General features: G+C 29.3%; 2 protein-coding genes and 1 pseudogene across 5 annotated transcripts; 1 reads left to right on the top strand and 2 right to left on the bottom strand.

Annotated features, from left to right (window-relative positions):
• Positions 1-1451: 1451 nt before the first annotated feature.
• Positions 1452-4200, bottom strand: LOC111287868 (beta-1,4-N-acetylglucosaminyltransferase family protein). The gene is made up of 2 exons (XM_022878541.2): positions 3717-4200; positions 1452-2959 (listed from the first exon to the last, which is right to left on the bottom strand). The coding sequence occupies exons 1-2, from the start codon at positions 3795-3797 to the stop codon at positions 1865-1867; spliced, it is 1176 nt and encodes a 391-aa protein (XP_022734276.1). The 5' UTR covers positions 3798-4200; the 3' UTR covers positions 1452-1864.
• Positions 4201-37757: 33557 nt separating this feature from the next.
• LOC111288551 (BTB/POZ domain-containing protein At1g67900-like) lies at positions 37758-42603 on the top strand. Of its 3 annotated transcripts, XM_089759930.1 has the most exons (6): positions 37758-37874; positions 38903-39182; positions 39727-39964; positions 40057-40126; positions 40249-41514; positions 41944-42603. In XM_089759930.1, exons 3-6 carry the CDS (start codon positions 39906-39908, stop codon positions 42439-42441), a joined length of 1893 nt encoding a protein of 630 aa, XP_089616056.1. In that variant the 5' UTR covers positions 37758-37874; positions 38903-39182; positions 39727-39905; the 3' UTR covers positions 42442-42603. The 3 variants fall into 3 exon arrangements, with proteins under 3 accessions (XP_089616056.1, XP_022735211.1, XP_022735213.1); XM_022879476.2 differs by lacking the exon at positions 37758-37874 and having other exon boundaries at positions 38890-39182; XM_022879478.2 differs by lacking the exons at positions 37758-37874; positions 38903-39182 and adding an exon at positions 39226-39547.
• An 11155-nt stretch (positions 42604-53758) lies between these two features.
• Positions 53759-54720, bottom strand: LOC111288605 (uncharacterized; annotated as a pseudogene). Its single transcript, XR_016341279.1, has 2 exons — positions 54430-54720; positions 53759-54345 (listed from the first exon to the last, which is right to left on the bottom strand). The product of XR_016341279.1 is annotated as an uncharacterized LOC111288605 (transcript).
• Between the last annotated feature and the right edge of the window lie 17369 nt (positions 54721-72089).

Raw genomic sequence — 72089 nt, 5'->3', positions numbered from 1 at the left:
TATTATGATTTGATGAATGTTTTGAATGATCTATATGGTATATATGAAAATGATGTTTGATATAGTAAGATGTGTGAGTTATACTTGCTGAGTTATAGTTGCTCATTCCCCTTTACTTTTTCTTTACAGATGAGTAAGTGATAAATTTTTTTTAGTCTTGTGAGAAGTTAGAAAATTGAAATGGGAAAGATTAATTAGTCATCGGAGACAATGTTAGCCATTGAGATCTGATGAAATTGTTTTGTATTTTTATTAATTTGTATTTGGATATATAAATATTTATCATTGTTTATTGAAGAATTTTAGAATGATTAAAAAAGAAAGCTTCGTATTATTTTGAGATTTTACTTTAAGATAATATGACGTATTGTGTCTCAGTCTCAAGGCATGACACGGTATCTATTAGTAAGAGAAGAGCGAAGAGAAATACCTAATCTCTTTAAAAATTCATGTTGCTTCCACTTATCTTCTCTACCTGCCTAAACAGGTTTGCAATAGAATTGAATTTGCTATTCTAATATTTATATATGATTTTTGGTATTTAGAATTACGCTTACACAAAGTTCCTAGACAGATTTAAGAGCAGGGTTCTGTGATTAATATGAACAAGATCAACGTGACATCCATTACTAGGACTAGGTTTAAAGCATCACTATTTGAGTTGGATATTTACATGGAAACCAGGGTGTTGAGGCAGACCACGCACCTAATGGACTATTCTTCGAAATTGCGATATTCAGCCGAAACTATATAAAGCCAAGTGGTACATCAGCAAGTATTTAATGCTGTATCAAATAATTGTAGTAAAACACAGTGTGGTAAAGACTTTAAAAATGGTGGTGAAGAAGTGAAGACTACCCTGTGGAGCAACTCAAATTGGGATTTTAACCTTAATTCAAGCTACAACATTGTTGGATGATTTGAGTCTTACTCTTCCTCTGGTTTAAATTAGAATATTATATGGAAAACCCATTGTCCATAACAAGCTTTCGAATAAAATATCTCCTTTCTCACATGAACATCATCCCAATCTAATGTTTGCTGTGAGATTTGTGTTGACTGCAAGGGATCAGTCCCACAACCTTTTCGACTCCAGCTTTGTTTAGAATTGCCCGGAAACTACCCCAAGGTGACTCCTTTTCTACTTCCAATTGCTTGGCAGATTGGATTCTATCCACTCTTTTTTAAAATTGATTTTGCTAACAAAGTAGCGGAGTGCTATTTGCACTTATGGTTGATGGAAGGCGTTCTTTATCTATTATTGTTACATCTTATTCCATCATTCAGCAAGTTTCTGAATTTTGAGATCTCGGGGATGCTGACCATTGTCCTCTTGATGAAAACCTAATGAAATAAGCTTCCGAATTTAATCATGCATGCTCTACGAAACATACTTGGTGAAAACCTAATGAAGTAATTATTCATTAACAAAAAATTCTAAAAACCAATCATGGGGAGCAAAGTAAGAAATTCAATAGAACATGTATAAATAAATTGTCTTAAAACAAAACTTCCCAACATAGGGAAATAACAGGAACTTCATACTAATGTATTAGATAATCCAAGTATTACACATGCACCCGTCAACAGCTTTTTCTCATACAGGAAGTTCCTCGCTCAGTAATGAAATATCCTCCACCAAGTAAAACTCAAGTTAAGAAAAAGTTATATACAAACCTAGAATTTCCAAGCATTTATCCAACTCTCCAATCATTTTCTCAAGGAACTAGAAAAATTTTTAGCTGGATAAAAGACGAGGCTGCTCAGTGAGGCACCGCAGTCATTAATTGTTCAGTTGAACCCTTCGTGGGGAGTCACACCAGTAGCACCTCTGACAGATACAAACATCTTAAGTTATTCGAAGTCACCCGCTTTCTCTCAAACAATTTCCAGGTAAAAGAAATTTATATTTATCTGCATTCTCTAGAAGATAAGAAGGAAGATGAACAGCTGAGAAGGAATGAGGAATAGGTCCCATTTTCCTGATTATTTCCTTGAATGTGTACTCCTCAGGAAGCATGTCAAATAAATCAGCACCCTTGCAAATTACTCTCTGAACTCTTTCTGGGTTCAAATAATGAGAGAACCTCACTCTATCATTATGGCTGTAAGCTTTCATCTTAAATATGAACTCGCTGATGCGGCGGAAGCAAAAACTGCAGTGCCACCCTGCATCGGCCAAAATCTCATCAGTCTGGCGATAATGTGCATACCTTGTTTTACCAGTCTGATACCTATGGACTGATGCCCTCCAGCTGTTATTATCCACGAGAAACTCAAAAGAATAAAGATAATTCTTCAGCCGAAGATGAAGAACTTGAGGTATGTCATCACACCACCTCAGGAGGTTGATAGTATGTCTGCTTGGTATCTCGTCAACATCTGACATTATCAACAAATCATCATCAGTAATTCCTGCTATTTTGAGAAGCTGGTCTAATGCTACTCGCTGAAGAGCCTCCTCAACAAATGGATTTTCTCCTTTCTTAAACCTTCCTCCAATTGTCCCATAAGTCAATCGGGGCTCAACAAATTTGAATTGATCTCGATGGTGAGCAAAAACCATAGGCTTTGGAATTCCCGTAAATGTTGAATTAGACTCAAGAAGAACAAATTGTGTAATGTAAGGGTACAACTCTTGCCACCGTATGGTAAGAATATCCACTTCGTTACTAAACAAAACAGCATCATATACCCTTCTTGGAAATTCACGAATTCCCCAACCATGAAGTTTGCAGAGCTTCTCCATTGACACATTCTCATGATAATAATGTGGGATATCATGGAAAGGTTTGGGTGGCGATTCCCATAGTGGTCGCAGGAAGTATGAAATCTTCTGCCCATGAACATATATACCGAATATGCATGTTGGAACCAGTACAAATAGAAAAATATAAGTTCGCAAATCAATGCCACGCAGTATACAGCGGATTCTTGACATGCTCAGCCGGCTTGATTCCTGTAGCATAAAGAAAATACTGTATTATTACTAATCAAATCTGTTAGGATGTACGAATCAAAGCAATATTTCAAAACAAGGCACTCTACAAATATCAAAGAAAATTATAAATCTAGCAGGGAAACTAATCATCCGTACCCCATGAAGCATCATAATTCAGAAGAGGAAGTTTAGAAAAAGTAATGGAATATATGCAGCTCATATGCCAATTGTAATGCCCTTTAAGATTCTTAGCAAAGTATGATAGAGGCTACAAAGGAAAACAACATTAACTTAAGAAGTAGCTTCCTTTCAAAAGTATCGACCAATAACTTTCCAGCCAGTTTCTTCCAGCGGTTAAAAGCAAGCCAAAAGTTTTGTAAATCAAGTTCCCAAATTACTTATTAGCTTTTTTACATCTTTTATTGGGGAAAGGGCTTTTTCACGTCTTTGGCATCCAATTTTAAAGCTTTTGGTTAATGGTAACTAAAAAACTGAACCAAATAGTTATATCTAAAGAATATCAGATGGATAACAAATCAACAGCCACACTCTCAATCCCCAAATCAAAAGCAAAGACATTTGTTCTAAACTTAATCCAAAGCACAAAAAAAACTAAGATTAACGGGCAATACCTAGCAGCTAACTTGATAAAAAAATTTACCTAAGATCCAAAAAATTTCAACCCCATTAACTTTCCTCACATTCCCATGAAAGATTTAAAACCCAGAAATAAGAACATAAGAACAAAGGAAAAGAGAACGAAATAGTAAAGTACCTGGCCACAAACATCTCCACAGATGTCATCAGATTTTTTAGAACAATAATGCCCTCCTGCTTCATTCATCATCCACCACATTTTTTCTAGAAAAATAAGAATACCCAACAAAGAGAAAAAAAAATCTTTTAGCTTAGTGCTGAAAAACCTAGAGAGATCAGCTTCCAGAAATATTCTCTCGATCTCCGGCTACCTCTTTCCTCTTCCAACAGTTACCTACAAATTCTCTCTTTAAAATGGAAAACTCAAAAGGCCCAAAGGGGAGAGACTCTCTTAAGAACAATTAACGGAAATTTCGAGCTTGAAAAGTTCGTTTAATAAAAAAATTAATTAATTAATAATAAAAGGGTGAAAAAAAAAAAAAAAGCGGTGCCTCTCTGTTAATGGATGGCAGTTGCAAAACTAACACCCCAATAGAAGATTAAAAATAAAAAAACAAAAAAGCTTTTTTTTATTGACAGCCGTTTCTCTTGTCTTCTGTCCCACCTTCCGAATTCCATCTTGCCTTTTAAATTAGTTTCTTCTAAATATCTCCGCGTTTACTCTTCCGCCCTTGGAATTTTTCTTCGTGTGTAAGTTTTACGAGATCTCATCATTTATGTATTCATAAAAATATATATTTAAATAATATATTTTTTATATATATTTAATATATTTTTATATTATATTATCTAATCATATTTAAAATTATCCAATGTAATCATGTCTTCGGATGAGGGTAGTTTAGGGAATGTGAAATTAAATGGGTTATTGGGCCGGGTCAGCCACGCGTTGGAATTGACTGGCTCAGAAAGGCAAAATCCCTCCCCTCTTTCCCTTGTTCTTTTATTTGTGCGTTTGTGTCGTGTCGATTGTTGGTTTGCTTGACGAGTTTACTAGTTCCAGTTTTTTCCTTTTTTGACACGTGGTTTTCACGCGTTGGATTAGCCGGGTCTTTAATGAGCCTAAGACCAAAAACATTGTAAATTTAATTGATGAAATTAATTAAAATTTATATTTATTCATTAGAACTTAGAAAACGAGTGTGGGTCCTACCATGAGGGTGTATGGTTATTTGGGCGGCCCTTCCTTCTACTAAAGACCCGCATTCTTTAATCATTAAAACTTTTGTCTTCAAGCGTTTGAATAGGTGTTAAAGATATGATTTTAAATTAAAATTTTTTTATTTATATTAAAATTTTATTTTTTTAATAAACAAAAAAGAAAAAGAAAATTTATGAGCTACTTACCTATATTATCTAATTATACAAAATAATATTCCTCTTCAAGATTATTATTCTTTTGCTTTTCATTTTGATCCTTATATTTTTAAAAATCATTTATTGATCTTTATACTTTTAATAACAATTTATAACTAAATAATTATTTTGTCAATATTTTGTTTATGTCAGACAACGCATGAAAAAGAAACGTGTCAGGTAATGATGTGACAAAAATTTAACTATTTGGTTTTAAAACAATTTTTTCTCTCCTAGCCGATAGAGAATGGAAAAGAATACCAAAACGTGGAGCAAAACCATCGGTTGATACTTACTCCACCTCAACTTCTTTAACTTCCTTACAAACAGATGGGATTTGGGTTAATAGGAAGCTTATTTGCAGCTCTTGATTTCTTCTGTAAAGTTAAACACAGTGACAAAAAAAAAAAAGGATTATTATGATAAATAATGCAACAAAAATCCCAATTAACCTCCTAGACCTTAAGACAAAAAAATGGGCAGTCTTCTAGGACAAAACGTAAACTAAAAATAAAGCTGTTATTGTTCCTTCATCCTTGTGACAGTATTAAACTTTTCATTCCAAAGCTTATGTTTTACTTGACATACAGCATTTGCAAACAAGCAACCAAGGATATTTGGTTGAAATTAAGTGAAATTTCAATGCCCACTAGCAACAATTGATGTCTGCCACCCGTCGAAATCCGAAATAGATGATGGCTGGCTTGAAAGCGATGTAGGAGAAAAATGTTTAGAGAGAAGAAAGGAGAGAGAAAACAAAGACTTTTTAATATAAGAACTTTGATGTCATCATTTTATATTTATATGTTAATTTATATATTTGTATATATTTATATTTTAAATATATATAAAATAGAAAATTATTATATTATAATTTATATCAATATATTAAAATAAAATATATATTTTATTAAATTTATAAATCGCATCAATTGCATATTTTTTATATTATTATAATATCTTATCACTATAATATATTTAAAATTATTAGTTCAATTTCGTTTATGTCACTTAACTTCACAATACTTGATACCTAAATTGACATGAAAATTGATGGAAGGATCAAAATCTATAACTTAAAATATATTAAGAATAACAAGTGACTTTAGAAAATATGAACTAAGATAATTACTATATCTCAACAACGTTTAGAAATCATTAATGTTATTTACTCTTCTCTTTCCCAAAAGCAGGAAAAAAAAATGGAGAATTGGAGCTATCAACTTCTTAATGCCCTTCCCTAATCAGCTGGGATGTCATCTATTCCCATGGCGAAGGTCAGTTCATGACTTTCTAAAACAAGAACTTGTCAATTTGAACTTTAAATGCAACACATGTTAATTCATCCAAAACAACTTTTGAAATGTCTAAGACACTAACAACATATAAATACTAATAAAAGTCAAGTGGTTTACCTTAATTGAATTAATTATAATATAATAAACGACTTAATTACTTTGTAATTTCAAATCTATGGCCTAGAATTAAAAAAAAAAAAAAAAAAAGCATTTTTTTTTTATTTTCATTATCCACTCATCAATTTACTTTTATATTGATCATTTTTGCTTTTTGATTTGATGCAAAGAATTATGCATCAAATAGCTAAGTCAAATACCCTTTTTACTGAGCCAAAGAAACGGATAAATTTAATAGTAGGAAGAAGATACTCTTCTTTATCTATATATATTTGTTATATTTCATACAAACACAAAAAATAAAACAAAAAGAACTGTTTTCTTTTTTATCTTTCATTTTTTTACCTTCCTCTATTTTTCTTTGCTCCTATTAAGCATAGTTTTAGTTAATTACTGAGAAAGTATTTGATATAGAATTTTTAAATTTCATAAACTGAATTAGTAAGGTAAGACATAAGGCTGTAAACGAATCGAGTCGAGTCGAATAGTGAGAAGCTCGAACTCGAGCTCGACTCACAACTCAGAGCTCGATACTCGGTTCGAGTTCGATCGAGTTTTATTTTTCAAGTTCGAGCTCGATTCGTAATCGAATTCGAGTTACTTGAGTTCGCTCGATTAAGCTCGATTAATATGTAAAAATAAGCTCGATTCGTATACTCGACAAGAGTTCAATTATTCATGCTCGAACTCGAACTCGGACTCGAAATATTTTATTAATTAAAATAATAAAAATATATTTAAATATAAAAACTCGATTAGGCTCACGAGCTACTCAAGTCAGATATAAGAACACTCGAATTCGGCTCGATCGATAAGTCGAGCTACTCGAGCTCGACTCGACAATAATCGAACCGAATTCGAGTTTTTTTCGAATCGAACCCGAATAACTTGCGAGTACTAATATATCATTTACACCCCTAGTAAGACATACCTCTTGAAATATATTTAAAAAATTTTAAAAATAATTAACAAAAAAACATGTATTAATATTTTAATTTTGTTTGTAAAATTAAAAAATTATATTAATAATTTATTAAATGCTAACACTTCATAAATAAATGTATATACTTTCAGCTAAAAAAAAAAAAAAAAGGAAAGAATGCAATGCGAAGGATAGAACTTACAATTTTTTGGTAGTCAAAGAAAGAATAAATGTGTTGTGATCGCATCACTCTCACCTAGACAAGTAGGTGGAAGGAAGAAGGAAGATTAGAAATGGAAGGATCAACTCAACTCGAAGTCATAACTTCAAATACCAACCATCATCAAGTCAGTGGGTCCAAAAACAGGCTCGATAAACTCACAGGCCTTGGCAAACGCGACCTCCTAAGCCTCTGCAAATGCATTGAGCCTTGACTCATTAAAAGCACTCCAACCAGGAAGGAAGACTGGAAAATGGAAAATAAAATACTCTGCCACTGTTTTTTTCTGAGCCATTCAAGCTAACAAATGTTGTGTCTTAAAGAGGCCATTAACGAAAATCAGATGGTCAACCAACCTTTTTGAGATTGGAGAAAGTTTCTTGTTTTTATTTTTTTTCTTCGTAGGCTTTACGAAATCAACGGTCTTGAGCAAACAAAATGGACCACTTGGCATGTAATTCTACTCCACGATTACTTTACATTACATTAGGCCATCACTGGAGAATCTTTGTTTATTTTTAGTTATTTATCCACCAACTTAATTTTTTTATATTTAAAATTTTCAAAATTTTAATTATAATCATTAAAATTAAAATTTAATATTTTATTAATAAATTACATGATTATCAACCACCAACATTAATTGTTTTATTTGTCAAATAGCAGCATAATTTTTACCCTTGTCCAATTTCGTGTAAGATGCTGCCAAAATGTTTTCATTATTATTCATTTTCTACGAAATAATTCATCTATGCGTCATGAATTCGGGTAAAGGATCTAAGGAATGATTCCTTTTCCAATGGAGAACGTCAGTAATCATCATTCTTTTTTAAAAGGTTAACAAAGAAAGAAATGACAATTATCCTACTTAATCACAAAAAAATTTACTATTCGGTTTGGTGATAGATGTATGAACCTAAAAAGCTGAAAATATTTATTGATTCAAAATTTAGTTTAATTAGTTTATGTAATTATATAAATTTAACAATTTTAAAATTTAAATTTTAATGCTTATAATTCATTTATTAATTATTTTTAAATTTTAATATTTTTTATATAAAAAATAACTGAATACATTTAATTTCACTTTCTTTAAATTAAAAAAAGAGAAGATGTTTATAAAGATTTTGTCACGACATTATTTGTTGGTTATACAAATGAAAGATAAAAATTGGATTTACGAGGGTGATGTTACGTAGACTAGAGTAGAATGACTCCAATTCTCCAATTATGAGTCAACTTGCTTGTTTATTGGGGCGATTTTACTTTGCCTTTCCTTCAAAGTCGAACAACTTTCATACTCCTTTTAAACTACAAATTGGCCAATATCCGCCACATGTTGGCAATTCGAGTGGAGACATCCGTTTTCAGCAATATGTTCCATGAATTGGTGACAAAACGTGAATTAAGCAATAATTTGTTAGCAATATTACTAGAGAAAATCCATCAACCGGAATTGTTGCCTTACTAGTCACACCTTGAGGCTGATTAATCGCTTATCTATATATTCTTTCGACTGAGACGTGTGATGAGGTCTTTGTATTTTGTATTAATTCCACCAATTATCATCCATTTGGAAATGGGTCGGCACAACCTTTTTTTGCTTTTACAAATGTCAGTCAACTCTGTCAGAAAAGATTGAACATAAAAAACCAGAAAATGTTAAGTTTCCAAGTAATTATTCTATCGCAAAACCTTGTATTCTCCTTGCTTTCTCCATTCACCTTGTTTACACCAAAAGGCTGATGGCAGCAGAAATCGTCGTGTTCTGTGCGAAATTGGATTGAATTGACAAATGAATGATTTTGAACAAGTCATTAATGTTTGTTTGGAGTAACCAAGGCTTGACAACAAAGTCTTCCCCATTTAAGTGATAAGTTTCTTCATATCTCTCTAAAGCTTTTCTCTTCGGCTTTTGACCCATTGCTGATGGTGGTTAGCAGCTCCAAGATTTCTCAGAAACGGCGGGGAAGAAACCAATGGTCACAGCCTGAAACAGGCCACATTCATTTCTCAATATTTAACTATCATATAATAAAATTGATAATTAGGAGAGGAAGTGTAGGGGTTGAAACGTGCGTATGGTGGTTGGGGGTGTGGAGGAACTCAAAGACAAGTAGGCCAAATGGATGGTTGGTTCTATTGCTTAGCTTTTGAAGAGCATGTCACGTGCTTTTAGATTCTTAACAGCCTTAATATCTAATTAGCATCTTTCTATCTATTTAAAGAGGAAGAATAGTCAATGGTGAAGCAATAATTGTAGCTTAAGCTACAAGGCAAGAAGGGAAAAGATGGAGAAATGCGTTTTCCACCAGCTGGATTTGCGAACAAGTGATCTAACAAGCTTAATCAAAGGCAATAACCAAGGGTGAAGGAACCAGACTTAACTGGTGTTGGTGTCAAATTCAGACTGGAAGGTAAAATTTTGAAAAAATTAGTATGAGGGTGGTTAAGAGTATACACAGACTTGTCTTATGCGTTTATATTTCAACGCTTAAATCAAATAAATAAAAGAGAAAAAAAAGAAGAGATCAAAATAAAAAAAAAAATTTTATTTATAATTATTATAATATAATTAATTACAATTTAAAATTATCAAAATTTTATTAAATTTTTATAGGAAATTTATATTTATAAGTGATAAATATTTACGTAATTTTTTATTGTAATTTAACAATTATAAAATTTTATTTTAAAAAATTGTAAGTAATATCCTCTCGAACGAAAATTGAGAGAACGGAGAGAAAATGAGTACCTCCTGACCTAAAAGGGCAGGGGGCGTATTTTGGTGGCCTGGCAATTGGCATTCTGGTATTGGTGAGACGCGCTAAAGGCGTTGCGCCAGTCAACTTGACCCAAACGACTGAAATATCTTTATTATTTTGTTGAGTCACTCCCTATGGGAAAAGACCCTTGTCAACCAGCAATGATGAATACTATTACTAAGGACGACCAGGGTAGAATGCTCTCATGTAAAAGAATTTCTCGACAAATTTATATCCGTATCCTCTTCTTTTTTTAAAATTTGAAATTTTTAAATTCAAACTTTAATTATATATATAAAAAAAAGACATAATATGATCGGTTCGATATTGTTAAAAGCAAGTGGCATTTTTCAAGAAAAAGCAAAGCCAGTAAGGCATGGCTAATAATGTTTGCTGAAATGTTCCTTCTTTCTTGCTTTAACATAATCAAGCGAACCTAAACAGCCATGCTTTGTTGATATACTGTAAGATCATGAAATCCAGCTTAACCAAGAAAATATGTAGTACCTAGATCTACAGATTCTTGCAGCTCACTCTTCATTGTTCTGGCAGCGGATCAAATTTTCGACATGCTAAATTTTCAGTATATAAAAAAAATGCATGTTCATGTCTCATGAAGTATGATAGCATAGCACCCAAAAAGTGGGTTGATAAATTCCTTATTGGGCCATTGTAGCTTGCTAGCTTTTATGGGCCTGAAGGAAAAACCTCGTCAGAGTTTCTGAAGGCTAACCCAATCTACCAACCTAGCTTGATATAATGCTATGCTATCACGTACAAGTGACATGATGCTCGAGCACAAGACAGAACACAAGGGGAGTAAAAAACGAACAGGCAAATTAGTCCCTCTAATCTAGCATATATTGTCCTAATCATTTTTCGTCCAAAAGAATCGATTGTTAGATTTAATAAAAATTTTAAAAATTATCATTAATATTTTTGTGTAAAGCATGATTGATCACCCCAAAATATTATTTTTTAATAAAAATTTTAAAATTAATTAAAATTTATTAAAAAATATTTAAGTTTATGAAATCATGATTAAGTTCGGTAGTATAATTATGAGTGAGAAATGTATTAGTATCCTCACATCGTCTATTCAAATAATGATATCAATTAAATATGTGTAATCTTTTAATTTTGAAAATATGATCTTTTTTATATTTAAACATAATTTTTTAAAATTTATTTATGAAAAATATTTTTTGTTGTAAAATTATTATTATTTTCGTATTTTATAAAATTTTCAACACTTTGACAAAATTTATAGAAAATTTTTATTTCAAAAAAATTGACAATTTACAAAATTCTTGAAATTTCATCATAGAATATTTTATTTATTTATGAAAATTGATTTTAAGATTATTCTAACTTTTCGACGAAATCTTAAAAATTTTAAACAAAATTTAGGATCATTTCAACTTTCTAACTAGATCTTAAAACTTATTTTTTTTATTGATGATAATTAAGAGATTTAATTAAATATTTAATTAATTTTTATTGTTATTGTTATTTTAATTTTTTGTTATTATTTAATATTTAATATTTTCTTTTTTTTCTCTTATTATTTAAATAAATATTTATTTAACAAAAATTATTTAATTTTAATTTTTTTTTTGAATTATCCTAACTTTATTAAATCCAAAAATATATTTTTGATAATAATTAAGAGATTAATTTAAAGAAACATTTTTATATTTTTATATTATTTATTGTTTTTATATTATTTAAATAAATATTTATTCTAGTAAAAATAATTTTCAAATTATCCAAACTCTATGGTAAAATCTAAAAAATATTTTTACTTATAATAATTAAAGACAACTAAACTCTTTTAATTTTCTTTGTAAATTACATTTAAAAGATTAACTTAAACAATTCATTAGTTTTCATATTTTTTTTTATTATTATTATTATTAGCAAAAATTATTTCTTAAATTATCCCAAAACTTTGGTGAAATTTAAGCAATAAAATTTCAATTTCCTTAAATAGTTATTATTACTATTAATTTTTTTAAAGATTTATGCATATTATTTTTTTTATTTTACCAAATCTACATTTTACTTTAACTTTATTTTATTTTTGTTCATTTATAATAATAATAATAATAATAATAATAATAATAATAATCTTATCATCATAAAAAAATAAATAAAATCAAAAATCAAAATAGAAAAGAAAAAGAAAAGGAAAAGAGAAATCTTATCAAACGGGTTGGGTTAAGTACGAATCCTGCGCAGGTTGCTCCATAGGTCAAATGCCAACACAACATCATTTTGGTGGCCTATAAATAGGCCAAAATCATTATTTTATTTTATTTTTTCTTTCCCTTTTCTTTACCTCCAAAACCTCTCTATAGAAAAAATTTTCCTTCATCGATCGCTGTGTAATCTTAATTTCCTACTAGTAGCCACCGTAGTATCACCAAAAACTTCAACTGGGGCTAAAAAATTTAAACAATTTCCATATTTCATCCTTTTTTCCTAGATTCCAATGGCTGAAAAAAATCAAACGACTGTCAAAAACTCATCGGTCATAAAAAATTTTAAACTTTTTTCAGAATTTGGTGACTGTGGTGTTATTTAAACAAAAGCTTTTTTTTTTTACTATTTTTGCTACTGGTTCCTCTTTGGGAAGACTGTGGTGTAATTTTTTTAAGTGTATTCCCCCCCTTTTTTTTTTTGCAAAACCTAGTAACCTAACCTTTTCTTTGTTCATGCCTTTTTTTTTTTAGCAGTGATCTTCTCTCTTTTTCTAGCAATCCCTCTAGACTCTTTTATGTTCTCATTTTTTTACAATGTTCTGGCTCCATTTATAGAGCCTTTTTGAGTCTTTCAAATCTCAGATAATCTAGGATTCAATAAGACTTTCATGGCTCTCTTAATTCGTGCTGCAAAATTAGGTCTGTGATAGAAGAGGAAAAAAACCACTTTGATGGCTTGATTTCAGCTGTTAGAGTTGAAACCAAAATTTTGACTTTTGTCTTTCTTTTTTTTTAATTTTATTTATTTACTATTTTTTTTGTTTTGGACAAAATAAATGTCTATAGCTGTCCCTCTTTGCATATTACTGAGAATCACGAATAGGGCAAAAACAAAAAGATAACTATTTTGTTCGGATGATGTTATAAATATGAACATTTTTAATCTTTTTTTTTTTTGAAAAAAAATTTGGAAAGCTCTACTAAGTAGAGGTTTGACAACTTTTGAAAATTTAAAAATTTCTCTAAGCAAAAGCTCAATAATTCTTGAAAATTTAAAAAGGAGTATCTGACCAGAGGCACTGAAAGTTTAAAATTCAAAAGGCTCCTTTAACTGTAGGCAATGAAACTTTAGAATTTAAAAAGTTCTTTTCACCAGAAGTAATGAAATTTTAAATTTAAAAATATGAGAGGACTTATAAATTATGCCCTTTAGTTTTACAAATCATGCATAATTTTGATAGAGTCCTCAACTAGAGGCTCTTAAAATTAAAAAACTTCTCTGACCAAAGGTTATAAAACTTTAAATGACTCTTTTGACCAGAGGTTATGATACTTTAAAGAAAAGCTCCTCTAACCTGAGGCAATGAAACTTTAAATAGCTCATCTGACCAAAGGTAATGGAATTTTAGATTTAAAAGGCTCTTATAAGTAAAGACAATGAAACTTTAAATAGCTTTTCTGATCAAAGGTAATGAAACTTTAAATAAAAAATTTGAGAGGACTTATAGATTATACCTTTTGATTTTACAAATCATGTCTAATTTTGATGAAGTCCTCTAACCATAGACTTTTAAAATTAAAAAACTCTTTTGACTAGAAACTATGAAACTTTAATGGCTCATCTGACTAGAGGCTATGACACTTTAAAGAAAACTCCTCGACTAAAGGCAATGAAACTTTAAATAGCTCTTTTGACCAAAGGCAATAAAAATTTAAATTAAAAATCTCAGAAGCAATGGCATTTGAAAGAGTCTTTTAAACAGAGGGTTTACATCTTTTTTGCTTTTGACTTTTCTTTTTTTTGGTCTTGGATTGTCCTAGACCTATATATCTGCTATGTCACATTGATGTATGAATGACATTTTCATGCTTTTGCAATGTCATACAATGAATGATGATTATGATGCAAATGCACTAATAATACAAATGAATAGACCATCTTCTTTTTTTTTTTTCATTTTCTTTTATTCCTTGAAATTTCTTAGTATTTGTTTCCCTTTTCCTTTTTGAATCCTATGCATTCCAGTAACTGATTAAGTTTGGATAATAAGGTTTCTTTCTATGATTTTCCATATTTAAGTTCTACCATTTTTATGACTTGTAGGCCTTTTATCTCCTTAACCTTTGTTCCTTACTATTTTGCTTATCATTTTAAATTTTTTTCAAAATTATGTGTGTGTCTTTCATGGTCATTGTTGTTCATTCATCATCTTTTGAATATCATGATAATTATAACATATTACACATTTCTTTTTTTTAATGAGAGGGACAAAGAAATGATTAAAAAATGTATTTTATTTCAGTAAAAAGAAAAAATGTTTCATGCATTATCCAAAAAGATATAACAAGAAAAACAAGTAATTGTATAACAAATAATCATATCATCGTGAACAAATTCATCATGGATTCTTTTCAGAAAGCTCTTGATTGATATCTTTTGACTTTCTAAAAATGTAACAAACCAAGCTAGCCTAAAACCAATGAGATATTCTGGCACATATTGAGAATTGTTTTATTCCATTTAATGTTTATTTATCTAAGTTGCCCCTTCAAGTTTTTAACTTAGATATCTTTTTAGTTCATTTTACCTTTTTGCCTTTTTTCTTTTTTTTTTTAAACATAATACTTTTTTACTGCATCTATTGATTGGATTTGACAAATCATCCCTATCCATTCTTGTCAAAATCAATACCCCACTAGAAAACATTTTCTTTAGCATATATAGGCCTTCTCAATTAGGAGTCCATTTTCCTCGAGGATCCTGTTGGTTAGGAAAAATCTGTTTCAAAACTAATTTTTTTTTTTTGAAATCATCAAAGGTGAACTTTCTTATCATGAGCTCACATCATTCTTCTTTGATATAGTTAACCATGATAAAGTGTCATTAGTCTTCTTTCTTTAATGAGATTCAATTGTTCATAATGAATACAAATCCACTTAACTTTTTCCAACTTGACTTCCATGAGAATGCGTAAGAAAAAAATTTTAACTTTAATGGGCAACACTGTTTTATCCCATAAACTAATAAAAATGGTGTAGCTTTTATAGATATGCAAATCAAAGTTCAATAAGCATGTAATGTAAATGGTAGCTTTTCATGTCAATATTTATACACATTTATCATCTTTTCAATAATTTTTTTTATGTTCTTATTGACTATTTTAATTGCCCCATTCATCTTCAAATGATAAGGCATCGATTTGTGGTGTTTAATTTTGAACTGAGCATAGACCTTACTCATCATTTTGTTATTCAAATTAAGAGCATTATTTGAAATAATCCTTTTTGAAAGTTTATATCGACATATGATCTCTTCCTTGATAAATTTACAAACCATAATTCTTGTCACATTAGCATATGAAGTTACCTATACCCACTTTGTGAAGTAGTCAGTTACTACTAAAATGAATCAATGTCCATTTAAAGCTTTTGACGTAATAAGTCTATCACATCCATTCCTCATATAGAGAAATGCCAAGGTATTGACATAACATGTAAAAATGTTAGAGAAACTTGCATCTTGTCTGCATAAAGTCAATGTAATCTCTTTTCATAACAACCAATAGTATCATGCTCTTATGATCTATTTAGTCATCATGTGAAAATTTATATGAGTTCCACAAACACCTTCATGGATTTCTTTTAGCAATTTTTTGGCTTCAGTAGCATTCACACATCATAATAGTATTTGGTTTTGACTTCTCTTTTATAAAAATTTTTCATCCAAAAAAAACTCATCACCAATCTTATCAAAGTTCTCTTATCATTCTTTGATATATGTTTCGGGTATTACTGATACTTGACATATTATAATATATTAGAATACCATGGTTTTTCATCAACTACTTCCTTAACATTTAAACAGTGAGTTGATTTTTCTAACAAACTCAACTTGATAAGTTGGACTTTAGCATTTTTATTTAGCTTAAACATTGTTGCCAATGTAGCCAAAACATTAGCTATCTAATTCTCCTCTTATGTAAATGATGAAACCAAATATTTTTAAATTTTTTGATCAATTCTAATATGTACTTTTGGTATATAACCAACTCTAAATCTCTGGTAGTCTCCATAAACTTTTAATTTATGAGCATTCCTTTTAAGAACAGCTTAAAGTCCTATAACACATGCTTTATATTCTATCACATTATTAGTGCAATCAAAACTTAGTTTTACAGCGATTGGATAGTAATCTCCTTCTAAATATATCAAAACTACTTCTATACTATGCCCTAAAACATTTGATGTGCCATCAAAATATATCTTGCATGTATCTTTATTAGGCTGTTCTTCACTATGTGCAATACAAACATTAAGTCTTTATCTAGAAAATAAAATGTCATAGGCACATAATCTTTCTAAGTGTGTTCTGCAAGAAATTCAGCAATAGCACTTCCTTTGATTACCTTTTGGGACACATACACAATGTCATATTAAAAAAGTAACACTTGCCATCTTGCTATTCTTTCTGATAATAAAGGCTTTTCAAAGATTTACTTAATTGAATCCAAATTCGCAATGAGCCAAGTGGTATAATACAATATGTATTGTCTGAGCCAATGAGCCATCCAAGCTAGTGCATAACACATCTTTTCCAAAAAAGAATATTTAGACTCATAGTTAGTGAACTTTTTGCTTAGGTAGTAAATTGCTTGTTATTTCCTTCTTGTTTCATCATGTTACCTCAAAACACATCTCATTGATTTTTCATGCATTGTCAATTGCAAGATGATGGGTCTTTTAAGGATAGGCGGCATTAATACTGGTGGGTGTTTAATAAGTATTCTTTAACTTTTTCAAACACCATTTAACAATCTGCATCCCATTCTTTTGACCCATGTTTTCGAATAATCTTGAATATGGGGTCACATTTGGCTATCAGTTAAGAAATGAAACGAGTAATATAATTCAACCTTCCTAGCAATCTCCTTACTTCTTTTTGTATGCATGAAGGTGGTAACTCTTGGATGGCACATAGTTTATCTGGATTCACCTCAATTCCTTTTTTCTAACAATAAATTGAAGTAATTTTCTTGAAATTACATAAAAAATGCAATTAGCTGGATTGAGTTTGAGCTAAAACTTTCTTAATATTTCAAATAACTTTTTGAGATTAGCCATATTATTTTCTTCTTCATGGGATTTAAAAATCATGTCATCCATATACACCTCTATTTTTTTATGCATCATGTCATGAAATAGAGTTACCATGGCTTTTTGATAAGTTATCCTAGCATTTTTCAAACCGAAGGACATGACTTTATAGCAAAATGTTCATTATAATATCACAAAAGTAGTCTTCTACATATCTTTTTGTGTTATCTTGATTTGATTATAGCTTAAAAACCCATCCATGAATGAAAATAGGGAATGCCTAGTGATATTGTCCACTAAGGTGTCAATGTGGGGCAATGGGAAGTTATATTTTGAACTTACTATATTCAGATCCTTATAATTCACACATATTCTCACTTTGCCATCTTTCTTGGGTACTGAAACTATATTTGTCACTCATTCGGGATATTTAGCCATTTCTAAGAATCCGCATCAAATTACTTTTTTACTTTTTTTTTTTATTTTCAATAACATTTCAGGTTTCATCTTTCTCAACTTTTGTTTAATTGGTTTGGACTTGAATTTTAAAGGTAGCTTATGTACTACAATTTCAGTATTTAGTCTTAGCATATCTTGGTACGACAAAGTAAATATATCTATATATTCATAAAGTAAATTTATCAGCTTTTACTATATTGGTAATGGTATTGAAATACCAATCTTAACCTCTTTTTTAGTTTTTTCATCCCCTAGATTCACAACTTCAGTGACTTTTTGATGATGCATGATTTGTTTCTCTTATTGTTCCGTTAATCTTAATAGTTTTAGGGATATTGCATGGTTTTCCTTATTCTTTTCATTATCAAGTTCACTAATATAAATAGAATTTTCAAAATCAAGTCTCAAATTATTGTCATGATGATATTCACATTCATTATTTAAGTACTTGAAAATGAATGAAATAGATTAAATATAGAGGGATGTATAGTAATGCCAGGAGTTAAAATGAAAAAGGCAAAAGAAATATGACAAATGCACTATACTTGTCATTTATTCAAATGAAAATAAGGAAATAAATACACATACAAGACACTTAATACTTTTAACAAAAGTATTTATATTAAGTTTAACACATTACTTTGAAAAAAATTTAAAAATAATAGGCAGCTCCTTAACATACCAATTCTTTTACTCTACACCAGGAGAAGTAGGATACACCCATAGACTTCTTGGATTTTTGTTCACCTTTTTTTCATCCATCATTTGTATTAAAAATTTAGTGAAGATATCCTTCAATGGTGGTGTAAGCCCTTTTTTTTTATGTTTTTTACTACATCTGGATAGATATAGCCAGCTAAAATGAAAGTCTCATAGAGAAGAGAAAAAGACAAACTTTCAATTTCTACCTTTTGCCCTAGAAAATGAGCTAACCTTTTTTTTTTTTCTCTTCCATGAACTTCATTTTTCCTTTTCGAGTTGGCTTGTCATTAGATTGAACCGATCATTTTTCTTAGCTATCATCCATGGTTATTTTATCCCTTGTAAGTTAGTTGACATTTGTTGTATTTTTCTTATCACTTGATTAAGGGCCATCATAGAAGCTTTGGATAGATATAGAGTAGGCACCTTTGATCCTTCTCTTACATAGGTTGTATTAACAAATTCAAAAGATCTAAAAGAATATTTTGAACCTTCTTCAGCTGCTTTAACCTATAATATGATTGATGGTTTAGTGACTAGTAGATCTTCTTCATTGGTAATAATAACCATCTTTTCATTAGTTATGAATTTCGCTTTTTGATGTAAAATGAAAAAGATAGCTTCTGCCATATGAATTCATGGTTTTCCTAAAAGGCAGCTGTAGAAAAAAGCAATATCCATGACATGGAAGATTATATTAAAAGTACATGAGCCGATTTGAATTGGTAACTTGATATCGCCTATCAGTTCATGATGAATTCCATCAAAAGCTCTTACTGTCATGTGACTCATCTTCATATAAAATATGTCGACTGACAACATAGATATTGTAGTCATAGGCATGACATTCAAAGAAGATCCATTATCAATAAGCACTTTGACCAGTGTGTGATCCTTGTATCTTGTGTAGATATGTAAAGCCTTGGCATCGCCCTTACCACCAGATAGAATCTCATCATCGTTAAATGATATAAAATTTTTCACTAAGATATTTCTCACTATACGATCAAATTTCTCTATAGATATATTATGAGCTAAATAAACCTCATTAAGTGCTTTAAGTAAGGTATTTCTATACGACTCAGAATTCAATAATAATGAGAGTATAGAAATTCGAGCTGGTAAGCGATTCAATTGCTTCACCACACTATACTCACTATGCTTAAGAAGTTTCAAAAACTCATAATTTTTTTTTTTTGTAATCAGATTCTTACTTTTTTAGTCTAAGATTAGGGCTAGGTGAGTCTCTTGATCATTGGTTGGCCTATTTTCTTTTTCTAAGCTTGTCTCCCATTCCTTTGTTTTTCTTTTTTGTGCTTTCTTAAATGTTTTTGGGGTATAACATTGTCCACTTCAAGTTATAACCCCTATACCAGTTATGTTTGCTGTATTTGTGTCACATAAGCCATATTGAAGGGAACCATTATCCAAACCTTGTGATATGATATTACAATCATATTATCAAAGGACTGCTTTCTTAGTTTTATATGAGAATAGACTAGAGACCTCATTTGTCACCTTTGGCATAGTTGTATAAACTAGTTTATCAATTTTTGCACTCGCTTTTTCATCATAAAATATGGTGATAGGCTTAAAATTCATATGAACTGACTTATCAACCCTAACACTTAGTTTCGTTTAATAAAAAATGGTAACAAGCTCCAAACTTATTCGGTAAACCTACTTCTAGACAAATCTCTAATCACAACATTCATTGAATTGTCTTCATATTTTTTGTACAATTTGACCAGGAAAGAATCCATAATCTTTTGCAATTCTTGTCTACAGACATTACAATCCTAAAGCAAATAACCAATCGCTCTGATATAGAATTCATAAATTTGATTAGGATTAGATATGAAATTTCCATTTTTTGTGTTTCTAGGTATTAGGCAAATCATATTGGTTTTCATTAAGGCAACAAATATTTGATCCATAGGGGTTCAGATCTCACTTACTTCTCTTTTAATGTTTTGAGTTGTCTTGCTACTTAAAGCATTTATTGATCCCTCACCATAATTGGGTAACGAATTGGCATCAGCATTTCATCCAGCCTTTGTTGTGAAATTCATAATCTCGTTATCAATCAAGCCTTACACCTTACATTTGAAAGCTATACAATTTTTCAGAGAATGGCCTTAAATCCCATAATGATATTCATAGTAAGCTTTGGAATCGTACCTCTTTGAAAATAGAGATTTTAAAAGTTTTATGGGTGGTTGGGCCATTAAATGTTTTTGAAGTAACTGAAAGAACGATTTCATGTAAGTTATAAGAATTGGATCAAATTATTGTTACTCTCGATTATTTCAGAGTTCTTTTTTATTAAAGTCTGTGGTGCTTGACTAAAGGAAAGACCGTGTTACAATGGTTGGTAAGTGTATAGGTTTTGTGAAATGTTGGAAATGGTTAGGTAAGAAGGTTGGTATGTGGGATATGAGTGGTATGGAGTAGAAGGTCTTGGTTTTGATTTTTTAGTGGTGACAGGTTGTATTTTTGCTTCTTTCTTCTTGGGTGGTCTTTTTTTCTTTGATCCAAAAACATTACTTCTTTGGATTTTTCCATTTTTAATGGCATTTTCTATTATTTCACTCGTAATCATCATATCAACAAAGTTTTTCATGGCATGACCAATGAGTCGGCCATAGTACGGGGCTCGATAGGTATTGATGAATAGAATAGTTATTTTTTTCTTAATGAGAAAAGGCTAAACTTAGTCGGTAACATCTCGTCATCTCTGGGCATACTCTTTAAAATTTTTATTAGCCTTATTTTTCATGTTTTACAAGGACAATCTATCTGAAGCTATATCTATAATATACTTGTATTGAGTAATAAATTTTTTAGCTAGATCTTTTTATGAATGAATACAACTTCTGTCTAATTAAATATACCATTTGGTAGCTAATTCAGTAAGACTATATTAAAAATAATGGATAAGTAAATTGTTGTTGTTTGTATACTCGATCATTTTTCAACAAAACATGGTGATATATGCCAGGGGCACTTGGTTCTATCATATTTTTCATATTATGGTATTTAAACTTTGGTAGAATTACCATATTTGAAACTAAATTAAGTTCACTCGCATCAATTATACCAAAAATGTTCACACTTTCAATAGTTCACAGCCTTTCTTCTGAAATATCTAATTTTTACTACACCTTTATATTCTTAGATTGTTCAAACATGCTTTTCTTTAATCTTTTATGTTCTCTTAGATTATCTAAATCTGGGACCATAATAGGATCAACATAACTTGCCCTAATGTTTAGATCCATGTGTCTTTGACTCTGAGGTTGAACCATTAAGAGAGGTAAATTAAATTAAGCATGTGGCTGCCTTTTAGGCTATGTCATTTGTGGATGCACTTTATGAAAAGTTTGAACATAGGGTGGAGGGAACCCTGGTGGATATAATGGATCTTCCTATCACTAGTGTTTTATTAGGCTTGCAACTCTTTCTCATTGGTCACTTCTTCAGCTATCCTTTTTCTTTTAGTTTTTTTTCTTATCATGTTTATCATTGTAGCCATTTTTTTTCGAGTCTCTTCTTAAGAACTAGTCATTTATTTTATTAACTCTTGTTGAGACCTAACATCTATTCTTGTATCTTAAACTGAGTTTTCTCTATCTTTTTCAATCTAGATGCTTGCTCATTTTTCATGATTTTGACTTAAGAGTAAGTGTTGTAATGATGATGAGTGGTCTGATCTATATTTCTTGATGGCCTAACTATCTTTGCACCTGATTGAGTTAAGGGAAACTTTTTGAGATTTTTTATTTCAAGGCTTTTTTCTTTTAATTATATATATTTTAAATTTTAACATGGGATGAAACACACATATGATGCATGAAATCATGAATACAAATGATGTGCTTGTTATGTATCCAATATTTGTAAAAGATTTTAAGTTTAAATTTGAACCACCACATCACAATGTCACATTACTCAAATTCAAATATTGTAGCCTTGAGTTTACCACACTATCTTACTAAAGACTCTTTACATTCAAACTATAATAATATTTTAATTTTCAAAAGAAGCACCCTAGATGCTTAACTGTTCATAAGCACTATCTAGGAAATTGGTCAAAGGTTGGCTATGCTGTCATGGGTAGACTTTTTCCTTTACTTGTTTAGCTTTTTGGGCCATCTTTCTTGCTTTTAAGCTGTCTTTTTTTATTTATTCTACCGAATGAATGGCTTGAGATTCTTTCATGAGACATTCTTTCTTTCAATATTGGGCTTTTTTGGCTTTAAGTTCGAATTGATCTTGTTTTTCTCTCAAGACTTGAATGGGTTTATATTGATAGTGTATTTGCTGTTTTAAGTCGTCCATAAGACCTGCAGTATCTTTTTTTCTTCCACAGACTCGCTAAGCTCTTCTTCTTTAGAAAATAAATTAGATTGAAGCTGTTATACATTTTTTTTTAATTTTTTAAGCTCAGTGGTCATCAAAATGACGGACTAATGTAAGCTTTTAGAAATCTTTTCTTGCTCTCTTTCCATCTCTTAAAATTTTGCTTCACTCTTCTCAGTCTTATCTTTTTACTCATTAATCTCATATTGAAGCTTATTTTTTTCAAGCTCTCATATTTTTTTCTCTTCTTTAAATTTGCACTTCATAATTTTCATGTTTGTAGAAATCTCTGCACAATGGGCATCTTCTTGGTGGCATAGTTTTTCTTCTTAGAGATCAACTTTGCTTGTGATGCGTTGAATTCTCCATATCAGATATTCAAGTATGACTTTATTTGTATACCCCCACGATTCACTCTCTAGGTTTGTTTCCATTCTTTGATAATCTCTTTTACTATATTAAGAAATCCTAGCTCCTTGAAAGAGAATTTTTATTCCCAAAACCTATGAGTCATTTGAACAAACTACTCTGACCCTAATTGTCGATGACCATTGCTAGAGTATAGCTTATACCTCCTTACAGTGTCAAGAGTGAAACCCACATCTTGTCACCACACTTGTACAACATGACTTCTTGTGGCATCCATAGAGCTCCCTATATAACCTTAGCACTGGTAAAATTTTGCAACATCGATACCCACTTTTCCTTAGACTTTGATTCTGGCCACTCAACATTGCAGAATTCTTCAAATAACCTACTTTTATTACTATAAGTAGGATAAAATTTACCCATAAGATGTTGAAGATAACATTTTACCCAAATATGAAGTAACTATGCACACCTTATAAAGCGTTTTTCTCTTTTTCAATAGTGATTCAATAATCTAAATATTTTTGCCAGTATAAAAAGAACATAATTGATTTTGTTGTCCACCTACTTGAGGAAGTCAATCATTGATACCTCAATTTATCCCAGGACTTTTAAAAAAATGATCAAGCCATAAATTACTAAAGTTATCATTCTCATGTCTCGTTCATCCTCTAAATGTATGACGATATAATCATGCAAGATTTCCAATGGGATGTAATCACTTTTGCTTTTTCTTTGGATGTATGAGTTCACATTCTGAATGGAGACCTCCATCATATAGGCAAGTTTCTTTTAAGATCCAAGTTTTTAACCTCGCCAATAGATTTTATATGGATTTGAGAGATGCAACCATAGCAATGTAATATACTTTTCAATCGTCAGGGTCATATCTATCTTGTTGAACATGAAACATCTATAAATAAGGTCCCAAAATTGAACTAGAGCTCTTATGAACTAATTTTTTATATGCACATCAAAGAGTGAAGCAATATGACCATATTTTTCCTCAAAAGCCATCTTCCTATGAGTTGTTACATGGTGCCAGATCTCGACCAACTTAAAAATGTTATTTTGTTAAAGCCTTAGTTCGATTTCTTCAGGCAAAGTTTCCTATTCAGATTTTTTTGAATAGTTTCCCATTATGCTTTGGGCTTCTAATGATAGAGTTATCACTACATTAGTCTCTTCACATACAATGGGCTTCAAAGTTAGGAACATCATGATGGCATTTCTAAAGTAAGATCAAAATTTTTTTTAACTAATATTGGCACATTGAAAAGCATATCCCATATGCAAGTGATTATGATGATGCATGATCATGAAACAAAATGAAAGCAAAACAAATTAGGGTCAGTAAGCATATTAAAATAAATATTCCTTCAGTATCCTAATTTAGGGTATAATATACAAAAATGGTATGGCTCTATCTAAGTTTGGTTTCTTAAGGTTCACTATATGCATGGTTTTATTTTTAACAAAAGCTAAAAAGATTCCCAAATTGATCCCCACTGTCATCCATTTTGGACTAGTAAAGTTTCCAATCCTTACCTATAAAGAGCTACCGACGAAAAGGATTCATCTTGAATAGAAGTATTTCGCTAACCCAAGCAAAGGCATTATAACCTCACAAAAACATAAATATTCTGCTCCCTCCTAAAAAGAGATAAATTTGAGAGCTCGGGTATAAAACTCATGTATAAAGGTAAAAATGTATGTGTGTGATGGAACGTAGCAATTATTAATCGAAATAAAATCAACAATATAATTAGCAACAATATAACACAAGTAGAATAACATAACAAAACCAAATGAAACCATCAAAGTTTTGCTTTTTTTTTTTAAATCTTGTTTTTATTCTAAAGTGAGATAAGGAATTAAAATTAAATATCGAAAAGATGACAAAATTAAAGGTTGGATGACATCTATTTTATTTTTTGGCTTGACTCTCTAGTATCTCCAGTAGAGTGGCCAAGCTATCATAATGATTTTTCATTCGAAAGGCTTGATAGCTAAACTTGATGAAAATTTTTGAAGTCATCACCAATTTTTTTTGTAGGGTGTGATTGGCCACCCAAAAATATTATCTTTAAAATAATCTTAAAATAATTAAGATTTACCAAAAGACGCTTAAGTCTATGGAACCAGAGTTAAGTTCGAGAGTACAATTATAAGTAAAGAAGATATTAGCACCTTCATGTCGTCCATTTGAAGAATGGTACCAATTAAACATGTGTAATCCTTTAATTTTGATGATATGATTTTTTTTATATTTAAACTTAATTTCCTAAAATTTATTTATGAAAAACATTTTTTGTTATGAAATTAGTATTATTATTATTATTATTATTATATTTTATAAATTCTTAAACACTTTGGTGGAATTTATAGAAAATTTTTGTTTAGAAAAAATTTGCAAAAAAATTAACCATTCACAAATTTTTCAAAATTTCATCATAGGATATTTTATTTATTTATTAAAACTGATTTTAAGATTATCCCGACTTTTCTGCCAAACCCTAAAAATTTTAAACAGATTTTAGGACATCTCAACTTTTTAACGAGATCCTAAAACTTATTTTTTTTATTGATGATAATTAAAAGTTTAAATTAAATATTTGATTAATTTTTATTGTGATTTTTTTATTTTTGTTATTATTTAATATTTACTATTTATTATTTTCATTATTTTCTCTTACTATTTAAATAAATCTTTATTTAGTAAAAATAATTTAATTTTAAATTTTTTTTGAATTATCTCAACTTTTTGGTGAAATCCAAAAATATATTTTTGATAATAATTAAGAGATTAATTTAAAGAAACACTTTTATTTTTTTTATTTATTATTTTTATATTATTTAAATAAATCTTTATTCTAGTAAAAATAATTTTAGGATTATCCCAACTCTATGGTGAAATCGAAAAAATATTTTTACTTGCAATAATTAAAGAAAATCAAACTCCTTTAATTTTCTTTAAAAATTATATTTAAAAGATTAACTTAAACAATTCATTAGTTTTCATATTTATTATTTTTTTTTAGCAAAAATTATTTCTTAAATTATCCTAACACTTTGGTGAAATTTAAGCTACAAATTTCAATTTCCTTAAATAGTTATTATTAATATTTTTTTAAAAAGATTTATGCATATTATTTTTTATTTTACCTAATCTACATTTTATTGTAACTTTATTTTTATTTTTATTCATTTCTAAAAATAATAATAATAATAATAATAATAATAATAATAATAATATCATAAAAAATAAAAAATCAACATAAAATAAATAAAATATAAAATTAAAACTAAAAATAAAAAGAAAAAGAAAAAAAAATCTTGCCAAACAAGTTGGGTTAGGTGCGAGTCAAGGTATAGATCCTACGCAGGTTGCTCCACGAGTCAAGCCAAAACGATATTGTTTTGGTGGCCTATAAATATGCTAAAATCAATTTTTTTTATTTTTTTTCCCTCTCTCTACCTTTAGAGCCCTTTTTTTTAAGAAAAATTTTCCTTTAGCCGATCGTTGTGCAATCCTAATTTTTAGCTTGTGGCCACTACGCTTCACCAGAAACTTCAACCGACGTCAAAAAATTTAAACGATTTTTAGATTTTGTCACCTTTTCTCAGATTTTGATAGTAAAAAAATTCAAATGGCCGCTGAAAAAATTGCAGTGGCTAAAAAATTTAAACATTTTTCAGAATTTAGTGACCCTAAAAAATTTTCAAAAAATTTTAAAAATTCCCAAAATGTAACTTTTAACCTCCTAAATAATTTTCCCTAATTATATATATATATATATATTAAAAAAAAATTCCAAATATCTTAAATCAAAGTTTCTAGTTTTGACCTTTTGTTGTTTAAAAAAAAAATTGTTTTGCTTCAAGGCTTTTTTTTTTTTTACTATTTTTGTTAATGGTTCCTTTCTAGGAGGATTGTGGTGTTATTATTATTATTTTTTGCATTGTTTCCCCTTTTTTTTTGGAAGAATCTAGTAACTTAACCCCTTTTTTATTCATGCCTTTTTTTTTTTGGGCAGTCGTCCTCCTTCTTTTTCTAGCAATCCCCCTAGACTCCTCTATGTTCTCCTTTTTTTGCAATGTTCTGACTCCATTTATAAAGCCTTTTTGAGTCTTCAAATACCATATAATTTGGAATTCAAAAGGATTTTCATAGCCCTTTTAATTCGTGCTGCAAAATTAGGTATGTGGCAGAGGAAAAAAAAATCACTATGGTAGTTTGATTTTAATTGCCAAAGTTGAAACCAAAATTTTAACTTTTTTTAAAAAATTTTATTTATTTATTATTTTTTTGTTTTGAACAAAATAAGTGTCCACACTTACTATTGCTAATACCCAAGAAGCCTAAATCAAATAGGGCAGGCAACCCATCCCGACTACGAATATGCACCAACTTAAGTATTTAAATTTAATGGGAGCGAAATCTAACCACTTTCAAACCTCTGTTCTTCTCCATAATTTCCTTAGTTTGGATATTTTAGCCCATATTAGATCACACTCGACCCATCTTACAATTTTCTTCTATTGGATAATGGTTTAAGCTTATGACAATTTCATGTACTACAAAATTTTTTTCTTTGATAGCCCATGAATGAGCAATAAGTTAAGTCTTTCATCTTTATGATTCTAGCTAGAGATGGTAGCCTAACTCGTGCTCGTGATTCCTGGCCAATGGGTTTTGATCCAACCTAACCTCTTAAGGTCATTTTTTTTTAAATCAGGCTTCGAGTCAGGTTGGATAATTGTAAAATAAAGTTAAGGTTAGGTCAACATTGGATAATTATAAAATAAAGTTAAGGTTAGGTCAACATTGGATTTTAGGCAAACCCATCCCGACTCGATTTGATATATATAAAAAAATATTTTAATTAATTAATTATATATATATTTATTTAATTTTATATTTACATTAAAAATATTATTTTATTAATTTCAGGTTGAGTCAGATCAGATACGATTTTACATAATGTCATATCAAATTTAGAACAAATAAAAACTCACTTCGACCTTACCCATTACTATCTCTAATTCTAGCAAGCAAACCCAAACATATATATATATATATATATGATCTAAGTACTAATAAATTACACAAAATTTTCTTATCTTGAGAAATATGATGAGAACAAGCTGGCTGTATCGCCTACTTTTCTGGGCATCAGGTCACATTTGGAGACCAGTTCTGATTTAACTTGCTCCCTCAATCATCTTTTTCTCCTGACCTTCTGAAACGAGGACAAAGTTGATTTGAAAGAGTCAAAGAGGGGAACTTTGTCCTACTCGAATGAATGAGGAGCATGGACGGAATTCAACAGCCTTAATTAAAGTATCAGTCTGCTCCACGAATTCGTTCAAAAGCTTTTCAGTAATATATTATAGCGGAAATGAATCCCAAATTTAGTTCACTTATTTTATAAAATTATTTTTAAAATTTATTAATTAATAAATTTAAAATTAAAATCTCAACATTTACAACCCTATCATTTTTCTCATCTCCAAAAATAATATTATAATGGAACCATATTGTAGGGTTTACCCTCTCGGGTTGAAGAAGACATGTTTTACCAATAAAGTAATTGGTATACACGATGTTAACTTGGAAAGAAAAAATTGGAAATCTTGACAATTGGGATTTTTTTCCAACCCTAATTAAAGTGGCCTAAACTTACAATTTGTATTTTATGTAAGATTCACTATCAAAAAGTAGCTTTTGTTTAAAGAAAAGTGACATCAATTAACATGTTCAATGTTTATATACAGAATCAATCTAAATGTAATCCTTAAAAATTCTCTTCAATCAAATGGTCATTGAAATCTTTTGCTTTTGGGCAAATAGGTAGGCCCCGAATGCCTCTAAAATCGTAGAATCAACGAGAAGTGTTTAAAAGTTAAATCTAATCCTTAAGTTTCTTTTAACTAGGTAGAAGAGATAAAGAAGGAATTTTATAGGAAGTCAGCCAAAAACAGCAGGTAGTTTCCCTTTCCCAACGACAAGAACTGTTGGCAACTTGGCATTTTGCCAGTTTGAGAGAGAGCGGAGGAGTACTTATTTCGAAAGAAAACCCTGTCAGGATGTCAAATTTATCCAAGTTCAATGAATTTTGAGAATTGATTTTTTATTTGAATAGTTTATAATCATTAAATTTTAAAGAAAGAAACGAAAAGGAGTATGCTTTTACTCAAGTACGAAAATAAAAATAAATAATATAACATCTATTTTATACTCATATGATATATTTATATACATGAGAAGGATTTTAACTCTAAAATATTTTAGGATTTAAGGGTTTAGGGATTTTAATGTATGTACTTTTGGTAAGTTTTTATTTATTTTAAATTATTGTTTTTTAAATTTGTTTTAATGTGTATATTGTATTTGTTTCATTGGTGCAATTTGAGCTAGAAATTCCAACATGAATGATGGTATAAGATAACACCATAACCCAAAAAAAAAAAAATCCTAAAGCCGAAGAACCTTAACAATGAAAGAAAAGAGGGAATGAATAAATACTCGTTGCCAAAAAATATAATGCCCATAGCCTGCCAGGATTTTGGATTTGCATTCTTATTCCTATCAAATTCTACTACTCATTTCTTTCTTTTTATTTTTTCTTTATTCAATTTGACCAAACACTTTATTCTTTGGATCGGTGCTGATCACAATATGGATTGGATTAGGACCTAATCATTACCATTATTCCTCTCTTTTGAATTTGGGTTTTTTCTTACGTGTGAAAAGCTCTTTATTTTAGCCTTTTAGATTAGAGTTTCAATTGTTTTTTTTCCTTATTTGACGATGCTGATAGTGTGTCTTTTATTTTAAAAAAAAAATAAAGAGAAAAACTTTTATTAAACATTCCATATTTATTTTCAATCATGTAAAACTCCAGGAATTACTACTTATTAAATAGACTTTTCTTCTATTTTAATTAGTACTACATAAATTTAAAATAGAATATGAGATGTAGTTAAAAAAACCCTCTGACCTTAAGCTCTATTGTGCAAAAAAATGAGCTATATTGCACTGGAATCTAAAAGAGTGAGCTACATGCAATTCTGCAAGAAACAAGGTTTAAGCTCGGCACGCTTCCTGTTAGATACCTTGGTGTTTCTTTGGTTACCCTACGATTGACATATAAGAATTGCACTGCGCTAGTAGAAAGGATTATTGCCAGAATCAATAGCTGGACAGCTAAGCACCTATCATATGTAGGTAGATTGCATTTGATACAATCTGTCCTGTACACCATTTATAACCACCGGTGTAAGCATTTTATCCTACCTCAGAAGGTCATCAAGAAAATTGCTCAGCTCTGCTCGAGCTACATCTGGAAAGGACCGACGGGCACAGCACAGGGTGCTAGAGTAAAATGGCAAACCATTTGTAGTTCTAAGTCAGACGGAGGGTTGCGGGTTAAAGGATATCTCAACATAGAATCAAACTTGTATGATCTAGCATTTATGGTCTCTATTTGCACAAGCAGATGAATTTGGATACCATGGACACAGAACTATGTGGTCAAAGGGAGAAGCATATGGGATGTGCCAATCCCTCAAAGCAGTAGTTGGAGTATGAGGAAAGTGCTACAAATGAGGAACATTAATTTCCTCCAGGATTTTAATGTTAGTGGAGGGTTGCTTAAACTATCCTGCTAGAGTTGTATGGGAGGAATTAAGACCTAAACAGGAGAAAGTTGCCTGGCATAGGCTTGTCTAGTGTAAGCCACATATACCTAAACATGTAGTTGTCGCATGGATGGCCATTCTTAATAGGCTCACTACTAAAGACAGGTTGAATGGATGGGAGATTGAAACTGATGGGTGCTGTGTATTGTCTTAACAGGACGATCAATGTAGGAATCACATTTTCTTTAAATGTAGTTATTCTAAGGCAGTGTGGAGGTAGGTCTTACAGTACTATCAGCTGCGAAAGGAAGTTGAGGATTGAGAAAATGAATTTCAGTTGGCAATTGCCAAACTCCGAGGGAGGGCTTTACTCTCTATTATATTGAGACTAGCTTGGGGAGCTTACATCTTTTCGATTTGGAACGAACGAAACAAAAGCCAATTCAAGTCGGAGGAAAGCAATAGTGAGCAGATCTGGAGACAAACTAAGGAGGTAGTCAGGCTAAAAGTGGCAGGATTAAAACATGTTGATTTGGATCATGTTAATAAAGAATTGTGTGTGAGATGGGAGCTAAACAGAGTGACGTTTGTAATGTAAATAAGCGAAGTGATACTAAATTTTACAAACTCTTTTACTGTAGTGATTTGCTGTTTCTTGGATAATAAAATTATAATTTATCCAAAAAATAATAATGATAATAATATATTAATATATTAATAATTAAAATTTAATAACAATAATATATTAATATTATATTTATGATAATTAAATAATTGTAAAATTGTAATAAAAAATTATAGATAAAAAGGTTCCCTAATAATTATATGATTAGATTATCAAACAATCACCTTAAAATATAAGCTCATATTTATAATTAACAAGTACAAAGAGCTCTCTTAATAGCTACTTTATGAAATTGATTTGATAGACTCATTGCCAATATTTTGAAAATTTTCAAAATTGTTGGACTAAAATGTAAATAACAATTTTAGATTTAGGTCTATAATCTAATATTTTAGGAAGTTTTTTTAAATTTCAAATTTACCCTTCAATCTCCTATATTATTATTTATTTGATTGAAAAATATATTACTCGGATAAATTTTCTTCAATTCTCAATTTTTAAATATCAACTTTAATAACATGTCAATTAATCCAATAATCAATTAACTTCTTTAAGAGTTTTTGTAAGTTAAAAGTAATTGATTTTTTTTGCAGTGCAACTAATTATGAGTTTTATATTATTAAATTTTTAAGTAAAAGAGCTTTCTGATAAACAAATTCCTTGTCTTAAATTAGTACTAGTCTCAAAAAAAAAAAAAAAAAAAAAACCTTATAGATTGTCATTTCAAATCTCCACGTCTATTTGAATGCTCCAACTTATTCTTTAAATGCTTGAACCAAAAAGTATTTGTATATTACAAATTAAAATTTTTGGTTCATTTGGGATTCGATGGAGAATTCTCAGAATTTAATTATAAAATACACTTTTTTAATATGAATTTTTCCAATCGTACTCTTAAATATATCCTCAATCATTATCTCTTTTTCCCCCTTTCTAAAGGCAAATAGGCATTCCCTAAGGTATAGATGGACCAAGCATCTAATGAAAATGTGACATTTCTCTTGCAACTTTTAGACCCCAATTTGCACTCCCTTTTTATTTGCCTTTTTTTTTTTTTTATTTAAATTCTAACCATAAATCAAGGTTGTTGCAACAATGCAATGATTGGAAAAAAAAAAAAAAAGCTTTAAGTTTCAAAGATTCGAACACCAACCCTAAGTCGAATGACACGTATTTGTTGATCTCATTTTGATTTGATCTTAATCAACATACCGCAAGAACAGAGAAAAGGTAACTGCATTTTGTTTCATCTCAACATTTTATCCCCGACATTTATTAAAGTTGATATGAACTCACACCAGCAAATTAAAAGATGGGTCAGAATCAATTCACTGTGTTTGTTTTCAGAACTGTAAATTCATGGATACAACAACAAGAAAACATGGACTAATATGTGTTTTTCCAGGCAGCCATGAAAAGAAAAGAAAAATTTTAATTTTTGTTTTTTTAACAGGGTAAAGAATGTTGGGATAGTGGCTTAAATTTCATAAAAAATTTGATTGAAATTTTTTTAGATTGATTAGATATTACTTGATGAAAAAAATTTGTAAAAAAAGAATTTTAAAGATAAAAAAATTTTTAAGAGATAAGTTATTAATGCTTATAAATGTTAAGAATTTTCAAAATAAAATATGAGAATTATCTCAAATAAAAAAAAGAGTAAATAAGATAATCATTTAAATTAAGGGGAGTAAAAGTCCATTATAATTAGACTTAAGTGGATAATGGGCAGTTTGGATTTTCAAACTTGGTAGGTTTTACATTAATTAAATAATTAATATTAATGCTTGTTACGTGCAATAAATAAAATAATATTTTTTAATTAAGTGTTTAATTAGTTAAATTTATCGAAAATAGACAAAAAGATAAGTTTATATAAAACAAACAGATAAATTTATTCAAAATAAATAATTTTTAACTATTAAAAATGAGTAATTTTTGTCTACTCAAAATAGATAGTTAAGTTTATATAATAAATAGACATTTAATTGGTTATATAAGCTCCTCTGGCTTTCTGAGAATATATAGAAACAATTTTTAGAACTCTTCTTTTTTTTGATAAACTCCAAATTTCCTTTCATAAAGTTTTGTTGTACAAAACCTTATAAAAGTTTGATGATTTTGTAATACGTTAATGAATGCTTGGTGGATTGATTTTATCAGTGTAAAACACAGTTAGTCACTAAACTTTATTGTATCCTCGAGATTTATCACCTGTAATTCTTTTGCACACCTACTAAATAAATAATATGATGAGAGCGAATAAAATCTTAAAAAAAGTGGTACCGTTACGTGCTTTGGAGCTTTTTCTTGAAATTTCAAATTTATCAAAAGCAAAAATTTTAGAATTTTAGTTTTTGCACTAACAATAAATAGTAGAGTCTCTATAATATTAAGTATGAAAAAAAATATAAAAGAATTATAAAATTTTATTGGATAAATACCTATAGGATTATAGGAGTTTCAAATTGTTATTATGGATGTATATGCTTGAGTGAAATAGAGAAGAATGAGAGGTATGGTAAGTCATATGAATATTTATTTATTTAGATTGAAAATATTCTGTAAAATTAGAGGAGAATGACATAATCCATAGATATTAATTGTGAGTAAGTGTTGATTGTTATGATGTGTTTGTAATTCTATATAATTAATGAATTTTTTTTTATTTTTAGGTTGATTTTATTTAATCACATTAAATTATTATTTTTTGTGTGATTAATTAATTATTTGATTATATTTTTACTGATTTAATTATTTAATTGATTGTAAATTTTTTACCTAATAATTGAAATCAAAGCTATCGTGATTCTAATTGAAGAAGCTAGTTTCCTTTTTATTTCTTAATCTAGGCTGCTGTCAACTTTTTAAGTCTCCGAAACTTTAAGACTTTTAAATGATCGTTAGTAATGGACACTCAAATTATTGGCAGTAGAAACAAAGGCATCAAGGCATTATTTTTTGCTGTCAGGCACAACCCTTTCTCAAGGATCGAGTTTTCAATTGACAAACAAGGGGAAATGGCAATTCTTAGCTGGATGAATCATCTTTTCTGCTACCCAAACATCAAAAAGCTTAGATTCGAGTCCACCAAACAGTGAAAAGTTATAATAGTGTGTTATTATGTAATATCTCTTTCAAATTATACCAAGATCTTGATAAAATGGGGCCACTTTGATGATTGGTTTACTACTAATCATTCATACTCAAAAAAAAAAAAAAATTTTAAATATTGCTTTTTTTGGGGGGGTTTTTTCACAGTCAATAATAGTAAGGTAAAGCTGAAATCTAATTTGTCGTGTCACACTCATCCTGCCTTTGCCATGCGTTGCACGCGAATCTTCGACAAACACAGGAATAAGGTGGGTTACTTGGGGGAAAAGAGTGGCTATATCCCATCATTTAACAACTGCAATCGTGATTTTCAAGCTTTTAAAACGCTTTTGTTATTGACTTGTCCATAATCAGATCCATCTAATGATGGACATTGGAGACGGTACTCTGAGATGGTAATAGTATATTTTGACTAAACATAAGACATCTACTGTTCCAAGGCCATCATTTTGTTTTAGGTTAATGATCATGACACAGATTTTCCGTAAGGCCAAACTAGAAAGTGTATCAATTAATGATGTGGGACGAGCTCAGCACTAGACGTGGTGCTTCTTGACCTCTAAGACGTCGGTATTTGAATATTACAGGTGTGTTTGGAAGGACAGTAGAGTCATTAAATTGGTGGAAAGACGAAAAAAAACTAAAGAAATTACCAATTGGATTTTGTTGTCAATGCTGCAATTACAAAAATGCTTTCAAAACCTCAGTTGTTGAAGTCAATGTATGCAGTAATCCTTAAAATTTCTTAATATGGAAGAATTCAGGAGCTAGTTTTCACATCAATTGAATCTTTTCACTTTGCATGTTAGAAATTGAACCTTAAAATGGAAATAGAACAGGAAAATATATGAACCTTAGTTTCTTCTCCTACTCAAGTCTTCTCTTGAGGTATGATGCCTGGACATAAGCTCTCTTATTATAGCCAAATTCTCTGAGTTTTCTCCCGCCTAAGCTACTCAAGTAACTCCACTAATTCAATCAGTAGATAGAATTGGTCAGAGCAACATTTGGCCGTTTACTAATTCATTCAGTAAATGGCCAAAAGTAACGGAGTTAGTAATGATGAAAATTTTTCAAACTGATGGGTGATTCTGGTTTGATACGATGTTTCGCTAGATATATATATCAATCAACGATTTGTACCAAAAAATCTCATGTTCCCTTGACATTCAAAAAGCTGTTAATTTGTGTCTCCTCGAATTTGCAAGTTCAACACTGGAAATCCGACGTAAATAAACCAATTTGATGGTGTTGAACCAACTAAATGCTGGACGTAGTTGAGCTACGTGTAAGGCGTGTTAGAGTTGGGAATTTTTTCCCTTCAATTTTGGTATTTTTCGCCAAGGCCTTGATTCATTAGAAACACAGAAACCGCACAAGTAAATGAGCAAGGCACCACATTGGAAAAAGCTGAAAGTGACTTTCGTTCCACGCAGAGCCAGGGCCAAGGCGGGTGGCACTAGGGGGAAGGGAATGGAGATCAGGTCTCCTGTAAGTCTGAAGGTTACAATTCATAAGTCACGAACACAAAAAGATACCAACCGGCCAAGCCTGCATGCTATCAAATCACGCACAGATGTCATTGGGTTGTGCGTGTGCATTTTTTTTTTCTAATACGTCCAAAATTCCAAGCCCTAAAAAGGGATTATCTATAACAGACAGACAGCGATAACACGAGCTTGCAACATTCGCTCTAGATGATTACCAGACCAGACAATTGCTTTAAAGCTTATCAATTATCACCACCCATTTCCTTCAAAGCATTTCTGGTGATGACTAGACTAAATTTAATTTTTGTGTGTCGGGTGCAACCCTAACCAAACCAACCTAATCGCTGCGACATTTCAATGTTTCAGGCCCCTCTTGAGCCCTCTTTATTGAATTCATATGTTGTTAAAAGTAAATATCAAACTCAATAGCAGTTTGCTGCAAATGGTGTCTTGTTTTATGATTTATTGTTACTTAATAAATGCAACAATTGTATATACTTATCAACGGAACAGTGATGCATTGGGGGGATCCCACATGGCCGTCACCTTCTGCCTGCCACCATGCATCAACTATAAGATTCTCAATTGGATGTGCGGTGTGCCTGTCATCGACCTAATAGTATGCATCTCCATTTAGTCCAATCTTCTTCTGCAATGAAATGTTTTTAAATTGCTCTTTCATTTCAAATAATTTAGATTTTCGACAATAATTTAATGAGGATCCAATTTTTCTTATGCAACTTATCTGGTCTTGTTAAGATGTGAGAGGCCAGGGGCAAGAGGTCCAAAATTCAACCCCTTTGGATCCAAACTATTAAAGGGTTTCTAATATTGGGAGAGTAGGGGTACAAGGGTCCCACGCCATGGACCCCAAGATGGTCCTACTAAAGGACGGTTTGTCGGTTGGCCACCCCGTTGGGTAGCACAGAGAAGGACCATTACAGCATTTGTGAATCACCCATTTTTCTGACGTAGGGTTAGCATCAACTTATGCCCACAAAGACTTTTCCTCTATCCAACGCCATTCAATTTTCATATATTATCCTTAGCTTACCCAGGAAATATCAAAATCGCCAAAGTTGCCTGGGCTTGGGGTCGGCATCGATGGAGCCAAGACAAAGCCCTGGTCTTTACTGGACGGACAGTGATCGAGTCGAAACTAAGCGGGGACCGAGTCTAAATCCCACTTGTGATCATGCCCCAATTCGGCACAACATTTGGGTAGACAACACTTGGACATTATCTCTCTTTGACAAAAACTGGTTGTTAAACGTTACATTTTTAACCTATTTATTGATTGGATTGTCTGAAAATCAATTAAAATCCAATTAAGCACACGAGATTCCTGAAACAACCTTACCAAGATCTCTCCAAAAGGGTCAGTCACCTTTTCTCGCTTTATTTATATACTTCTATTTCAATTGGAATAACGCTGCAGCCTATAGCATCACTGAAGAGATTTCAGCTTTTCTTTTTCACTTCATGCATATATAGCAGCAGAAGAAAGTCCCTTGAAACATCTTGAGCGAAATCAGGTTGTCATGAAAAGCATTTCCTTTTTGTTTTGTATTGTTTATTTGGTTGAAAAGTAACCTCGAGCTTAGATGCTTTGACAGCTTCAGGATTTTCCTCGTAATTTCTAGCTGCTTTTGCTTTCTCTTTGTTTTAATTAAATGAATGCAAAATATTTGAATAAGAGAAATAATGCATAAGCTGGAAAAGCTCTTAATTTTATTCGTTTGTTCACATAAATCGCACCCATTCGAGCAGTGAAAAGTCTAGCTAGAGCTTAAAACATGAATGATGTGGGGTTACCTAACTTAATATTTTGAGGAAGTGAAGGAAAAACTGTATTCTCATATTTTTGTAGGGAACTATGGATTACTCATCATTCAATCAATTCGAGCCCACATTCCTGTCAATCTCAACTATAAAAGAAAAAAGACACTTAAAATAGAACAAAAAAGACTGCAGAGCAATAAAAAGCCATAGCCTGTAAGAATCCAATGCAAAAACAAGTCTGAAGTTGACCTTCAACTGCCAACATAACACATTTCATTGATGAATCTCTTTACGAAGGACAAACAAGTCCCTTACCTCATACTAACATCACTCCCATCTTAAACTACTGTTTCTTTCATTTCACACCAACAATCTATTGAATTGCATGATCATTGGACCATTAGGCTTAGATTGGAGGAAAGGGTTGTTGGTGATATTCTAGTGAAACCTCAAGGGCAGTTTTAGACTTCTAGCTGCAGCCCCAATTATAAAATCTAATCTGCAAAGTGCAAAGCCGTAGGTGAGGATTGGATAAAGGCTACTATGATAGCGATACAGGTATCCTATTCCTTGTTTTAGGCTCTTCCTTTACCTTCCTTTTCTGTATTTTTTTTTATATAATATACTTTGTAAAGCAGACAATATAAATTGCAGAAATTTTCGTAATATATATTTTTTAACATTTTATTCTGATATTCGTTTTTTTCTTAAAAAATGGTAAATGGAAATTGAGAGGCGTACGATGTTGCGTATAAATTAGTGTTTGACTAAACTAATGCAGGGTGGGTACAGGTGAAAAATTAAAAATGGGAATAGCAATGATGAGAGAGAGGAGCACAAGTGGGCGCAGGTTAAGCACGTGGGTGCTGCACGCTGGCATGGCAAAATCCCCTTGAAGACTGATGGCTTGAAATCATATATTCTTTTAGATGTTACAAAAGGGTTAAAAATATATATTCAGACACAAAACATGGTTTTTCATATAAATTCAGGTTGAATTTTCCGATGAATGATTGGCAGTTGCTGTTTGTGTAGAGAGTATCTAAAGCTTTGGATTTCAGGTTGTTGTCTCAAAAAACATTCTTTATTTGAACTCTTTTTAGTCTTTCGAATTAGAGTAACGTAGTGAAACTTAACATTTATGTATGTTATTTGGGAGAGGTGCTTATGGTCTTTTTTTACCATGCTTTTGGGTTCATTGACATGGTGAGAGTTTCAGAATACTTGATCTTCATAGGATTGCAATGGCCTTGATTCTTTGTTTTTCGTGTCCAAATCAGATTGGATATGGAATATGACTGAAAGGACTTGAGACTTTGGATCATTTGATCTTACTGGGTTTTTGTCACTTGACTATTTGTGCTATATAAAAAAAATCTATATATAAAACTCAGAGAGAGCATTACACCCACAGCAAAAACTCTTGGTACTCCTTGGATATCCCCTCTAGTATCTCCTCCAGTAAAATTGTTTTTTTTTTTTTTTTGTTGACAGTTTATTTGTTTTGTTGCTATATAGAAAGATTTTTAACTTTCTGGAGTTAGAGCTCTTTTTCTTGTTTTGGTTTCTAGTTGGGGGTTGCTTAGTTGGGAAATTTTCGTACAGGAAATGGGTGGTCTATTGTTCGGAGAACATCTTTTGCTTGCTGTTGGAGAAGGAACCTGTTATGACTTTTGGTGCGCCAAAAGCATGAAAAAAAGTTCTGATTAGTTTCCATCATATTAAGTTGTATCTGGTGAATACACAAAGCCAAGTGAAGAACAAAAACAACACAAGATTTACTCATGAAGTTTATGAAACTTGGATCTCGGCCTGACACCTTCTACACTGCGGAGGCTGTAAGGTAAGATTCTTGTGACTGATTAAAGACAGAGATAAGTTTTGATTAGATGTTTTTCTTGAGGAAGATACCATGGATTTCTTTTCTTGATGCAGGTCTGTCTCTTCTGAAGTCTCTAGTGACCTTATAATTCAAGTGAAAGGAAATAGATATCTGCTTCACAAGGTAAAAATTTATGAGATAATTTACTACTAGGAAGGCTAACTCCTGTATTCGTTGCAATTCTATTGAATTATGTTCTAATCTTGGTTTTTGTATTGATTCTTGTAAATTCATTCTCCATGCAGTTTCCTCTGTTGTCAAAGTGTTTGCGGCTGCAGAGAATATGCTCTGAATGCCCTGAAACATTACAACACCAAATAATCCAACTACCTGATTTCCCTGGTGGAATTGAGGCGTTTGAGCTCTGTGCAAAGTTCTGTTATGGTATCACAATCACTCTCAGCGCGTATAACATTGTAGCTGCACGATGTGCTGCCGAATATTTACAGATGACAGAAGATATTGAGAAGGGGAACTTGGTTTACAAACTCGAAGTTTTCTTCAATTCATGCATCCTACATGGATGGAAAGACTCTATTGTGACTCTACAAAGCACCAAAGGCTATCCTCTATGGTCAGAAGACCTCGGAATTACTAGCAGATGCATAGAAGCAATTGCATCAAAAGTTTCAACACACCCCTCAAAGGTGAGCTTGTCACGTAGTCAGTCAAGAAGGGTAAGAGATGATATATCTTGTAATGGAGAGGAGAGCCAGCGGCACAAACCAACAACCAAAGGTTGGTGGGCTGAGGACATGGCTGAGTTGGGTATAGACCTCTACTGGAGAACCATGATAGCAGTTAAATCTGGTGGAAAAATACCCTCTAATCTCATTGGTGAAGCATTGCAAATTTTTGCATCTCGTTGGTTACCTAACATATCCAGACATGTAAAAGCTAACAAAGGAGCAGCATCTGACTCAGATTCAGACTCAGCAAGTGAGGCTACTTCAAAGCAAAGGCTGCTGTTGGAATCAATCGTTAGTTTACTCCCGTCAGAGAAAGGAGCTGTTTCTTGCAGTTTTCTGCTTAAACTCTTGAAAGCAGCAAACATTCTTAATGCGTCATCTTCTTCAAAGATGGAATTGGCTAGAAGAGCAGCACTTCAGTTAGAGGAAGCAAGAGTCAGTGATCTGTTAATACCCTCTCTATCATACTCAAGCGATACCCTCTATGATGTAGACATAGCCCTGACCATTTTGGAGCAATTCATGTTACAAGGACAGAGTCCTCCAACCAGCCCTCCAAGATCCAAGTTGGGGTTTGAAAGGAGAAGAAGGTCCCGTTCAGCCGAGAATATTGATTTTGAGTTTCAGGAAAGTAGAAGGTCTTCTTCAGCATCACACAGCGCCAAACTAAAAGTAGCCAAAATTGTAGATGGGTATCTTCAAGAGATTGCCAGAGACATAAATTTACCTCTGTCAAAATTCATTGCAATAGCTGAGACAATCCCGGATTTCTCACGGCTTGACCACGATGATCTCTACCGAGCTATTGACATTTATCTCAAGGTAAATAAAACTGGTTTCGTAACCTTATTTTAGTTTACCATATTCTAGTTTACCATATTCCACACTTCTGATGAATTTTTGCAATATTTCAGCATCACATTTTAGGATGTGGGTCACCATTTTCAGTAGCTAACCAAATCCCTTGACTTAATAGTCTTTCCATGTTCTTCATTTATTGGCAGTTAGGATTAGGCTGCAATTCAAATATTCCCTTTGTTGACATACAGAGTTGTCTTAGGCGAAGAATGAATAGCATTTCCTTGATTTTCAAGATGAAGGGAAATCCTTAGTGGATAATTGCAATCATCTAAAAAATATTACTAATTCTGTCTATACCAACATATAGAAAAATAGTGGCATTAAATTACTCAGTTATTAGTGCTAATATGAAGGTGCAGATTACTGTAGTTCTTACGTTTGAATGTACAGGCACATCCAAACCTAAACAAGAGCGAAAGGAAAAAGTTGTGCCGGATTCTAGACTGCAAAAAACTCTCTGTTGAGGCCTGCATGCATGCTGCACAAAATGAAAAACTTCCTCTTAGAGTAGTGGTACAAGTTCTCTTCTTCGAGCAAGCTCGAGCTGCCACAGCTGGGGGCAAAGTGACCGAGCTCCCTACCAACATTAAGGCACTTTTAGCCTCTCATAAGATTGATCCATCAAGGCCGCCAGGACCTTTAAGCACTACTACTAGCATTCCAGCAGATGAACAATGGAGCGTCTCAGGACTTAAATCACCAAAGTCCAGAATTTCAACATTAAGGATGAAGCTTGATGAAGACGATGATTTGGATGAAAATGATATGAACCCTGATGGAATGGGAAGATCTTCTAAGTTTAAGGCTTTCTGTGCTCTACCTACGAAACCCAAAAAAATGTTCAGTAAGTTGTTGTCCATCAATAGAAGTGCCAGTGAAAAGAATTGAGTGAATTTTGTTTATATCCAAGTTGGAGATGGTAATTTTAAGGGTAACATATGTTCTCTTCTTTTTTTTATCCTTTGAGCAAATGCCTTGTAATTTTAGCTGAAAAACATGGAGATATGCATTGTTGATGTTACAAAATATAATAAGAATCAAGATTTTCAAGAGACAGGTGTAAACATCCCATTTAGTCTAGGGTAGTTTAGGATTTTAGTATTTTGTTTAGATAAGATTATTTATTTTGTTAATTAATTGATTTATGGTTTAAAAAAAAAAAAGAAAAAGGGAAAAGTTTGATTTGGTTTGAAGTCTAGTGTTCTAATTGGAAAAGAGAATGTATGGATTTAAGAGGTAGACTTGGATTAAAATTCTAAAATTGACTTTAATCAGGAGATTTAAACCAAGAAAACTTTCTCCAATTGTGATTTGGATTAGATGTTTATATAAAAGACCTTATTAGGATCATTAGATACAAAGATGAAGAATCAATCAAAAAAAAAAATCAAGAGAGAAAGAGTAAAAGAAAAAAAAATTAAGAGGTTTTTTATAATCTATTCTAATGTTTTGGGTTTAGATAATTAAGATTTTCTTTTGAAAATTTTATGTTGGTGAAAGGGGTTTAGAAAAAACACAAAAGAGAGGCAAAGGGCACTAATGAAGCCAAAGATTGTTTTGTAGAGAAACAAAAAAGAAGACAAGATAATTTTTATATTTTTTCTGTATTTGTATATCTATTTATGTTATTCAATCATTTTTCTTTTTTCTTTTAAAATAAATTTTTATAATAAATTCATGATTCTTACTAAATGATTGGAGGATTTAAATCTTGAATTATGAAATCTTCCAAATGATTAGATAATTTCATAATTAATTTTCGAAAAATAATATTTCAATCCTACCAAATAATTAAAGGATTTAAATTTTCTTTAAATTTTATCAAATTATTGGAGGATTTAATGTCTTTTTTTTCAAATAAAATTTTCGAGGTTTTCAAATAAAAATCCCACCAAACGATTGGAGGATATGCATTGATATAAAATCTTACCAAATGATTGATGGATTTTATTATTTGCTTTCAAACAATAATTTCTTAAAAAAAAATGTTAATGAATCCAATAATGGAGCTTCTTCAAAGTGGAACACGAGTCTCCATAAATATTCCTAAGATGAGAAAATTATCTTAAATCATTACCAAATTATTGGAGTCATTTTAAGATCAATTTTTAATAATTAATTTTACTTGGTAAAAATTTAAAAATATTTTAAGGCTTGGATAACATAAAATCAAACGGTTACCATTATTCAATGAGCATTATGAAGGTACTATAACTTTCCTCACACTTAACCATACTCCCAAACTTAATTTTAGTTTTATAGATATTTATCTACCTTTTAAATATACCTAAGTTAAGCTTGAGACTTCTCTTTAAAAAGAGATAGATTAACTTAGGTGACGAATCATACCTTAACAAAAAAATTGGTGGCAACTCCTTAAAGTAAAGTTTAGCTATAGGTATATGGATCTATACATTATAACAATTTAGTGACTCCAGTGGAGATAGTGGAGAGTCAAGTCAGTAAACTTGTGTTATCCAAAGCCTGAGTTAAAGTTAAGAATTTTTCTTTGAATGTTTTGTCTATTTATAATTGTACCATATTCTATCATTCACTTGCATCTACACAATATAAGCTTTTACACAGGTGCTCTGTCCCTTGGGAGTGAGTTAAGTACCTACACTTTCGTGAGATTTCATATCTTTGTTCGAGCTAGCGAAACATTAACTCATGCATCCATTCATGCAGTCATTTGTCAATCCATGCATCATTAAATTGTTATGTGAATGCATTTATTTATCTACTCATGCATCATTGAATTATTGTGTATCACATTCAATATGTGCATTCATTTATTCATTCATGCATATAGAAGAATGTTTCTAACAAGTTAGGATAATTCTTAGCATCTAGTAACATATCATCCTAATTGTGGTAAAAAGGTTCAATAATAGCTTAATCTTTATATCAAGCCAGAATTATGGTAGAAAAGCATGCTTTTTCACTTCCAAAATATGAAAAAGGGCACAAGAAGAGATGAAAGGGTAATTAGAAGATACGACTGAATTGCTGAAGAATTTGAACAAAGAGAAAATAGTAGTTGAATAGATTGATGATCCAATATACCAACCTGACTTTGGCACATATTCCAAACAGACATATCAAGGGGCTCAATGTTAAATGCCATTTAGGCAAGCTACCTTTACATGCATACTAATATGCTTGTAACTATGGCTCTTCCTCATTTAGCTCATATTCTTGATCCAACTCAAGTTTCTAATCTGGATTATCTAAAAGAATAAGAGAAGCTAAAGACAAACATAGTAGAAACTAAGAAAAGCTTTAAATCTCAACAAAAAAATTATTTTATTAAAGAAAGCTTCGAGTTATTGAGGGGATGGATTTATGGTTCAATGGATATTGTTGAACTATGCTTGGTTACTTATGTGATCATTCTACCCAAGTTTAAAGTCCCTAAATTTGAAAAGTATGATAAAACCAAATATCCAATAATGTATGCCACTATGTACTGCCACAAAATGATCACACATGCACGTGATGAAAAGTTGCTCATCTGTATTTTTCAAGATAGCCTTGTTGGATCTACTTTAAAGTCATGTGTCCAAATGGATAAGTCCCACATATGTGGTTGAAAAGAACTAGCTAGGGTGTTTATCACACAATACAAACATATCTTAGATTTGGTTCTAGATCATTTGTCATTACAAAGTATGAAAAAGAAAGACACTGAAGGCTTTAAAGAATATACCCAGAGGTGGAGAGATGTTATTGCCCAAGTTCAATCATCGCTCACTGACAAAAAAATCACGATTTTGTTTGTTAATACTCTCAAATCTGTATATTATGAAAGGATTATTGGAAATACCACTAAGAATTTTGCTAATATGGTAATTTATAGGGAGATGATAAAAAAAAGCAAGAATGGCAAACTTAAAAAAAATGGTAAATGATGCAACGAGAGATTATGCACCAAAGAAGAAGGAAAAAGATGCTTATGTTGTGATTTATGAGGGGCAATAGGCTAAAAGCTTTACCCCATGTCAGATTTATTCAGTGTACCCACCTTATTACCCTTCTATAACCAACCTTTCTCAAAATCCTTATCTTTGCCAACCTGTGCAATAGTTAGGCTTTCATGCAAATCTTTGTCCTCAAACAATAATCACTCAATTTGCTACCCAATCAGGAAGCAAGTTACAAAGGTCAAAGAATAATCAAAAGAGAATTTCAATCCCAATTCTTGACCTATTGCCTTTACTAATAAAGCACCAATTCCTCACCCATGTGCTTTTAAAAATAACTCCAAATCCATCAATGAAAAATTATGATCCTAATGGTAGATGTGATTATCACATGAGGCAATTGGATACTCAATTAAAAGATGTAGGCATTTGAAAGAGAAAATTGAAAGACTTATCAATAATGGCACTTTGACCATAGAGCTTATAGAGCAATGAAAATCTGCTTTATAATAGTTTTTCTTTTGGATATGAAGTATCAAATAATTTGTGGAAAGATTTCAAAATTTTAAGTTTGTTGTCTAAGTTTTTCTTTGACATATGCATGAGTTTTTGCCTAAGTTTTGCTTCCAATCTTGTCATATGAATTCCTACATTACATGTGAAAATAATCTTAAGGGAATTGGTAATTATTATCAAGAATGAACATATCTAGTTGTAACCAACCCGTACTCCAATTCAATTGAGAATTATACCATTCTAAAGCCTAACTTCTCAAGTCTCACAAACTTAATTTTCACTTGATCAAGAGGGATTTTAATAATGATAATCTTAATTAAGGCTGTGAGCAGTGAAATTTGTAAAATCTTTGTAAGCTAATACATGACGTACTCTTTTATGGGGCGTTTGGTTTGGGATAATATGTGCATTTTCCCTCAGAATCTTACTATTAGGTATTTGATTCCAATGTTTGGTTCAAGGTAATCTGATTTCGAGGGAAAGTGATAGATTTTTAATAGTACCCAAAGTCCCAAAATCAAAAACCTATATCTCCCTATGGTATTCTAGGATTCTAGGGAAAAAATTACATTATTTTCAAAATTTACCTGAATAAAAAATTATGAAATAGCCATTACTATTTTAAAAAGTATGTTTCAAAGTGATTACAAATTAGTTGTAGGTTTCTATTACTAAAAAAAATTTCTTTATATTGTAATTAAGGGCATTTGGCATGAAAAAGCCTTAAATAATCTTGTTCAATTTTTTAGGATTATTTAAGGTATTTTCTAGCTTAAAAAGCCTTAAATAATCCTATTCATTTTTTTTTTTAGGATTATTTAAGGTCAAAAAACATCTTAAATAATCATCTACAAAAAATTGAATGGGATTATTTAAGGTATTTTCTAGCAAAAAACTCCTTAAATAATCCCCTAAAAAAATTAATCAGCATTATTTAAGGCGTTTTCTAGTTAGAAATGCCTTAAATAATCTAAAAAAATAAGTAAGCCCAAAAAAAAAACTCTAAAAGGATGAGTCGAGCCTATGACCTTATGGTTAATAGTCATATGCTCTAACCAACTGAGATACTCCAGTTTTTTTATATTTTATCTCTTAAATCTTATAAATAATGAAATTGATTATTTAAGGCATTTTTAGTAAAAAAAACCCCCTTAAATAATACAGTCTAAAAAATTGAAAGATATTATTTAAGACATTTTTAACCAAAAAAAGTTTTAAATAATCCCCTTAAAAAAACATTAAAGTGTTAGAAGAAAGGGTCAAACCTACAATCATATGGTTAATAACCATATACTCTAACTGACTGAGCTATTCTAATTTTTTTATATTTTATCTCTTAAATCTTATAAGTAATGAAATGAATTATTTAAAGCATTTTTAGTAAAAAAAACATTAAATAATACGATCTAAAAAAGTGAAGGGTATTTTTAAGGTGCTTTTAGACTAAAAATACCTTAAATAATCCTTTTTTAAAAAATAAAAAGATTATTTAAGGCATTTCCCAACCAGAAATACCTTAAATAATTCTTAATATTTTTTTATTGATGATATTTTATAAATAAAAATAGCAATCAAATAAAATATTTATCTTCTTTTGTTGTTAAATGCATCATTTGTCATTTGGGTATTTATTATTAATAAAAACTAATAAAAAATTATCATTATATACGTTAAGGAGATTATAGTAATTATTCAGAAATTAATATATGTGGATTCCCCCTCATAAATTAATTATTGAATACGGGATACCTTGAAAATGGAAGAAAACTCTGGGTATCACACTTTTTTGGGAATCACACTTTTTGTCAGAATCCAAGATTTCACGAACTAAAGATTTTGGATTTTGGGTAATTTGATAAGTATCAAGGCTAGCCTAAACATAACCTAATCTCTCCAATTTGAGATATAATCATTGAAAAGCTCATATCTCTTAATATCCTTGTTCCACATCTTGATTTATACAGTATCCCTTTTATTTCATAGTCCTAAAATTTTCTTTTGTCATATTTTGGAGCAAGTTTACTAAAAAGTCAAATTATTCAATTTTTTCATTATCCTTTCCTTTTGATGGCATTGATTTTATCTTTTGATGTGAGTTGTGAAAATCAAGATTGTCACATTGAGAGTTCATTTGATATAGTAAGATAATATACTTTAAGCTGGAGTTGCAAAAAAATAAAAAATAAAACAAAACAAAATAAAACAAAAAATAAAAAAAAAAGATAAAAAAAAGAATTGATTGTAACATCATGCATATGAGATATTCAAATGATTCAAAAATTAAAGAAAAATCTTCTCCTAAGAATAGCTTTTCAATAAAGGTATCCATATTTGATATGATAAATGACCATCTTTATATTTCTTTCACAAAAATAAAATATCTATTTGTTACCCCTTTTGAGCTTATTAAATTCTTTTAGAAAGAATCCTAACCAAATATCACCCTCCACACTAAGGGCAAGTATGAAAGAAGATCTATTTAAGAAAGCAATAAATACAAAGTTAAAGGTAAAGAAAGAATGCCCACAGTTAAAAGGTAAATTTTTAAAATTTTGAGCTCAATTTGTTTAAATGTGGAAACATGAAGAAAAAAGAAGGAAAAAAATGAAAAAAACAATGAAAATGCATGTTTTGAAAAAGGCAAAAGGAAAATCTCATTGACAAAAGAAATTATCCTTAATTTGATTACCTTTAAACAAATTTTTAGGCCTATTTATCCTTTCTTTTAGAACCTCAAACCCTGGCCTATGTTACATCATTTGAAAAGCCTATTTTGATCAAGTGTGGATATTTAAATTGAAAAGTTTTTCTTTAGGAAATCACCATTACTTTTTTATTTTAGATGAATTTTAAATTTTCAAATGCATGATGGGATAGTAAAAAAAAAAAAAGATTGAATAGAAAGAAAGGACAGTCTAAAGTAAGATTAAAAGCAAGTCAAGTAATGTCATTAAAGGAAGGAACCAAATAAAAATCTTTGAGAAATTCAAAAAGATGAACCCTAATCCAAAGGATTTGTTTTTAAATTTGAACATTTCTTTCTTTCTTAAAAATTTTGAACTTATCACAACTAGTCTTAACATTTGTTAAATTACTATATTAAGAAATTAAGAGAGTGCAAAAGTGGATTGTACTTTAAAAGATGATTTTTCATTAGTGAGCCCAAATGAAGACATAATGATTTGCTTTTTCCTATCCAGTGGCAAAATCTCTTTTAAAACCTCAGTATGTTGAACCATTTCATTCCCTTTCACTTTCATCATTCTATACAATAATCACCAATTTTTAAAAGATTCAATCACATGTTTTTCGAAAGAATATGCATTTTTTGGATCATGGAATAGTTATATGGGCAATTTCTTTAGTTGTCATGAACATTGGAGAATTTGTTGTGAAGACATTTATATTTGTTAAGGAGAAACTTTTTCAAAGATAAGAAATGATTTGTATGACCGCTAGGCATAATTTGTAATACCTACAAACATAATTTATAAGGTCTCTAGGCATAATTTTCAGGCTTACAAGCATGATTTGTAAGGCCTCCGAGCATAATTTTCAATACCTCCAGGTATGATTTGTAAGGCCTTTGGATATAATTCTCAAGACCTCCAAGCACGATTTGTAAAACTTTCGGACATAATTTTTAAGACCTCCAAGCATGATTTATAAGGCCTCTGAACATAATTTTTAAGACCTCCAAACGTAATTTGTATGATCTCTGGACATAATTCTCAAGACCTCTGAGCATGATTTGTAAGGCCTCTGAGTATAATTCTTAAGACTTTCGAATATGATTTGTAAGACCTACAGACATAATTTTTAAGACTTCAAAACATAATCTTAGAAAAACTAAAATTTGAAAAAATAAAACCTTTTGATAAGATTTTGATCCTCGTATAAAGAAAATATTGTGAAGATGAAGTTTAAAACCTTTGGATGAAGAGAATGATTTCAAGAAGAATTGCTAAATCTTGTTGAGAAACTCTTCCAGTTTTAAAGTTTTATAGCCTCTGTTTAGAGAAATTTTTTACCATAAAATGAGAATCTCATATGTGAATCCTTAAGATATTGAATTTTAGATTTGAACTTTTCAGATGAGAATATTGGAATCTTGGATATGAATTTCAAATGTGAATCTTTGAATCCTTAATGCGAACCTCAAAGAATTAAGCAAATCTCAAGAACCTTTCAATGAATGAACCCTTGATCTCCTTCAGATAAAAATCTCTTTTATATTTTCAAAGTCGTAGAGCCTATGTTTAAAGAAGCATTTAAATGTTGAGATTCGTAAAACCTCTAGATATAGTCTCTAAGTCTTTCGAGTTAAATTTGTTGAGCAAAAGTGAGAATATTTTTATATTTTTTCAAAAGTTGTTGAGTCTTTGTTGAGAGAAGTCTTTTATATTTTTTAAAAGTTATTGAACCTCTATTGATAAGAACTTTTTATATTTTTAAAAGATGTTGAGCCTTTGTTTAGAGAAGCCTTTTATGCTGTTCAAAAAGTCTGAGTTCCCATTTAAAAGAGTCTGTTAAAAAAAAAATGTCAAGTTGGTTATCCGGACATAATAGATATCCATGTATTTGCCCAATTTCTATTTCACAAAAAATGGGCAAAAAATAAGGTAGCTGTAGACACCTCATTTAGTCCAAGGTATTTTAGGATTATTTATTTTGCTAATTAATTTATTTATGATTTTTTAAAAAAATAAAAAAAAGGAAAAAGTTTGATTCGGTTTGAAATCTAGTGTTCTAATTGAAAAGAGAAATGTATTGATTTGAGAGGCGGACTTGGATTAAAAATCTAAATTTAACTTTGATTAGGAGATTTAAATCAAGAAAACCTTCTCTTATTGTGATTTGGATTAGAAGCCTATATAAAAACCCCATTAGGATCAATTAGAAATAAGGAAGAATCAATCAAAAAAAATAAGAAGGAAAGAGTAAAAAAAAAAAAAAAAGCAAAAAATTAAGAGTTTTTTTTTTTCTAGTGTTTTGGGTTTAAATAATTAGGATTTTTTTTTTTTGAAGTTTTGTGTTGCATAAAGGGGTTGAAAAAAACACAAAAGAGAGGTATTCAACAAAAAGTTTTGGTAACAAAATTTTCGAGGTTTTGGGCATATATGTTTTAAGTTTTTGTTTGATTTTTTTTAAAACAAAAAAAAAAAAGACAATCACCACAGGTGAAGGGCGCTAAAAAAGCCATAGATTGTTTTGTAGAGAAACAAGAAAAAAGACAAGGTAATTTTTACTTTTTTTCTTTATTTGTAATCTATTTTATGTTACTTAGTTATTTCTCTTTCTTCTTTTAAAATAAATTTTTATAATAAATTCATGATTCCTACTAAATGATTGGAGAATTTAAATCTTGAATTATGAATTCTACAAAACGATTAGACAATTTCATAATGAATTTTTGAAAAATAATTTTTCAATCCTACCAAACGGTTGCAAAATTTAAAATTTTGTTAAATTTTACCAAACTATTAAAGGATTTAATGACTTTTTTTTTCAAATGAAATTTTTGAGATTTTCAAATAAAAATCTTACTAAATGATTGAGGGATATGTATTGATATAAAATCTTATCAAACGATTGAAGGATTTTATTATTTGCTTTCAAAAAATACTTTCTTCAAAAATATGTTAATGAATCCGATAATCGAGTCTCTTTAGAATAGAACACGAGTCTCCATGAATATTTATGAGGTAAAAAATTGTCTTAAATCACTAGCAAACGATTGGAGTAATTTTAAAATTAATTTTTAATAATTAAATTTACTTGGTCAAAATTCAAAAATATTTTAAGGCTTAGATAACATAAAATAAAACTGGTACTATCTTTTAATGAGTGTTATAAGAGTGCTATAATTTTTTTCACATGTAACCGTATTCCTGAACATAATTTTAGTTTCGTAGATATTTATCTACCCTTTAAATATATCTAAGTTAAACTTGAGATTTCTCCTTAAAAAGAGATAAATTTACTTAGGTGATTAATCACACTTTAACAAAAAATATTGGTGGCGACTCCTTAAAATTAAATTTAGCTATAGGTATACGGATCTGAAAATTCTCTTTGATGAATCTCATTTTTAGAAATGAAGTAGGAATCCTAATTGTAAATGACTAATCATGGGGCCAATATCGCTGTGTTTGTCTATGAATCTGCAACACCTGTCTTTGCCATTTAGTTGCAACTCCCTCGATCCTCTCCTGTTAATCCAGATCAAGTATTGGCACTTCTTCTGTCCGACAGGATGCAATGCTGTTTTATTGGAATTTCTTTGTCTTCCATCTTTGTTTTGAGCTGAATTGAGTTATCATTACTCCAAATTTTGCATCGCTTGGTAGTTCACATGGATGACATGCTTTGCTTTTAACATTGTGTACTTTCAATTCAATTATGTTGGTTTGATAAATCTTAATTGAAAACCTAGAAAACTTGACCAGTGTTAGCTTTTGCTTAAATTTTTCCAGCCAGAGAGATTCACTTTAATCCCGTCAAAGATACAAGTACTACTGCAAAAATTGTCCAGTTGTCTACAAGTTCAGAATCCACTGTAACGGGCTTTAAAAACCTTAAGAAAAATGAAAAGTTAATAGACCTTTTTTTTTTTTGGCATGAATAGACTTTTGAACTTCAAATTTATCTGTTGTCTATTCTTAAAAATAGTTGTATGATCAACTGAGTTAAGTCTTATTTAAAATTTTAGTATCTTTGAAGCAAAAAGCAACCTAATAGTATTTCTCTGATTTTGAGTTCATATTCAGGAAAGAATTTACTCTTGTTAAATAAACTGCCTTGATTATTACTTAAGGATTTGATTATGCTTCTTTTCCTTTTATATAAGACCAAAACAAAAAGTGATTTAACTCTTGTCCTGTATACATTGAAAGGAAAACAGCAACTCAGTTAAACATGATTCCCTTGACTGTATTATTGGGATTAGTTGCGTGCTGATTCAGATGCCCCTCTCTTGCCATAGAATAGGCTAAAATTTTCAACATAGGTCAATTATAGAGCATTACTACATCATAGTCATGTTGGTTCTAGTTGTTCTAACCATCATTACATTCATCATCTTCATCATAGTTTTCCTCAACAATAATGTCCAATTTTCGATGTGTTTCCCTCTCACGTTAGAGCTGCACGCACTGTTGGTGATAATTTTAGCTTCCACCAATCTTGTCATGAAAATCCTTTATGACATATTCCATGGTGCTCAATTCTAGTTTTTTTTTTTTTTTTTTTTGGTAATTTCCCCTTATAGCTCAAAGTCCCTTTTCAGTAATTCTTCAGTATATTTAATTAACCCCGCTCATCAACTGCCAAATCTGCGAAATTTCTGTTCTGGACCTGTAATCATACTCTTTCGTAAAAACGTGGGGCTTTAAAGATGTTACTTAACTCCATCTCAGGTGGGGTCTAGACGGACGGAAATTAAATAAGGTTTTGTAATGTCTGGGAAATATAAATAAATACAAAAATTATTATGTTATAATTAGTGTCGATGTATTAGAATAAATTTTTTTTTTATATTTTTATTAAATTCATATATAATTATAGGATCTTGAATAAGAAAAATGTTTTTTAGTCCAATTTCCTAGGCCCAATAGATAATTTGACTTGATATATCAATGCTTTAACGTTGAAATTGTCTACAAGTATAATGTCGTCATTGTGTCTAATTAGCCTAGTATTTCAACCTAAAAATCCATGAATCAACATATATAATAGTATATCCGGCCACCATGCCCAATCAAGAATTAATGAAGACTCTATTCCGTTCATTGATGGAAACCTGGAACCAAGATTTTACATGTCTCAGGCAGGCATAACCTAATCCTGAGAAGGATATCGATGACTGAAAACTCCATCAAGAAACCAAGGAGAATAGTTAATGCAGAACAACTGAACAACTGATTTTTTTTTTAACAAAGTTTGTAGCAGCAACAAGTCAATAGGACACACGATATGCTAACATATATACACAATGAGAATTATTGAGGCCCCATACATCTGCACTACTGCTAGATCATTCAGCAGTGGCTGTGGCAGAATTTGGCTTAGTTGTAGAATCCCGAAGGGATGCAGATTGAGAGTCGATGCTTGTGGTCCGTTAGAGACTTGGGGCCCGATGAATCCTACAGTCGAATGAGCCAGCATGCCTGGAAAGCAGAGGCCATTGGTCTTTGTAACACTCAGCTGTCTGCGAAGTCCAGACGCACCATGCCCTGATGCTGGTGCCGCATGAGACTCAACGCCACCGGATATCATTTCAGTCTCTGATGGAATCTCCTCCTTCTTATCCTTCTTTGACATCTGCCTACTGTCCATTCTAGCTAGCCTCCTCCTGGAAAGTTTCAACGCTTAGCATATTATATTTGTACTTCAACATGAAAGGTAAGCCATTAATTACTACAAAGATTTTTATTACATGATTTTAAAGGAAAACCAGTTTAAGTGAAGATGGAAAATTATATAAACTTGGAAAGGTCTTGAATGATCTGAAATTGAAATGAAGAAGAAGAAGAGATGCAATTGGCTATGGTTAAAAATAAGAAAAGATGATGGAGATTGTACTACATCCTTCCAAAATCTGTCTTTCATTTCCTGTCACGAGATTCATAATCAAATCCATTAACCTCCCACCTATATCTATCACTTTTCTTAATGCTTCAACCACTCCAAAAAAAAAGCCCATCAGCAAATAGAAACCCGTTAGTGTTTCCATTTATCTATTCCTCCTTTTAGCGGCATGCATCTGAATCGTGAGATCAGATGATGATGCCCCCTCCCAAAAATCTTCTGACGGGGAGGGGGTCCCTCAGTTATCATGACAGACACTCGTGGGTGTCAATTCTAGCTCATCACTTCCTTCCACAATTTGCATTAATTTGTGAGTTGTATTAAATCCCTTAACAGATTGCTTTTTCTTTTTTGCTTAGGATCTGTTTTGGCATAAAACTTTTTTCAAAAGAAATGAAACTATATATAATTGTGGGCTTGCAGGGGCATGACATCCCAGTCCCACCCTCCTAACATTGACTATTCAAAACAATATTTCCACAAATTTTTAATAATCCTTTTTTCGCCACATTTTATTCTATAATTAACAATGGTACTTGATGATAACAACTTACAAATGAAAAGTATTTAAGCTTCTTCATAGAGTTAATTAAATATGATGGAAAGTTCATCATATCCATCAGCACTAATCTATCGTTGTCGGGGAAGTAAAGTAAATATATTTGAAATATATAATAATGCTACATAGATTTAAATAGACAAGGATATCCATCATCATCATCATCCTGAGATTTTTTTTTTTTTTTCTTTTACTGTCTTTTTGACCCGACATCTAGTTTACTATTTTGGGACGATGAGGGGCAGGCTGATGAATGATGATGCCATACATCAGGTATAATAGTTTAGTGGGCATCAATTACACGCCCACTTCTTAAAAAAGGGCCCAGGAATCATTAAGCGGGTGATAATTTTGAACATCATGGCATGCATAGAAGTTTCATAGTCTAATCAGCCAGTGTTTTTTCTTGAAACTGTGAAGTCAAGGAAGGATGGTGCCTGAGAAAAGCATTGGGAATTCAGATTCTGCTGTTTCTGAGCCCGAATGAGATCCAAGCAGCTGAGCCCAATTCTATTTTAGCGAGGTGATTACCATGGTCCGAAACATAACTATTAGGAGAACTGGGAAGCAAAAACCTGCCTCTCTCTTCGGCCCATTATTAAGCAAGAATATTGGGGTTTCCATGTTACTTAGAAAATTATGAAGAAAGCCAGAGTATCGTGGTTTTATTACTGCACTTTGCTCCTTGACCTTGAATCCTGAGGGAATGTTTGCAAGCTTAAAGAACCCGTTCTCTCGTGGACGAAGAAGGTAAAGGACACCTTAGAAGCAAGATTAAGATGAAATTTCCTGAGCGAGTTTTATGTGTGGAGGTTTCTGAAATTTTTTAAGATAAAGGATTTAATTAAAATTTTAATAAAAAAATTCAAATTCATAAATTGATATAATTAAATAAAAAATTAATAATATGTAAAATAATTATTAAAAATACCATTTATAATTTAAATTTTATTAATATCTATTAACGATAAAAATTTTATCAAAAATTTTACTAAAAATAATTATTTAAAAAATATATTTAAATTTTTTTAAATTTTTAAAAAAATTTTACACACTTAATTCATATAACAAAATTTTACAATCTATTAATTTTAATTTTTATTTAATCAATTTTAATAAAAATATATATATAAACTTTAACTAAGAAACTTCATTTAATCTTTTCCCACCCAAGACTGGCTTAAAACGTAAAAGCTTGACCTATACCATACGTCTATACCCTTTTGTTGCCTTTTTCTACTCTGTTTAATTAGTAATTACGAGTGGTAGCTTAATTATTCCTTCCGTCTTTCTGGCCAACAATTATTCCTTCCCTTTGAAATTGAAATTTGAATATCTTATCATTTTTGTGATGACTCAAATTTACATTCTTTTTCATTTTTCGAACATACATATATGTTTTTAAAACATTTCTTATGTTTATTTTTTAAGAGAATCTTATATTTAATATTTAAACTTCGATTTTAATTATATTTTTTAGTAAACATTTTTATAACATTGGTATTCAATATTTTAATATAAAAATAAAACTTTGATTTATAAAAAAGAAAATACTCCTTTTGTCCAGCTTTATTTGTTCCTATTTGATTTTTTTTATTAAATAAATTCAATTTTAACCATTATTATAAAAATATTATATTAAATTAAAATTTTAAAAATATATTTTTAAAAAAAATTGAAACTCGAAATTTTAAAATTTATAATTTTATTAAAAATAATTATCACAGTTGACTTCATTCGACACAAAAAAAAAATCAATAAATGATGAACATAATGTGATGGTTAATTATTAAAAACATAAATTTATATAATATATAACTACTACATAGAAATATATATCTTCATATTTTTTGAATTATTTAAAAAATTAAATCAACATCAAATTTGCGATGAAACAATTTTATGCTAGTTATTATGCCATTCTTTAGAAATAATGCTTGTGTTTTTTAAATTTTGAATTAAATTTTATTTTAATCCCTAATTTTCAAACACAAAATACATATTTAATTAAAATTTTAATTGTCAGAACATGAATGGTATTGATTTTTATATGCGAAAAAGATATAATTTGACAATAAATATCAAATTACATCACGTGAATGACATTTGTCAAAGGAAGTGCTATCTAACTGTTGACATATTGAAAAAAAACACATTAAATTAAACTATTTCTCAAAGGGAAAGAATAAAATGATACCAGTTAGAAGAATTAATGACCTAATTAAAATTTTTTGAAGATTGAGAATAAAATAAATTTTGGGCTAAATTCCGATTTGTTAAGTAGTATTAAGAAGATGTATTTGTGGCAGTCTAAACGTCCTAACAATACTAGGATGGAACAAGTTTGGTTGTCCTGTCTTCGGCGCCATTTTTAATTACTTGGCCGATCGAATTACTATTTTATTAGACGACCTTTTTTGTCTCGGATTAATGTAGCATTGAAATTGAAAGTATTTTTAAATACCTACTCACTCCATTAATTTTCTGCTCGTTAAATTAGTATACCTTTAATTATTAAGTTATTTTTTAAAAAAATTGATAATTAGATTTATTGGCACATTTCGAGTTTATCTTTATCTAAGAATATTAATTTTATTTATATTTAATGTAAAACTTAATTTTTTATCCGAATAAAAATAATGATAAATATTACATTATAAGTATAATTTTAAATTTTTATTACATACAAAATTGAAAATAAATAATATAACACACATCTTGTACTTGTATCATATATATTTATATATATTTAGTATATAAATTTTTTATTAAATAATATAAATTATTATTTTAAATTAATTACAATTAATATATTTTTATTAAAAATATATTAATATATATTTATAAAAAATTACTTAAGTATATAAGATAAAGATAAAAAACTAAAATAAAATTTAATTTTTAAAAATTTTTTAAACTATGAGTATAAGGATCATCCATATCAATTAAATACTTGTAAAGATAAAAATTGAGATAAATTTAAAATATTTATTAAATAATAAAATACTTAAATGAATATAATATAAAAATTTAAAATAGAAAAGAAGAGTACTTTATCTTATCCACATTCTATCAATTAACATCCTTATCTTTATCATTTTATTCATGGAAAATGACTTGTCAACCACCATCACTAATATTATATTAGTGCATTGTCTCGTAGCATACCAACTAGTTTCAATTTGCCTCAAATCACTAAACACAGCCACTTTGACTTGAGATTATTAAATGTAATAATCTTTTTTTTAAGTTTCACATAAATTTATCATTAAATATCAATAATTCTTGTTACATTATCATTCATTATCTTATATATATATAATAAAAAAATAGATCCAAATATAATAATTCTAAACCCTTCCTCTTTAAGCTTTTTTAATATTCTCTAAAAATGTACTTTTTACCTCCAAAAAACTCTAGACGCTTGATTAATTTAAATATTGAAGGGTGTCTTAAAGAACTAACTCCAGCACCTCTTGATTTTACTTTCTTTCTACAGGTACAAGTCATTCCCTGCTTATCCTCTAAATCATCATCCGAATCACTCGTACCTAAAACATCATCAACAATATTAAACATTTAAGAATTTTAAATTATACTTTTCTCATCATATTTTTAGATTAAAAGTTCTAATACATGAAAATTTTAATAAAATATATTAAAATTATTTTTTTAATTCCATAAAAATTAAATGTAGACAACCACTAATGATACGAACGGAGTACTTTATGATGGGAACAAATGGAACAAATTTGTCATCTCTCTTATTATACTTTACTACTCCCTCCAACGTTGCCTGGAATATATGGATATATCATAAATTGGATTGGAATTAATTGGCCGATTAAGTACACTTTTACCTAACCCTAGATGTTCTCCTTTGTCTCAGAGCGTTTGGTCTGATCCACCACTCTAAGCTGTAATCATAATGGCAAACCATTACTGGTACATCTTTTATAGTTATTTCTAGTATTTCTTTCTTTACCAAAATCACAAAGCCAAACAGTTAAAAGTACTTTTAATTTTCACATTTACAAAACTATATCTTAATCACTAACTTTTTTAATTTATGTAATAACCATGAATTTCATGCAAAAACAATACATATAATATATATGTGTGCATATATATATATATATGTGTAATCACCCATAATATTATATATATATATATATAAAATATCGCATCAAATGTATCTAAAACCTTCGTATTTTGACAAAGAATCTCGAAGGAATGCTGATTATGAGCAGTATTACGGGTGATTACACGAGATCATAAAGGAATTGAATTATTAAAGCTTGGAAGAAAGATTGTATCGTTTAATAGACTGACAACCGTAACCCCCCTCTCTCAATGTATGTCTTCTGGGGCTTGCAGCTACTTACTGCAACGTTTTGAATGTTGGCTGTGATATGTATATCTGTGTGTCCACCTCCTCGATGATGTACTGCTAAACAATGGTCCAGGGCCTCGTACGTTCAACCCTATATAAACCACTTTAAAAAAAAAAAAGTACTTTAATATTAAATCCTTATTTAAGGTGCAAACCTTTGTAGTTTGACAGATTTGTTAATTTCAATTATATACGATCACATAATATAAAATAATTTTAAAAAATAAAAATAATATAATTTAAAATTAATAAAAAATTATATATAAATTTAATAAAAAATATGTATAATGTGTTAAGATGAATTATATCCGAATATTTTTTATATTTTATATAAATTTAACGTATAATATAAAAAATATAGATACATAAATAATTATATTTTAATATTTTTTATATTTTATATAAATTTAACATAAAATATTAAAAAAATAAATACATAACTAATTATATTTTAATGTTTTTTATATTTTATAAATTTAACATAAAATATTAAAAATATAAATACATAAATTAACATACATAGATGAAGCCGAATGTCTATACCATCCCACGTCTAGCTACACCTCTCTCTACTTCTCTCTACCTACAACACATTCCTCTTTCAGATCCTTCCGCTCTTAAACATAGAGTTTTTTCTTACATTTTCCTTTCTTTCTTTTTTTAAGTAAATAGTATCAGATTCTTGTAACTAAATATCATGTATTTTGTATTTAGATTGTAATATAAAGATCGTATGAATTGTTTACTATATTGTAAGTTTTTTTATCTTTTATCTCTTATTTTCTAATAATTGTTTTATGTTTCGAAGCTCATATATTTGTTTTTCTAGTTTTTCATGGTTGGTATTGTTGCTTTGATAGCTATTTTAATTGACTTTTCTGAGACCTTTATGAAAAACAAACGGTTTTAAGCACTTAAAACATGAAACAATTAGAATAAGATAATTGTATCTGCTCAGATAAACCTTATAATCATTGTTTACACATAGAACTTTCTTTAGAATTATAACCACAATTTATTAGTCGTTCTATAAATGGTTTAATAGATCTATCTACATCTTTTTTCAAAAAATTTTTTGTAAAAATTGATAAAATTAAAGAAAAAAATTGATAATATTAGTAGTAAAATAGAACAAAAATCACAAACAAGCGATTTTAAACCTTTTTTTTTATGGTAAAACTATTATGACTCTAAAAGATGATAAACTTTCATCTTCAAAATATTTTGAATTCTCTAAACAAGAGATTTTGGATTTTCAATCATATAAAATTCTAATTAATCATTTTAAACAAAAAATGAAAAAATCAGAAACATTCCAAACAAGGATTGAATATCTTCAAAAAATTGAAGAACTTTATGAAACATATAAAGAAATCTTCAAGAAATTCAATTATCATTATATACTCAACTATGATACAACAAATGATAGTAGTGATGAAAGCATTAGTGATGATTTTGATAATATCGTAGCTACTAATCTAGTAGTTAAAGAAGAAATAGAGTCTGAAACTTCTGAAAAATCATAAGAAATAGAAGATGAAAAACCAGATCCACAAATAATAGATTATGGCAAAAAAAAATATATGTGAAGTTTCTAATCCAAAAACTAATGATCTATTAAGATTTTCAAATACGTCTAACCCAGACATTATGGAACAACATCTACCTTACTTAACAAAAGATGAGATAAAACAAACAGAACTAGGGCAAACAACCCAAAGTTCTAATAACAACAACATTGAATCTCTAAACAAAAAAAATGTTGCTTCAGGAGGAACATATTTAGATTTATCAAAAGTCTCAATTTTAGATTATGAAAAAACCATAGATGATTAGGCACAATTTATGTCTATTGTAGTAACCATTACAAAGACTCTTGGAATAAAAAAAATTTCTTACAATTTCTCTAAAAATGGAAATTTTCTAAATTAGAAAAAAACCCAAAAAGGGAATCTTCTTAATCAAACTACAACAATCCCATATTTACTCAAAGGTTTAACCCAGATCTTAAAAAATGAGTTTTGTGAAAGTTTAGAAGAAGCTAATCCAAACACTGAAGCTCAATTCATTCTTTCAAAATTAAAACTTTGTAACATCATAAACCTTGATGAGTACTCTAAAAATATATGAGTGAATATCAAAAGCTGGATAAAGAACATTCAACTTTTTGGAAAGAACAATTTTTTCATAAACTTTCTTCACCATGTGATGAATTATGTTTACAAAATTATTCTGCATATTTAAAATTACGGATAAAAAAGTCTAATAGTTTTAATAGTACTTTTAATAATATATATTTATATGATACTCTGGGTAATAGAGTAAATTATATTAAAAAAATATGTTATTGAAACTACAACAATCCCATATTTACTCAAAGGTTTAACCCAGATCTTAAAAAATGAGTTTTGTGAAAGTTTGGAAGAAGCTAATCCAAACACTGAAGCTCAATACATTCTTTCAAAATTAAAACTTTGTAACATCATAAACCTTGATGAGTACTCTAAAAATATATGAGTGAATATCAAAAGCTGGATAAAGAACATTCAACTTTTTGGAAAGAACAATTTTTTCATAAACTTTCTTCACCATGTGATGAATTATGTTTACAAAATTATTCTGCATATTTAAAATTACGGATAAAAAAGTCTAATAGTTATAATAGTACTTTTAATAATATATATTTATATGATACTCTGGGTAATAGAGTAAATTATATTAAAAAAATATGTTATTGAATACTGTTTTAAACAAAAGGTAGCAAAACAAGTCAAAAGCAAACTGAATGATAAATAATGTACTAAGATTTTAGACAATGAGTTTGAATTTGGTTGTAAAAAACAATCAAATCATGTTTACAAAAGAAATAGAAAAAGAAATATGTTATGAAAAAATGGAAACCTAAAAACAAGGTTACCATTGGCAAAAAATTTGTTGTTAGAAGAAAAACTTCTAAACAACAAAAATACAACTATTTTATTTATGAAAAAGAAAGTCATGTTATACGAAACTGTCCTAAAAAGGAAAAAGTGCAAAAAAGGTTATTAAAACTCTCAAAAAATGAGATTTATCAATTTGTTTTGTAAAAGATTTATCTAATAAAAAAAAATTTTATGAATTATTTTCTGAATTCGAATCAGATACTTCTGATAATGAAACAGAATTTATTTTTATGATGAATACTTCTTCTAATCAAGAAGAAAATTTTGAAACTTCTTTTATTTCAAGTTCAATTAACCAAATTGAAGAACAAATGACTTCATTAAGAAATTATATAGGAAAATCTCATGTATTTTTTGATGAAAAACTCAAAAAATTACAAATCATAAAAAATGATAATATTTATTAAACTAGTTTTTCCAAAACTTTTCAACCATGGATTAAATGCCATATTGAAAAAGTAAATAGTGATACAATAGCTAACGATTCAAAACAAGGATCGATAGAAATACCATTTTTTATAGAAGAAAAAATAAACAATTTTTTATTAAAATATCCAAAAGTTAAATATATCCATATAGGAGTTATTATGATCTCTATAAAACCTCTTTTTATTTAAGGAAAAGACATTCTTATTTTAGTTGTTTTAATGGATAAATTTTTTTCAAACCTTATTAATTATATAATTGGAGCAATCCAATCCAATTTAGTAGCAGGAACGGTTTGGTTTAAAATAAGACTAAATTATTTTATTTCAATTTATGATCATTAACAAAAGATTGTCTTAGGCTAAGAATCAGAACAAAAAATTATGATCTTAGAGAAATAATTCATGATCTATCCATAAACTGGACTACTATTTATGAGTTAACAAATGTCACTTCGACTTCTATTAAACAAATAGATAAAAAAATTATTGAAATATTTAAATCATAATCTTTTGATTCAGAAATCAAACCAATATTAATAGATTTTAGAGATTTATCTATCCCAACTAGTTGATTATTAAAAGATATCTCTAAAGAAAGGCCTGTAAAAAATAAATTCAACTCTTTAGAATTCTTCACTTTATGAAATAACCTATACTTTAAAAATCCTGAAACTAGTAGTTCTACATCAAACTCTGATTTAGTACTACCTACCACACCTTTCTCTTTCAGATCATTTTGCTCTTAAACATAGAATTTTTTCTTTATTAGAAATAAAAGATAAAAGATCATTTATTTGAATTTCAAATTCATTTATACCTTGTTTGGTTTAGATCGTAGGTTTTACTTGGATGATTCTTTTTGAATCAATGATTTATAAATGACAAAATCTAGGACTTCTAGACCAAAGTTTTAGTGGTTCTTCACTAAATTTTCAGCAAGAATTTTGAATGACTAGCGTGTTTCACTTATTGTTTTTACCTCAACTTTATTAGCTTCTGGTGGAAATCTTTGTCACTAATATGTTAATGATTTGTTATTAAAGGAATTTTTATAGCTTGTTTATCTATAGTAAATGTGACTTTTTATAAAGTTAATGTAAAAGGTAAATAATTGTAAAGAAAGCTATTTCCTAATAGTATATCACCATGCATTTATGGAAAACATGATTTTTGGTATAATAAAATTTTCATTATTAAAATAAATCAAAATATTTTTTTCTTTAAAACTTATTATAGTTTCTTTACCATTGATTCCTATTATTACTATAGGATGTTTTATTGGTTCCCATTTGTATAATGGAAGTGCATTACTATGACAACTAGAGATGGTTACTCCAATGTCAAGTAGAATATAAAGAAAATAAGGCTTATAATTTTGAAATGATATTCTTCATTAATATAATTATAAAACCTTTTTGGTTGATTGTTTGAGAATGTAATGACATTATTTATGGCCAAGTTTAACATAAGTAATGATATTTAAATTTTTTTTCTTCTCTTCTACTATTTGCAGAAGTGACAAAGTTTAAAACCGAGTTTACTGTATTGTAAACAGAAAGTTATGATTGATTATCACTTGAAAATACAAGGATATGAGTACTGTTTTTACTATTGCTTCTTTGAAATCCAAAAAATGAATGTCTATATGGAGTAGCAAATGATTGGTTGCTGGATAGACTTTCTATCTCATCTTCTTTATTAGAAAATGAAGGAATTGATGAAGGTAGGACTAAATCAGGGTTTGATATAGAACTATTGATTTCAGGATTTTTAAAGTATAGGTTATTTCCTAAAGCAAAAAATTCTAAAGAGTTGACTCTATTTTTTACAGGCCTTTCTTTAAAGATATCTTCTAATAACCATCTAGTTGGGATAGATAAATCTCTAAGATCCATTAATCTTGGTTTGATTTATGAATCAAAAGATTGTGGTTCAAATATTTCGATAATTTTTGGATTTATCTATTTGATAGAAGTCGAAGTGACATTTGTTAACTCATAAATAGCAATCCGATTTATGGATAGATCATAAGCTATTTCTTCAATATTAGAATTTTTTGTTCTGATTCCTAGCCTAAGACAATCCTCGATTAAAGGATCATAAATTGAAATAAAATAATTTGGTCTTATTTTAAACCAAACCACTTCTATTACTAAATTAGATTAGATTACTCCAATAAAATAATTAATAAGGTTTGAAAAATGTTTATCCGTTAAAACAGCTAAAATAGGATTGTCTTTTCCTTGAATAAAAAGAGGTTTTATAGATATCATAATAACTCTTATATGGATATATTTAACTTTTGGATATTTTAATAAAAATTTGTTTATTTTTTCTTTTGTAAAAAATGATATTTCTACCGATCCTTGTTTAGAATTGTTAGCTATTGTATCACCACTTACTTTTTCAATATGGAGTTTAATTCATGGTTGAAAAGTTTTGAAAAAACTAGTTTGATAAATATCAACTTTTTTTATTATTTGTAATTTTTTGAGTTTTTCATTAGAAAATGTATGAGTTTTTCCCATATAATTTCTTAATGAAGTCATTTGTTCTTTAGTTCGATTAATTGAACTTGAAATAGAAGAAGTTTCAAAATTTTCTTCTTGATTAGAAAAAGTATTCATCATAAAAATAAATTATGTTTCACTATCAAAAGTTTTTTTTGAAATTTAAAAAATAATTCATAAAATTTTTTTTCATCAAATAAAACTTCTGCATAACAAATAGATAAATCTCATTGTTCTAAAGTTTTAATAACCTTTTTTGCACTTTTAATTTTTTAGGACAGCTCAGTGCAATATGACTTTGTTTTTCACAAATAAAACATTTGCTTTTTTGTTGTTTAGAAGTTTTTCTTCTAATAAAAAATTTTTTGCTTTTGGTAACCTTATTTTTAGGTTTCCACTTTTTCATAACAAATTTTCTTTTTCTATTTCTTTTGTTAAAATAATTTAATTTTTCTTACAACCAAATTCTAACTCATTTTCTAAAATCTTAGTGCATTGTTACCACTAAGTTTGCTTTTGACTTGTTTTACTACCTTTTGCTTAAAACAATATTCAATATCACGTATTTTAAAATAATTTATTCTATTACCAAGAGTATCACATAAAGATATATTGTTAAAAGTATGACTAGAACTACTGGACTTTTTCAACCATAATTCTAAATAAGTAGAATAATTTTGTAAACATAATTCATCCCATGGTGAGGGAAGTTTATGAAAAAATTGTTCTTTCTAAAAAGTTGAACGTTCTTCGTCCATTCTTTAATATTCACTTATCTATTTTTTATAGTAATCATCAAGGTTTCTGATGTTACAAAGTTTTAATTTTGAAAGAATGCATTGAGCTTCACTATTTGGATCAGCTTCATCCATACTTCCACAAAACTTACTTTTTAAGATCTACGTTAGACCTTTAAATAAATCTGGGATTGTTCTAATCTGATTAAGAAGATTCCCTTTTTGGGTTTTTCCTAATTCAAAATTTTTTCATTCTCAAATAAATTGTAAAACATCTTCTTACCAGGTACCATAAAAATAATTTAAGAATTTTTCTTTATTTCAAGAGTCTTTGTAATGGGTTACTATAATAGACATAGATTTTGCCTAATCATCTATGGTTTTTGGTAATCTGAAATTGAGACTTTTGATAAATCTAAATATGTTCCTCCTGAAGCAACATTTCTATTGTTTAGAGATTTAATGTTGTTATTATTAGAACTTTGGGTTGTTTACCCTGGTTCTGTTTGTTTTATCTTATCTTTTGTTAAGTGAAGTAGATGTTGTTCTATAATGTCTAGGTTAGACATATCTAAAAATCTTAATAGATCATCAGTTTCTGGGTTAGAAACTTCATCTATTTTTCTTTTGCTACTAATAAACTAGTTGCTAAAGTAAAAAAGATAAGACAGTTATTAGACAACAATCACTATAGCAATCACTGTAGCGAACAAGCTATCAGACAATAGTCACTGTAACAATCATTGTAACAGTTCCTATAAAAGCTACTTTTACTTTTAAGTTTAATTCGCTACTATAGTTAACTGAACTAGAGTTAAACTTTTGTATCTATAAACATAGACTCCCTTAGATGTTTTAGGCAAAGTCTTCCAAAAGCTTTTTTCACTCCACTTCTCTCTACTTCTCTCTGCCTACAACACCTTCCTCTTTCAAATCCTTCCACTTTTAAACATAAAGTTTTTTCTTTACCTTTTCTTTTTTTAAAAAAAAAACAAATGGTATCAGGCCTTGTAACTAAATATCGTGTATTTTGTTTTCTGATTGTAATATAGAGATAGTTTGAAGTGTTTACTATATTGTAAGTTTTCTTATCTTTTATCTTTTATTTTCTAATAATCGTTTTATTTTTTGAAGCTTGTATATTTGGTTTTTTGGTTTTTTGTGGCTAGTATTATTGCTTTGATAGTTATTTTAATGGCTTTTGTGAGACCTTTATGAAAAGCAAACGGTTTTAAGCATTTAAAACATGGAACAATTGGAAAAAGATAATTGCATTTGCTTAGATAAACCTTATAATCATAGTTTACACATAAAACCTTATTTAAAATTACAACTACAATCTATTAGCTCTCTATAAATGGTTTAGTATATCTATCTACATCTTTTTTCAAAAAGCTTTTTGTAAAAATTAAGAAAATTAAAGAAAAAATTAATAATGTCGGTAGTAAAATAGACATATTTTAACTAAATGGATTGTATTTTAAATAAATGGAACAACATCTAACTCATTTAACAAAAAATGAGATAAAACAAATAGATAGATCCAAAAATTATTGAAATATTTGAACCATAATCTTCTGATTCAAAAATCAAATAAAGATTAATGGATCTTAGAGATTTATCTATCCTAATTGGATGGTTATTAGAAGCTATCTCTGAAGAAAGGCCTTTAAAAAACAAAGTCAACTCTTTAGCATTCTTTGCTTTAGAAAATAACCTATACTTTAAAATTCTTGGAATTAGTATTTCTACTTCAAACCCTGATTTAGTTCTACCTTCATCAATTTTTTCATTTTCTAATAAAGAAGATAATACAAAAGTCTTTCCAACAACCAATCATTTGCTACTCCATATAGACATTCATTTTTTGGATTTCAAATAAGTAATAGTACAAACAGTAGTCATATCCCTATATTTTCAAGTGATAATCAATCAAAACCTTCTGTTTACAATGCAATAAACTCAGTTTTAAACTCTATCACTTCTGTAAATAGTAGAAAAAAAAAAGAAACAAAAAGTTTAAATATCATTACACAAGTTAAACTTAGTCGTAATGATGTCATTACATTCTCAAACAATCAACCAAAAAAGATTTTATAATTATATTAATGGAGAATTTCATTTTCAAAAATATAAACCTTATTCTCTTTTTATTCTACTTGACACTGGGCAACCATCTCCAGCTATTGCAGTAATGCACTTCTATTAAACAAATAGGAACCAATGAAACATCCTATAGCAATAATAGGAATTGATGGTAAAAAACCATCATAGGTTTTAAAGAAAAAAATATTTCGATTTATTTTAATAATAAAAAATTTATTATACCTAAAATCATATGTTTTTCCCATATGCATGGTGATATGCTATTAAGAAATAATTTTCTTTACAATTATTTACCTTTTACATTAACTTTAAAAAAAGTCACATTTATTCCTTAAATAAAAAATCATAAACATATTTGTGACAAGATTTCCAACCAGAAGCTAATAAAGTTAAGGTAAAAACAATCAATGAAACACACTGGTTATTCAAAATTCTTGCTGAAAATTTTAATGAAGAACCACTAAAACTTTAGTCTAGAAGTCCTAGATTTTGTCATTTACAAATCATTGATTCAAAAAGAATCATCTGAGTATAACCTATGATCTATACCAAACAGAATATAGATGAATTTAAATTCAAATAAATATTTTTTTACAAGAAGGGCTAATTGAACCAACAAATAGTCCACATTACAGTCTTGCTTTCATGTTAAGAAACCATGCTGAGTAAAAATGTGGTAAAGCTAGAATGTTAATCAATTATAAAAGGCTTAACCAAAATCTTATTTTTGATGGATATTTTATTTATAGAAAAAATGTTTTGATAAATTTAGCAAAAAATGCTAAATATTTTAGTAAATTTGATTGCAAATCAAGTTTTTAACAAATCATGATTTTTAAAGAGTCAAAACCATTTACTGCTTTTAATGCTCCACAAGGTCAATATCAATGGACAATAATGCCATTTGGTCTTTGTAATATCCCTTAAATCTTTTAGAGGTGGATGGACAAAATTTTTGGAAAATACAAAAAATTTTATTGTGTCAATATTAATGATATTCTAGTTTTTTCAAATACACTGGATCAACATAGAACTCATCTAAATTTGATTTTTCAAGAATTTATCCAACACGAAATTATTCTCAATCTAAAAAAGATTGAGTTAGAAAAAAGTGAAATTGAATTTTTAGGTTTAAATCTTTCTTCTAATGGTCTTTCTCTTCAAGATCATATTATTGCAAGAATCAAAGATTTTTTAGAAACCCTAGAAAATAAAAAACATTTACAATAGTTTTTAGGTCTTCTTACCTCTGGAATGCAATTTATAAAAAATCTTTCCAAAAAAAAAAGATTTTGCAAGAAAAACTAAAAAATGATATTCCTTTCTCTTAAAACAATCAAGATACTGATATTATCAAACATATAAAATCATATTTAAAATATATTTCTAAAGTTTATCTTTCTAAACAAAAAGATTTATTAATCTTAGAAACCGATGCTTCTGATGTATATTGGGGATGTGTTTTAAAAGCAAAAGTTCAAAAAGATGAACTTATTTGTGGTTATAATTCAGGCAAGTCTAAACCAAACAAAACTAAGTATTTTATTTTTGAAAAAGAACTACTTGTTATAAAAAATGCAATAACTTATTTTCATATTTATCTAGTACCTAAAAATTTTACTATAAGAATAGATAACCAAGCTGTTTGTGATTTTCTTAAAAACAAGAAAATAGATACTAACCCAAGACAAATTAAATGGTATACTTTTTTTTATCAACATGATTTTAACATTGAATTTATTAATGGTGATAAAAATATCCTTGCAAATTTCCTCAGCAAACCTAATGGATAGAGGTAAAAAGCCTCTTGAGCAAACAAGAAATGGAGAATGATTCAAAAGAAGCATACCAAAAAAGTTACTTTTTCATCTTCATCCTCAACACAAAATCCAAACCTAGGATTTACACCATTTATTTATCCACCCAAAGGATATTTAATCCAAAATATTCCTCAAATGCCTTATTATCAATTTATTCAACATGTATTACAACCAATATTATGGTAGCAAAACTTTTCCCAATTTGCTCAAAATCCTAACGAGTGGACTTCTGTTTTATACTTTCAAATTGTCCAACAAATAGAAAACCTGTTGACACCTCCAAAAATGCCTGGTATAGAAATAAAAGATTTCTACAACGCTAGTCTCAACCCAGAGACTTGTAATTTTCTCAATAATTTTTGGAAATCTCATCTCACTGAAAATAAATCTCAATTTCATAAAAAGATAACTAAATTAGCTGAATTTTTAGTTAACCAGACTAAAAATGAAGCTTATCTATATGAATTAGTTTTCAAAAATTTGAGTTCTCTAAATTCGCTAAAACAGCAAGATATAATTTTTTTTGCACTAAAAGAAAACCAATACAGTTTGGAGGAAATAAACAATTTTCTCAAACTCTATGAATATTTTTCAAACAAGAATTCTTCTATAATAGTAAAACTAAAAAGAGTTTTATTATTTGAAAAAGCAATAATATTCTTACCCAAAAGAAATATTTTTGTGAATCAATCAGTTTATTACTCTGGAAACAAAAAAAAAATTGTTGAAAGAAAATTTTGAAAAATATTATTTTTCATCTTATCTGGAAATACCAAAAATAGGATAATCTTTTCCAAAAAATCAAATTCAAAATTGATCACGATCTTTTCGATATAACCATTATTAAATTAGGAATTGATGAAGGTAGTACTAAATCAGGGTTTGAAAAACATTTATCCATTAACATAGCTAAAATAGGAATGTCTTTTCCTTAAATAAAAAGAGGTTTTATAGAGATCATAATAACTCCTATATGGATATATTTAATTTTTAGATATTTTTATAAATTTTTTTTTTGTAAAAAGTGATATTTCTACTGATCCTTGTTTAGAATTGTTAGCTATTGTATATTCACTTACTTTTTCAATATGGTATTTACTCCATGGTTGAAAAGTTTTGAAAAAACTAGTTTGATAAATATCATATTTTTTACGATTTATAATTTTTTGAGTTTTTCATTAGAAAATACATGAGTTTTTCCTATATAATTTCTTAATGAAGTCATTTGTTTTTCAGTGTGGTTAACTAAACTTGAAATAAAAGAAGTTTCAAAATTTTCTTCTTGATTAAAACTTATTCATCATAAAAATAAATTCTATTTCACTATTAGAAGTATCTGATTCAAATTCAAAAAATAATTCATAAAAAAAATTTTCATCAGATAAATCTTCTGCATAACAAATAGATAAATCTCATTGTTCGAGAGTTTTAAGAACCTTTTTTTCACTTTTTCCTTTTTAGAATAGTTTGATGCAATATGACTTTCTTTTTCACAGAAAAAAAAAAACATTTGCATTTTTGTTGTTTAGAAGTTTTTCTTCTAACAACAAAATTTTGCCTTTGGTAACCTTGTTTTTAGGTTTCCATTTTTTCATAACATATATTCTATTTCTATTTCTTTTGTAAAAATGATTTGATTTTTTTTACAACCAAATTCAAACTCATTTTCTAAAATCTCAGTGCATTGTTTATCACTAAGTTTGCTTTTGACTTGTTTTGTTGCCTTTTGTTTAAGACAGCATTCAATAACCTGTTTTTGAATATAGTTTACTCAATTACCAAGAGTATCATATAAAGATATATTATTAAAAATACCACTAGAACTATTGGACCTTTTTATCTATAATTCTAAATAAGTAGATTAATTTTATAAACATAAGTCATCCCATGTGAGGGAATTTTATGAAAAAATTGTTCTTTCCAAAAAGCTGTCCATTCTTTGATATTCACTCATATATTTTTTAGAGTAATCATTAAGGTTTCTGATGTTACAAAGTTTTAATTTTGAAAAAA

The sequence above is a fragment of the Durio zibethinus genome, chromosome 4, assembly GCF_047325235.1.
Source record: "Durio zibethinus cultivar Kanyao isolate XHJ-2024 chromosome 4, ASM4732523v1, whole genome shotgun sequence".
In the NCBI taxonomy this organism is placed as follows: domain Eukaryota; kingdom Viridiplantae; phylum Streptophyta; class Magnoliopsida; order Malvales; family Malvaceae; genus Durio; species Durio zibethinus.
Note: the sequence above shows the minus strand (reverse complement) of the source record. Positions and strands in the feature narration are given on the sequence as shown.

Coding starts and splice junctions, on each gene's coding strand:
- LOC111288551 (XM_089759930.1), top strand. CDS start 39,906: ATGAAGTTTATGAAACTTGGATCTCGGCCTGACACCTTCTACACTGCG. Junction 39,965..40,056: donor TACACTGCGGAGGCTGTAAG/GTAAGATTCTTG, acceptor TTCTTGATGCAG/GTCTGTCTCTTCTGAAGTCT. Junction 40,127..40,248: donor ATAGATATCTGCTTCACAAG/GTAAAAATTTAT, acceptor TTCTCCATGCAG/TTTCCTCTGTTGTCAAAGTG.
- LOC111287868 (XM_022878541.2), bottom strand. CDS start 3,797: ATGTGGTGGATGATGAATGAAGCAGGAGGGCATTATTGTTCTAAAAAA. Junction 2,960..3,716: donor GTGGAGATGTTTGTGGCCAG/GTACTTTACTAT, acceptor TTTATGCTACAG/GAATCAAGCCGGCTGAGCAT.